The sequence below is a fragment of the Phasianus colchicus genome, chromosome 4 (genome assembly GCF_987193195.1).
Source record: "Phasianus colchicus chromosome 4, bPhaCol1.hap1.1, whole genome shotgun sequence".
Lineage (NCBI taxonomy): Eukaryota > Metazoa > Chordata > Aves > Galliformes > Phasianidae > Phasianus > Phasianus colchicus.
In genome coordinates this window covers 589,741-659,668 of record NC_143439.1, presented here as the reverse complement: position 1 = coordinate 659,668, position 69,928 = coordinate 589,741, and positions in this window count along the sequence as shown.

Sequence of the window (69,928 nt, the reverse complement as noted above, 5' to 3'; positions counted from 1 at the left end):
GAGAGTTTGCAGTTGCTGGCCGAGAAATCGCGGTTCTCCCCGAATGCCGCTGTGTGCCTTCAGCAGCGGCTCGTCTCTCTCGCATGCCAAGAAAGAGCGACTTCAGCCGGATGCTTTTCTCGGACGAGCGGCTTCTTCTGCGCACATCGCAAAGGAGCGGTTCTTGTCTTCTCCTTGTGTCCATGCATTCTGCACTACGCTTCTCTCTCATTCTTATGCCTTTCCGTTGATTCCTAGGGACATTTCGTTTTTCTCTGTTTTTCCGATGCTACACTTCAGCATTCTGTGACGAACAGAGTGGAAGGGAAAAGCCCCTCTAATAAGGCAGCTAGAAGTTCCAGGAGAGACACACGTTGTGCTTTCAGAGAGGACGTTACAGAAAGTCGAGAGATGTGGATTCTTTCCTGCGGAGAAAAAACCCCCTGTTTTCAGGAAATGCAGTATTCTGAAATCGCACGTTCTCGGCATAGCAATTTCGCTATTTCGCTCTCGTGGGTGGACAGCGCCACTCTCTGTTAACCGCTTCGGAGAGTTTGCAGTTGCTGGCCGTTAAATCGCGGTTCTCCCCGAATGCCGCTTTGTGCCTTCAGCAGCGGTCTCGTCTCTCTCGCATGCCGAGAAAGAGCGACTTCAGCCGGATGCTTTTCTCGGACGAGCGGCTTCTTCTGCGCACATCGCAAAGGAGCGGTTCTTGTCTTCTCCTTGTGTCCATGCATTCTGCACTACGCTTCTCTCTCATTCTTAACCGTTGATTCCTAGGGACATTTCGTTTTTCTCTGTTTTTCCGATGCTACACTTCAGCATTCTGTGACGAACAGAGTGGAAGGGAAAAGCCCCTCTAATAAGGCAGCTAGAAGTTCCAGGAGCGACACACGTTGTGCTTTCAGAGAGGTCGTTACAGAAAGTCGAGAGATGTGGATTCTTTCCTGCGGAGAAAAAAACCCCTGTTTTCAGGAAATGCAGTATTCTGAAATCGCACGTTCTCGGCATAGCAATTTCGCTATTTCGCTCTCGTGGGTGGACGGCGCCACTCTCTGTTAACCGCTTCGGAGAGTTTGCAGTTGCTGGCCGAGAAATCGCGGTTCTCCCCGAATGCCGCTGTGTGCCTTCAGCAGCGGCTCGTCTCTCTCGCATGCCGAGAAAGAGCGACTTCAGCCGGATGCTTTTCTCGGACGAGCGGCTTCTTCTGCGCACATCGCAAAGGAGCGGTTCTTGTCTTCTCCTTGTGTCCATGCATTCTGCACTACGCTTCTCTCTCATTCTTAACCGTTGATTCCTAGGGACATTTCGTTTTTCTCTGTTTTTCCGATGCTACACTTCAGCATTCTGTGACGAACAGAGTGGAAGGGAAAAGCCCCTCTAATAAGGCAGCTAGAAGTTCCAGGAGCGACACACGTTGTGCTTTCAGAGAGGTCGTTACAGAAAGTCGAGAGATGTGGATTCTTTCCTGCGGAGAAAAAAACCCCTGTTTTCAGGAAATGCAGTATTCTGAAATTGCACGTTCTCGGCATAGCAATTTCGCTATTTCGCTCTCGTGGGTGGACGGCGCCACTCTCTGTTAACCGCTTCGGAGAGTTTGCAGTTGCTGGCCGAGAAATCGCGGTTCTCCCCGAATGCCGCTGTGTGCCTTCAGCAGCGGCTCGTCTCTCTCGCATGCCGAGAAAGAGCGACTTCAGCCGGATGCTTTTCTCGGACGAGCGGCTTCTTCTGCGCACATCGCAAAGGAGCGGTTCTTGTCTTCTCCTTGTGTCCATGCATTCTGCACTACGCTTCTCTCTCATTCTTATGCCTTTCCGTTGATTCCTAGGGACATTTCGTTTTTCTCTGTTTTTCCGATGCTACACTTCAGCATTCTGTGACGAACAGAGTGGAAGGGAAAAGCCCCTCTAATAAGGCAGCTAGAAGTTCCAGGAGCGTCACACGTTGTGCTTTCAGAGAGGACGTTACAGAAAGTCGAGAGATGTGGATTCTTTCCTGCGGAGAAAAAACCCCCTGTTTTCAGGAAATGCAGTATTCTGAAATCGCACGTTCTCGGCATAGCAATTTCGCTATTTCGCTCTCGTGGGTGGACAGCGCCACTCTCTGTTAACCGCTTCGGAGAGTTTGCAGTTGCTGGCCGAGAAATCGCGGTTCTCCCCGAATGCCGCTGTGTGCCTTCAGCAGCGGCTCGTCTCTCTCGCATGCCGAGAAAGAGCGACTTCAGCCGGATGCTTTTCTCAGACGAGCGGCTTCTTCTGCGCACATCGCAAAGGAGCGGTTCTTGTCTTCTCCTTGTGTCCATGCATTCTGCACTACGCTTCTCTCTCATTCTTATGCCTTTCCGTTGATTCCTAGGGACATTTCGTTTTTCTCTGTTTTTCCGATGCTACACTTCAGCATTCTGTGACGAACAGAGTGGAAGGGAAAAGCCCCTCTAATAAGGCAGCTAGAAGTTCCAGGAGCGACACACGTTGTGCTTTCAGAGAGGACGTTACAGAAAGTCGAGAGATGTGGATTCTTTCCTGCGGAGAAAAAACCCCCTGTTTTCAGGAAATGCAGTATTCTGAAATCGCACGTTCTCGGCATAGCAATTTCGCTATTTCGCTCTCGTGGGTGGACGGCGCCACTCTCTGTTAACCGCTTCGGAGAGTTTGCAGTTGCTGGCCGAGAAATCGCGGTTCTCCCCGAATGCCGCTGTGTGCCTTCAGCAGCGGTCTCGTCTCTCTCGCATGCCGAGAAAGAGCGACTTCAGCCGGATGCTTTTCTCGGACGAGCGGCTTCTTCTGCGCACATCGCAAAGGAGCGGTTCTTGTCTTCTCCTTGTGTCCATGCATTCTGCACTACGCTTCTCTCTCATTCTTAACCGTTGATTCCTAGGGACATTTCGTTTTTCTCTGTTTTTCCGATGCTACACTTCAGCATTCTGTGACGAACAGAGTGGAAGGGAAAAGCCCCTCTAATAAGGCAGCTAGAAGTTCCAGGAGAGACACACGTTGTGCTTTCAGAGAGGACGTTACAGAAAGTCGAGAGATGTGGATTCTTTCCTGCGGAGAAAAAAACCCCTGTTTTCAGGAAATGCAGTATTCTGAAATCGCACGTTCTCGGCATAGCAATTTCGCTATTTCGCTCTCGTGGGTGGACAGCGCCACTCTCTGTTAACCGCTTCGGAGAGTTTGCAGTTGCTGGCCGTTAAATCGCTTTTCTCCCCGAATACCACTTTCAGACTTCAACAGCGGTCTCGTCTCTCTCGCATGCCGAGAAAGAGCGACTTCAGCCGGATGCTTTTCTCGGACGAGCGGCTTCTTCTGCGCACATCGCAAAGGAGCGGTTCTTGTCTTCTCCTTGTGTCCATGCATTCTGCACTACGCTTCTCTCTCATTCTTATGCCTTTCCGTTGATTCCTAGGGACATTTCGTTTTTCTCTGTTTTTCTATGCTACACTTCAGCATTCTGTGACGAACAGAGTGGAAGGGAAAAGCCCCTCTAATAAGGCAGCTAGAAGTTCCAGGAGCGACACACGTTGTGCTTTCAGAGAGGTCGTTACAGAAAGTCTAGAGATGTGGATTCTTTCCTGCGGCGAAAAAAAACCCTGTTTTCAGGAAATGCAGTATTCTGAAATCGCACGTTCTTGGCATAGCAATTTCGCTATTTCGCTCTCGTGGGTGGACGGCGCCACTCTCTGTTAACCGCTTCGGAGAGTTTGCAGTTGCTGGCCGAGAAATCGCGGTTCTCCCCGAATGCCGCTGTGTGCCTTCAGCAGCGGCTCGTCTCTCTCGCATGCCGAGAAAGAGCGACTTCAGCCGGATGCTTTTCTCGGACGAGCGTCTTCTTCTGCGCACATCGCAAAGGAGCGGTTCTTGTCTTCTCCTTGTGTCCATGCATTCTGCACTACGCTTCTCTCTCATTCTTATGCCTTTCCGTTGATTCCTAGGGACATTTCGTTTTTCTCTGTTTTTCCGATGCTACACTTCAGCATTCTGTGACGAACAGAGTGGAAGGGAAAAGCCCCTCTAATAAGGCAGCTAGAAGTTCCAGGAGCGACACACGTTGTGCTTTCAGAGAGGACGTTACAGAAAGTCGAGAGATGTGGATTCTTTCCTGCGGAGAAAAAACCCCCTGTTTTCAGGAAATGCAGTATTCTGAAATCGCACGTTCTCGGCATAGCAATTTCGCTATTTCGCTCTCGTGGGTGGACGGCGCCACTCTCTGTTAACCGCTTCGGAGAGTTTGCAGTTGCTGGCCGAGAAATCGCGGTTCTCCCCAAATGCCGCTGTGTGCCTTCAGCAGCGGCTCGTCTCTCTCGCATGCCGAGAAAGAGCGACTTCAGCCGGATGCTTTTCTCGGACGAGCGGCTTCTTCTGCGCACATCGCAAAGGAGCGGTTCTTGTCTTCTCCTTGTGTCCATGCATTCTGCACTACGCTTCTCTCTCATTCTTAACCGTTGATTCCTAGGGACATTTCGTTTTTCTCTGTTTTTCCGATGCTACACTTCAGCATTCTGTGATGAACAGAGTGGAAGGGAAAAGCCCCTCTAATAAAGCAGCTAGAAGTTCCAGGAGCGACACACGTTGTGCTTTCAGAGAGGACGTTACAGAAAGTCTAGAGATGTGGATTCTTTCCTGCGGAGAAAAAAACCCCTGTTTTCAGGAAATGCAGTATTCTGAAATCGCACGTTCTCGGCATAGCAATTTCGCTATTTCGCTCTCGTGGGTGGACGGCGCCACTCTCTGTTAACCGCTTCGGAGAGTTTGCAGTTGCTGGCCGTTAAATCGCTTTTCTCCCCGAATACCACTTTCAGACTTCAACAGCGGTCTCGTCTCTCTCGCATGCCGAGAAAGAGCGACTTCAGCCGGATGCTTTTCTCGGACGAGCGGCTTCTTCTGCGCACATCGCAAAGGAGCGGTTCTTGTCTTCTCCTTGTGTCCATGCATTCTGCACTACGCTTCTCTCTCATTCTTATGCCTTTCCGTTTATTCCTAGGGACATTTCGTTTTTCTCTGTTTTTCTATGCTACACTTCAGCATTCTGTGACGAACAGAGTGGAAGGGAAAAGCCCCTCTAATAAGGCAGCTAGAAGTTCCAGGAGCGACACACGTTGTGCTTTCAGAGAGGACGTTACAGAAAGTCGAGAGATGTGGATTCTTTCCTGCGGAGAAAAAACCCCCTGTTTTCAGGAAATGCAGTATTCTGAAATAGCACGTTCTCGGCATAGCAATTTCGCTATTTCGCTCTCGTGGGTGGACGGCGCCACTCTCTGTTAACCGCTTCGGAGAGTTTGCAGTTGCTGGCCGAGAAATCGCGGTTCTCCCCAAATGCCGCTGTGTGCCTTCAGCAGCGGCTCGTCTCTCTCGCATGCCGAGAAAGAGCGACTTCAGCCGGATGCTTTTCTCGGACGAGCGGCTTCTTCTGCGCACATCGCAAAGGAGCGGTTCTTGTCTTCTCCTTGTGTCCATGCATTCTGCACTACGCTTCTCTCTCATTCTTAACCGTTGATTCCTAGGGACATTTCGTTTTTCTCTGTTTTTCCGATGCTACACTTCAGCATTCTGTGATGAACAGAGTGGAAGGGAAAAGCCCCTCTAATAAGGCAGCTAGAAGTTCCAGGAGCGACACACGTTGTGCTTTCAGAGAGGACGTTACAGAAAGTCTAGAGATGTGGATTCTTTCCTGCGGAGAAAAAAACCCCTGTTTTCAGGAAATGCAGTATTCTGAAATCGCACGTTCTCGGCATAGCAATTTCGCTATTTCGCTCTCGTGGGTGGACGGCGCCACTCTCTGTTAACCGCTTCGGAGAGTTTGCAGTTGCTGGCCGTTAAATCGCTTTTCTCCCCGAATACCACTTTCAGACTTCAACAGCGGTCTCGTCTCTCTCGCATGCCGAGAAAGAGCGACTTCAGCCGGATGCTTTTCTCGGACGAGCGGCTTCTTCTGCGCACATCGCAAAGGAGCGGTTCTTGTCTTCTCCTTGTGTCCATGCATTCTGCACTACGCTTCTCTCTCATTCTTATGCCTTTCCGTTGATTCCTAGGGACATTTCGTTTTTCTCTGTTTTTCTATGCTACACTTCAGCATTCTGTGACGAACAGAGTGGAAGGGAAAAGCCCCTCTAATAAGGCAGCTAGAAGTTCCAGGAGCGACACACGTTGTGCTTTCAGAGAGGTCGTTACAGAAAGTCTAGAGATGTGGATTCTTTCCTGCGGCGAAAAAAACCCCTGTTTTCAGGAAATGCAGTATTCTGAAATCGCACGTTCTCGGCATAGCAATTTCGCTATTTCGCTCTCGTGGGTGGACGGCGCCACTCTCTGTTAACCGCTTCGGAGAGTTTGCAGTTGCTGGCCGAGAAATCGCGGTTCTCCCCAAATGCCGCTGTGTGCCTTCAGCAGCGGCTCGTCTCTCTCGCATGCCGAGAAAGAGCGACTTCAGCCGGATGCTTTTCTCGGACGAGCGGCTTCTTCTGCGCACATCGCAAAGGAGCGGTTCTTGTCTTCTCCTTGTGTCCATGCATTCTGCACTACGCTTCTCTCTCATTCTTATGCCTTTCCGTTGATTCCTAGGGACATTTCGTTTTTCTCTGTTTTTCCGATGCTACACTTCAGCATTCTGTGACGAACAGAGTGGAAGGGAAAAGCCCCTCTAATAAGGCAGCTAGAAGTTCCAGGAGCGACACACGTTGTGCTTTCAGAGAGGACGTTACAGAAAGTCGAGAGATGTGGATTCTTTCCTGCGGAGAAAAAACCCCCTGTTTTCAGGAAATGCAGTATTCTGAAATCGCACGTTCTCGGCATAGCAATTTCGCTATTTCGCTCTCGTGGGTGGACGGCGCCACTCTCTGTTAACCGCTTCGGAGAGTTTGCAGTTGCTGGCCGAGAAATCGCGGTTCTCCCCAAATGCCGCTGTGTGCCTTCAGCAGCGGCTCGTCTCTCTCGCATGCCGAGAAAGAGCGACTTCAGCCGGATGCTTTTCTCGGACGAGCGGCTTCTTCTGCGCACATCGCAAAGGAGCGGTTCTTGTCTTCTCCTTGTGTCCATGCATTCTGCACTACGCTTCTCTCTCATTCTTAACCGTTGATTCCTAGGGACATTTCGTTTTTCTCTGTTTTTCCGATGCTACACTTCAGCATTCTGTGATGAACAGAGTGGAAGGGAAAAGCCCCTCTAATAAAGCAGCTAGAAGTTCCAGGAGCGACACACGTTGTGCTTTCAGAGAGGACGTTACAGAAAGTCTAGAGATGTGGATTCTTTCCTGCGGAGAAAAAAACCCCTGTTTTCAGGAAATGCAGTATTCTGAAATCGCACGTTCTCGGCATAGCAATTTCGCTATTTCGCTCTCGTGGGTGGACGGCGCCACTCTCTGTTAACCGCTTCGGAGAGTTTGCAGTTGCTGGCCGTTAAATCGCTTTTCTCCCCGAATACCACTTTCAGACTTCAACAGCGGTCTTGTCTCTCTCGCATGCCGAGAAAGAGCGACTTCAGCCGGATGCTTTTCTCGGACGAGCGGCTTCTTCTGCGCACATCGCAAAGGAGCGGTTCTTGTCTTCTCCTTGTGTCCATGCATTCTGCACTACGCTTCTCTCTCATTCTTATGCCTTTCCGTTTATTCCTAGGGACATTTCGTTTTTCTCTGTTTTTCTATGCTACACTTCAGCATTCTGTGACGAACAGAGTGGAAGGGAAAAGCCCCTCTAATAAGGCAGCTAGAAGTTCCAGGAGCGACACACGTTGTGCTTTCAGAGAGGACGTTACAGAAAGTCGAGAGATGTGGATTCTTTCCTGCGGAGAAAAAACCCCCTGTTTTCAGGAAATGCAGTATTCTGAAATAGCACGTTCTCGGCATAGCAATTTCGCTATTTCGCTCTCGTGGGTGGACGGCGCCACTCTCTGTTAACCGCTTCGGAGAGTTTGCAGTTGCTGGCCGAGAAATCGCGGTTCTCCCCAAATGCCGCTGTGTGCCTTCAGCAGCGGCTCGTCTCTCTCGCATGCCGAGAAAGAGCGACTTCAGCCGGATGCTTTTCTCGGACGAGCGGCTTCTTCTGCGCACATCGCAAAGGAGCGGTTCTTGTCTTCTCCTTGTGTCCATGCATTCTGCACTACGCTTCTCTCTCATTCTTAACCGTTGATTCCTAGGGACATTTCGTTTTTCTCTGTTTTTCCGATGCTACACTTCAGCATTCTGTGATGAACAGAGTGGAAGGGAAAAGCCCCTCTAATAAGGCAGCTAGAAGTTCCAGGAGCGACACACGTTGTGCTTTCAGAGAGGACGTTACAGAAAGTCTAGAGATGTGGATTCTTTCCTGCGGAGAAAAAACCCCCTGTTTTCAGGAAATGCAGTATTCTGAAATCGCACGTTCTCGGCATAGCAATTTCGCTATTTCGCTCTCGTGGGTGGACGGCGCCACTCTCTGTTAACCGCTTCGGAGAGTTTGCAGTTGCTGGCCGTTAAATCGCTTTTCTCCCCGAATACCACTTTCAGACTTCAACAGCGGTCTCGTCTCTCTCGCATGCCGAGAAAGAGCGACTTCAGCCGGATGCTTTTCTCGGACGAGCGGCTTCTTCTGCGCACATCGCAAAGGAGCGGTTCTTGTCTTCTCCTTGTGTCCATGCATTCTGCACTACGCTTCTCTCTCATTCTTATGCCTTTCCGTTGATTCCTAGGGACATTTCGTTTTTCTCTGTTTTTCTATGCTACACTTCAGCATTCTGTGACGAACAGAGTGGAAGGGAAAAGCCCCTCTAATAAGGCAGCTAGAAGTTCCAGGAGCGACACACGTTGTGCTTTCAGAGAGGTCGTTACAGAAAGTCTAGAGATGTGGATTCTTTCCTGCGGCGAAAAAAACCCCTGTTTTCAGGAAATGCAGTATTCTGAAATCGCACGTTCTCGGCATAGCAATTTCGCTATTTCGCTCTCGTGGGTGGACGGCGCCACTCTCTGTTAACCGCTTCGGAGAGTTTGCAGTTGCTGGCCGAGAAATCGCGGTTCTCCCCAAATGCCGCTGTGTGCCTTCAGCAGCGGCTCGTCTCTCTCGCATGCCGAGAAAGAGCGACTTCAGCCGGATGCTTTTCTCGGACGAGCGGCTTCTTCTGCGCACATCGCAAAGGAGCGGTTCTTGTCTTCTCCTTGTGTCCATGCATTCTGCACTACGCTTCTCTCTCATTCTTATGCCTTTCCGTTGATTCCTAGGGACATTTCGTTTTTCTCTGTTTTTCCGATGCTACACTTCAGCATTCTGTGACGAACAGAGTGGAAGGGAAAAGCCCCTCTAATAAGGCAGCTAGAAGTTCCAGGAGCGACACACGTTGTGCTTTCAGAGAGGACGTTACAGAAAGTCGAGAGATGTGGATTCTTTCCTGCGGAGAAAAAACCCCCTGTTTTCAGGAAATGCAGTATTCTGAAATCGCACGTTCTCGGCATAGCAATTTCGCTATTTCGCTCTCGTGGGTGGACGGCGCCACTCTCTGTTAACCGCTTCGGAGAGTTTGCAGTTGCTGGCCGAGAAATCGCGGTTCTCCCCAAATGCCGCTGTGTGCCTTCAGCAGCGGCTCGTCTCTCTCGCATGCCGAGAAAGAGCGACTTCAGCCGGATGCTTTTCTCGGACGAGCGGCTTCTTCTGCGCACATCGCAAAGGAGCGGTTCTTGTCTTCTCCTTGTGTCCATGCATTCTGCACTACGCTTCTCTCTCATTCTTAACCGTTGATTCCTAGGGACATTTCGTTTTTCTCTGTTTTTCCGATGCTACACTTCAGCATTCTGTGATGAACAGAGTGGAAGGGAAAAGCCCCTCTAATAAAGCAGCTAGAAGTTCCAGGAGCGACACACGTTGTGCTTTCAGAGAGGACGTTACAGAAAGTCTAGAGATGTGGATTCTTTCCTGCGGAGAAAAAAACCCCTGTTTTCAGGAAATGCAGTATTCTGAAATCGCACGTTCTCGGCATAGCAATTTCGCTATTTCGCTCTCGTGGGTGGACGGCGCCACTCTCTGTTAACCGCTTCGGAGAGTTTGCAGTTGCTGGCCGTTAAATCGCTTTTCTCCCCGAATACCACTTTCAGACTTCAACAGCGGTCTTGTCTCTCTCGCATGCCGAGAAAGAGCGACTTCAGCCGGATGCTTTTCTCGGACGAGCGGCTTCTTCTGCGCACATCGCAAAGGAGCGGTTCTTGTCTTCTCCTTGTGTCCATGCATTCTGCACTACGCTTCTCTCTCATTCTTATGCCTTTCCGTTTATTCCTAGGGACATTTCGTTTTTCTCTGTTTTTCTATGCTACACTTCAGCATTCTGTGACGAACAGAGTGGAAGGGAAAAGCCCCTCTAATAAGGCAGCTAGAAGTTCCAGGAGCGACACACGTTGTGCTTTCAGAGAGGACGTTACAGAAAGTCGAGAGATGTGGATTCTTTCCTGCGGAGAAAAAACCCCCTGTTTTCAGGAAATGCAGTATTCTGAAATAGCACGTTCTCGGCATAGCAATTTCGCTATTTCGCTCTCGTGGGTGGACGGCGCCACTCTCTGTTAACCGCTTCGGAGAGTTTGCAGTTGCTGGCCGAGAAATCGCGGTTCTCCCCAAATGCCGCTGTGTGCCTTCAGCAGCGGCTCGTCTCTCTCGCATGCCGAGAAAGAGCGACTTCAGCCGGATGCTTTTCTCGGACGAGCGGCTTCTTCTGCGCACATCGCAAAGGAGCGGTTCTTGTCTTCTCCTTGTGTCCATGCATTCTGCACTACGCTTCTCTCTCATTCTTAACCGTTGATTCCTAGGGACATTTCGTTTTTCTCTGTTTTTCCGATGCTACACTTCAGCATTCTGTGATGAACAGAGTGGAAGGGAAAAGCCCCTCTAATAAGGCAGCTAGAAGTTCCAGGAGCGACACACGTTGTGCTTTCAGAGAGGACGTTACAGAAAGTCTAGAGATGTGGATTCTTTCCTGCGGAGAAAAAAACCCCTGTTTTCAGGAAATGCAGTATTCTGAAATCGCACGTTCTCGGCATAGCAATTTCGCTATTTCGCTCTCGTGGGTGGACGGCGCCACTCTCTGTTAACCGCTTCGGAGAGTTTGCAGTTGCTGGCCGTTAAATCGCTTTTCTCCCCGAATACCACTTTCAGACTTCAACAGCGGTCTCGTCTCTCTCGCATGCCGAGAAAGAGCGACTTCAGCCGGATGCTTTTCTCGGACGAGCGGCTTCTTCTGCGCACATCGCAAAGGAGCGGTTCTTGTCTTCTCCTTGTGTCCATGCATTCTGCACTACGCTTCTCTCTCATTCTTATGCCTTTCCGTTGATTCCTAGGGACATTTCGTTTTTCTCTGTTTTTCTATGCTACACTTCAGCATTCTGTGACGAACAGAGTGGAAGGGAAAAGCCCCTCTAATAAGGCAGCTAGAAGTTCCAGGAGCGACACACGTTGTGCTTTCAGAGAGGTCGTTACAGAAAGTCTAGAGATGTGGATTCTTTCCTGCTGCGAAAAAAACCCCTGTTTTCAGGAAATGCAGTATTCTGAAATCGCACGTTCTCGGCATAGCAATTTCGCTATTTCGCTCTCGTGGGTGGACGGCGCCACTCTCTGTTAACCGCTTCGGAGAGTTTGCAGTTGCTGGCCGAGAAATCGCGGTTCTCCCCAAATGCCGCTGTGTGCCTTCAGCAGCGGCTCGTCTCTCTCGCATGCCGAGAAAGAGCGACTTCAGCCGGATGCTTTTCTCGGACGAGCGGCTTCTTCTGCGCACATCGCAAAGGAGCGGTTCTTGTCTTCTCCTTGTGTCCATGCATTCTGCACTACGCTTCTCTCTCATTCTTATGCCTTTCCGTTGATTCCTAGGGACATTTCGTTTTTCTCTGTTTTTCCGATGCTACACTTCAGCATTCTGTGACGAACAGAGTGGAAGGGAAAAGCCCCTCTAATAAGGCAGCTAGAAGTTCCAGGAGCGACACACGTTGTGCTTTCAGAGAGGACGTTACAGAAAGTCGAGAGATGTGGATTCTTTCCTGCGGAGAAAAAACCCCCTGTTTTCAGGAAATGCAGTATTCTGAAATCGCACGTTCTCGGCATAGCAATTTCGCTATTTCGCTCTCGTGGGTGGACGGCGCCACTCTCTGTTAACCGCTTCGGAGAGTTTGCAGTTGCTGGCCGAGAAATCGCGGTTCTCCCCGAATGCCGCTGTGTGCCTTCAGCAGCGGTCTCGTCTCTCTCGCATGCCGAGAAAGAGCGACTTCAGCCGGATGCTTTTCTCGGACGAGCGGCTTCTTCTGCGCACATCGCAAAGGAGCGGTTCTTGTCTTCTCCTTGTGTCCATGCATTCTGCACTACGCTTCTCTCTCATTCTTAACCGTTGATTCCTAGGGACATTTCGTTTTTCTCTGTTTTTCCGATGCTACACTTCAGCATTCTGTGACGAACAGAGTGGAAGGGAAAAGCCCCTCTAATAAGGCAGCTAGAAGTTCCAGGAGAGACACACGTTGTGCTTTCAGAGAGGACGTTACAGAAAGTCGAGAGATGTGGATTCTTTCCTGCGGAGAAAAAAACCCCTGTTTTCAGGAAATGCAGTATTCTGAAATCGCACGTTCTCGGCATAGCAATTTCGCTATTTCGCTCTCGTGGGTGGACAGCGCCACTCTCTGTTAACCGCTTCGGAGAGTTTGCAGTTGCTGGCCGTTAAATCGCTTTTCTCCCCGAATACCACTTTCAGACTTCAACAGCGGTCTCGTCTCTCTCGCATGCCGAGAAAGAGCGACTTCAGCCGGATGCTTTTCTCGGACGAGCGGCTTCTTCTGCGCACATCGCAAAGGAGCGGTTCTTGTCTTCTCCTTGTGTCCATGCATTCTGCACTACGCTTCTCTCTCATTCTTATGCCTTTCCGTTGATTCCTAGGGACATTTCGTTTTTCTCTGTTTTTCTATGCTACACTTCAGCATTCTGTGACGAACAGAGTGGAAGGGAAAAGCCCCTCTAATAAGGCAGCTAGAAGTTCCAGGAGCGACACACGTTGTGCTTTCAGAGAGGTCGTTACAGAAAGTCTAGAGACGTGGATTCTTTCCTGCGGCGAAAAAAAACCCTGGTTTCAGGAAATGCAGTATTCTGAAATCGCACGTTCTCGGCATAGCAATTTCGCTATTTCGCTCTCGTGGGTGGACGGCGCCACTCTCTGTTAACCGCTTCGGAGAGTTTGCAGTTGCTGGCCGAGAAATCGCGGTTCTCCCCGAATGCCGCTGTGTGCCTTCAGCAGCGGCTCGTCTCTCTCGCATGCCGAGAAAGAGCGACTTCAGCCGGATGCTTTTCTCGGACGAGCGGCTTCTTCTGCGCACATCGCAAAGGAGCGGTTCTTGTCTTCTCCTTGTGTCCATGCATTCTGCACTACGCTTCTCTCTCATTCTTATGCCTTTCCGTTGATTCCTAGGGACATTTCGTTTTTCTCTGTTTTTCCGATGCTACACTTCAGCATTCTGTGACGAACAGAGTGGAAGGGAAAAGCCCCTCTAATAAGGCAGCTAGAAGTTCCAGGAGCGACACACGTTGTGCTTTCAGAGAGGACGTTACAGAAAGTCGAGAGATGTGGATTCTTTCCTGCGGAGAAAAAACCCCCTGTTTTCAGGAAATGCAGTATTCTGAAATCGCACGTTCTCGGCATAGCAATTTCGCTATTTCGCTCTTGTGGGTGGACGGCGCCACTCTCTGTTAACCGCTTCGGAGAGTTTGCAGTTGCTGGCCGAGAAATCGCGGTTCTCCCCAAATGCCGCTGTGTGCCTTCAGCAGCGGCTCGTCTCTCTCGCATGCCGAGAAAGAGCGACTTCAGCCGGATGCTTTTCTCGGACGAGCGGCTTCTTCTGCGCACATCGCAAAGGAGCGGTTCTTGTCTTCTCCTTGTGTCCATGCATTCTGCACTACGCTTCTCTCTCATTCTTAACCGTTGATTCCTAGGGACATTTCGTTTTTCTCTGTTTTTCCGATGCTACACTTCAGCATTCTGTGATGAACAGAGTGGAAGGGAAAAGCCCCTCTAATAAGGCAGCTAGAAGTTCCAGGAGCGACACACGTTGTGCTTTCAGAGAGGACGTTACAGAAAGTCTAGAGATGTGGATTCTTTCCTGCGGAGAAAAAAACCCCTGTTTTCAGGAAATGCAGTATTCTGAAATCGCACGTTCTCGGCATAGCAATTTCGCTATTTCGCTCTCGTGGGTGGACAGCGCCACTCTCTGTTAACCGCTTCGGAGAGTTTGCAGTTGCTGGCCGTTAAATCGCTTTTCTCCCCGAATGCCGCTGTGTGCCTTCAGCAGCGGTCTCGTCTCTCTCGCATGCCGAGAAAGAGCGACTTCAGCCGGATGCTTTTCTCGGACGAGCGGCTTCTTCTGCGCACATCGCAAAGGAGCGGTTCTTGTCTTCTCCTTGTGTCCATGCATTCTGCACTACGCTTCTCTCTCATTCTTAACCGTTGATTCCTAGGGACATTTCGTTTTTCTCTGTTTTTCCGATGCTACACTTCAGCATTCTGTGACGAACAGAGTGGAAGGGAAAAGCCCCTCTAATAAGGCAGCTAGAAGTTCCAGGAGAGACACACGTTGTGCTTTCAGAGAGGACGTTACAGAAAGTCGAGAGATGTGGATTCTTTCCTGCGGAGAAAAAAACCCCTGTTTTCAGGAAATGCAGTATTCTGAAATCGCACGTTCTCGGCATAGCAATTTCGCTATTTCGCTCTCGTGGGTGGACAGCGCCACTCTCTGTTAACCGCTTCGGAGAGTTTGCAGTTGCTGGCCGTTAAATCGCTTTTCTCCCCGAATACCACTTTCAGACTTCAACAGCGGTCTCGTCTCTCTCGCATGCCGAGAAAGAGCGACTTCAGCCGGATGCTTTTCTCGGACGAGCGGCTTCTTCTGCGCACATCGCAAAGGAGCGGTTCTTGTCTTCTCCTTGTGTCCATGCATTCTGCACTACGCTTCTCTCTCATTCTTATGCCTTTCCGTTGATTCCTAGGGACATTTCGTTTTTCTCTGTTTTTCTATGCTACACTTCAGCATTCTGTGACGAACAGAGTGGAAGGGAAAAGCCCCTCTAATAAGGCAGCTAGAAGTTCCAGGAGCGACACACGTTGTGCTTTCAGAGAGGTCGTTACAGAAAGTCTAGAGACGTGGATTCTTTCCTGCGGCGAAAAAAAACCCTGTTTTCAGGAAATGCAGTATTCTGAAATCGCACGTTCTCGGCATAGCAATTTCGCTATTTCGCTCTCGTGGGTGGACGGCGCCACTCTCTGTTAACCGCTTCGGAGAGTTTGCAGTTGCTGGCCGAGAAATCGCGGTTCTCCCCGAATGCCGCTGTGTGCCTTCAGCAGCGGCTCGTCTCTCTCGCATGCCGAGAAAGAGCGACTTCAGCCGGATGCTTTTCTCGGACGAGCGGCTTCTTCTGCGCACATCGCAAAGGAGCGGTTCTTGTCTTCTCCTTGTGTCCATGCATTCTGCACTACGCTTCTCTCTCATTCTTATGCCTTTCCGTTGATTCCTAGGGACATTTCGTTTTTCTCTGTTTTTCCGATGCTACACTTCAGCATTCTGTGACGAACAGAGTGGAAGGGAAAAGCCCCTCTAATAAGGCAGCTAGAAGTTCCAGGAGCGACACACGTTGTGCTTTCAGAGAGGACGTTACAGAAAGTCGAGAGATGTGGATTCTTTCCTGCGGAGAAAAAACCCCCTGTTTTCAGGAAATGCAGTATTCTGAAATCGCACGTTCTCGGCATAGCAATTTCGCTATTTCGCTCTTGTGGGTGGACGGCGCCACTCTCTGTTAACCGCTTCGGAGAGTTTGCAGTTGCTGGCCGAGAAATCGCGGTTCTCCCCAAATGCCGCTGTGTGCCTTCAGCAGCGGCTCGTCTCTCTCGCATGCCGAGAAAGAGCGACTTCAGCCGGATGCTTTTCTCGGACGAGCGGCTTCTTCTGCGCACATCGCAAAGGAGCGGTTCTTGTCTTCTCCTTGTGTCCATGCATTCTGCACTACGCTTCTCTCTCATTCTTAACCGTTGATTCCTAGGGACATTTCGTTTTTCTCTGTTTTTCCGATGCTACACTTCAGCATTCTGTGATGAACAGAGTGGAAGGGAAAAGCCCCTCTAATAAGGCAGCTAGAAGTTCCAGGAGCGACACACGTTGTGCTTTCAGAGAGGACGTTACAGAAAGTCTAGAGATGTGGATTCTTTCCTGCGGAGAAAAAAACCCCTGTTTTCAGGAAATGCAGTATTCTGAAATCGCACGTTCTCGGCATAGCAATTTCGCTATTTCGCTCTCGTGGGTGGACAGCGCCACTCTCTGTTAACCGCTTCGGAGAGTTTGCAGTTGCTGGCCGTTAAATCGCTTTTCTCCCCGAATACCACTTTCAGACTTCAACAGCGGTCTCGTCTCTCTCGCATGCCGAGAAAGAGCGACTTCAGCCGGATGCTTTTCTCGGACGAGCGGCTTCTTCTGCGCACATCGCAAAGGAGCGGTTCTTGTCTTCTCCTTGTGTCCATGCATTCTGCACTACGCTTCTCTCTCATTCTTAACCGTTGATTCCTAGGGACATTTCGTTTTTCTCTGTTTTTCTATGCTACACTTCAGCATTCTGTGACGAACAGAGTGGAAGGGAAAAGCCCCTCTAATAAGGCAGCTAGAAGTTCCAGGAGCGACACACGTTGTGCTTTCAGAGAGGACGTTACAGAAAGTCGAGAGATGTGGATTCTTTCCTGCGGAGAAAAAACCCCCTGTTTTCAGGAAATGCAGTATTCTGAAATCGCACGTTCTCGGCATAGCAATTTCGCTATTTCGCTCTCGTGGGTGGACGGCGCCACTCTCTGTTAACCGCTTCGGAGAGTTTGCAGTTGCTGGCCGAGAAATCGCGGTTCTCCCCAAATGCCGCTGTGTGCCTTCAGCAGCGGCTCGTCTCTCTCGCATGCCGAGAAAGAGCGACTTCAGCCGGATGCTTTTCTCGGACGAGCGGCTTCTTCTGCGCACATCGCAAAGGAGCGGTTCTTGTCTTCTCCTTGTGTCCATGCATTCTGCACTACGCTTCTCTCTCATTCTTAACCGTTGATTCCTAGGGACATTTCGTTTTTCTCTGTTTTTCCGATGCTACACTTCAGCATTCTGTGATGAACAGAGTGGAAGGGAAAAGCCCCTCTAATAAGGCAGCTAGAAGTTCCAGGAGCGACACACGTTGTGCTTTCAGAGAGGACGTTACAGAAAGTCTAGAGATGTGGATTCTTTCCTGCGGAGAAAAAAACCCCTGTTTTCAGGAAATGCAGTATTCTGAAATCGCACGTTCTCGGCATAGCAATTTCGCTATTTCGCTCTCGTGGGTGGACAGCGCCACTCTCTGTTAACCGCTTCGGAGAGTTTGCAGTTGCTGGCCGTTAAATCGCTTTTCTCCCCGAATACCACTTTCAGACTTCAACAGCGGTCTCGTCTCTCTCGCATGCCGAGAAAGAGCGACTTCAGCCGGATGCTTTTCTCGGACGAGCGGCTTCTTCTGCGCACATCGCAAAGGAGCGGTTCTTGTCTTCTCCTTGTGTCCATGCATTCTGCACTACGCTTCTCTCTCATTCTTATGCCTTTCCGTTTATTCCTAGGGACATTTCGTTTTTCTCTGTTTTTCTATGCTACACTTCAGCATTCTGTGACGAACAGAGTGGAAGGGAAAAGCCCCTCTAATAAGGCAGCTAGAAGTTCCAGGAGCGACACACGTTGTGCTTTCAGAGAGGTCGTTACAGAAAGTCTAGAGATGTGGATTCTTTCCTGCGGCGAAAAAAACCCCTGTTTTCAGGAAATGCAGTATTCTGAAATCGCACGTTCTCGGCATAGCAATTTCGCTATTTCGCTCTCGTGGGTGGACGGCGCCACTCTCTGTTAACCGCTTCGGAGAGTTTGCAGTTGCTGGCCGAGAAATCGCGGTTCTCCCCGAATGCCGCTGTGTGCCTTCAGCAGCGGCTCGTCTCTCTCGCATGCCGAGAAAGAGCGACTTCAGCCGGATGCTTTTCTCGGACGAGCGGCTTCTTCTGCACACATCGCAAAGGAGCGGTTCTTGTCTTCTCCTTGTGTCCATGCATTCTGCACTACGCTTCTCTCTCATTCTTATGCCTTTCCGTTGATTCCTAGGGACATTTCGTTTTTCTCTGTTTTTCCGATGCTACACTTCAGCATTCTGTGACGAACAGAGTGGAAGGGAAAAGCCCCTCTAATAAGGCAGCTAGAAGTTCCAGGAGCGACACACGTTGTGCTTTCAGAGAGGACGTTACAGAAAGTCGAGAGATGTGGATTCTTTCCTGCGGAGAAAAAACCCCCTGTTTTCAGGAAATGCAGTATTCTGAAATCGCACGTTCTCGGCATAGCAATTTCGCTATTTCGCTCTCGTGGGTGGACGGCGCCACTCTCTGTTAACCGCTTCGGAGAGTTTGCAGTTGCTGGCCGAGAAATCGCGGTTCTCCCCGAATGCCGCTGTGTGCCTTCAGCAGCGGTCTCGTCTCTCTCGCATGCCGAGAAAGAGCGACTTCAGCCGGATGCTTTTCTCGGACGAGCGGCTTCTTCTGCGCACATCGCAAAGGAGCGGTTCTTGTCTTCTCCTTGTGTCCATGCATTCTGCACTACGCTTCTCTCTCATTCTTAACCGTTGATTCCTAGGGACATTTCGTTTTTCTCTGTTTTTCCGATGCTACACTTCAGCATTCTGTGACGAACAGAGTGGAAGGGAAAAGCCCCTCTAATAAGGCAGCTAGAAGTTCCAGGAGCGACACACGTTGTGCTTTCAGAGAGGACGTTACAGAAAGTCGAGAGATGTGGATTCTTTCCTGCGGAGAAAAAACCCCCTGTTTTCAGGAAATGCAGTATTCTGAAATCGCACGTTCTCGGCATAGCAATTTCGCTATTTCGCTCTCGTGGGTGGACGGCGCCACTCTCTGTTAACCGCTTCGGAGAGTTTGCAATTGCTGGCCGAGAAATCGCGGTTCTCCCCGAATGCCGCTGTGTGCCTTCAGCAGCGGTCTCGTCTCTCTCGCATGCCGAGAAAGAGCGACTTCAGCCGGATGCTTTTCTCGGACGAGCGGCTTCTTCTGCGCATATCGCAAAGGAGCGGTTCTTGTCTTCTCCTTGTGTCCATGCATTCTGCACTACGCTTCTCTCTCATTCTTAACCGTTGATTCCTAGGGACATTTCGTTTTTCTCTGTTTTTCCGATGCTACACTTCAGCATTCTGTGACGAACAGAGTGGAAGGGAAAAGCCCCTCTAATAAGGCAGCTAGAAGTTCCAGGAGAGACACACGTTGTGCTTTCAGAGAGGACGTTACAGAAAGTCTAGAGATGTGGATTCTTTCCTGCGGAGAAAAAAAACCCTGTTTTCAGGAAATGCAGTATTCTGAAATCGCACGTTCTCGGCATAGCAATTTCGCTATTTCGCTCTCGTGGGTGGACAGCGCCACTCTCTGTTAACCGCTTCGGAGAGTTTGCAGTTGCTGGCCGAGAAATCGCGGTTCTCCCCGAATGCCGCTTTGTGCCTTCAGCAGCGGTCTCGTCTTTCTCGCATGCCGAGAAAGAGCGACTTCAGCCGGATGCTTTTCTCGGACGAGCGGCTTCTTCTGCGCACATCGCAAAGGAGCGGTTCTTGTCTTCTCCTTGTGTCCATGCATTCTGCACTACGCTTCTCTCTCATTCTTAACCGTTGATTCCTAGGGACATTTCGTTTTTCTCTGTTTTTCCGATGCTACACTTCAGCATTCTGTGATGAACAGAGTGGAAGGGAAAAGCCCCTCTAATAAGGCAGCTAGAAGTTCCAGGAGCGACACACGTTGTGCTTTCAGAGAGGACGTTACAGAAAGTCGAGAGATGTGGATTCTTTCCTGCGGAGAAAAAACCCCCTGTTTTCAGGAAATGCAGTATTCTGAAATCGCACGTTCTCGGCATAGCAATTTCGCTATTTCGCTCTCGTGGGTGGACGGCGCCACTCTCTGTTAACCGCTTCGGAGAGTTTGCAGTTGCTGGCCGAGAAATCGCGGTTCTCCCCGAATGCCGCTGTGTGCCTTCAGCAGCGGTCTCGTCTCTCTCGCATGCCGAGAAAGAGCGACTTCAGCCGGATGCTTTTCTCGGACGAGCGGCTTCTTCTGCGCACATCGCAAAGGAGCGGTTCTTGTCTTCTCCTTGTGTCCATGCATTCTGCACTACGCTTCTCTCTCATTCTTAACCGTTGATTCCTAGGGACATTTCGTTTTTCTCTGTTTTTCCGATGCTACACTTCAGCATTCTGTGACGAACAGAGTGGAAGGGAAAAGCCCCTCTAATAAGGCAGCTAGAAGTTCCAGGAGAGACACACGTTGTGCTTTCAGAGAGGACGTTACAGAAAGTCGAGAGATGTGGATTCTTTCCTGCGGAGAAAAAAACCCCTGTTTTCAGGAAATGCAGTATTCTGAAATCGCACGTTCTCGGCATAGCAATTTCGCTATTTCGCTCTCGTGGGTGGACAGCGCCACTCTCTGTTAACCGCTTCGGAGAGTTTGCAGTTGCTGGCCGTTAAATCGCTTTTCTCCCCGAATACCACTTTCAGACTTCAACAGCGGTCTCGTCTCTCTCGCATGCCGAGAAAGAGCGACTTCAGCCGGATGCTTTTCTCGGACGAGCGGCTTCTTCTGCGCACATCGCAAAGGAGCGGTTCTTGTCTTCTCCTTGTGTCCATGCATTCTGCACTACGCTTCTCTCTCATTCTTATGCCTTTCCGTTGATTCCTAGGGACATTTCGTTTTTCTCTGTTTTTCTATGCTACACTTCAGCATTCTGTGACGAACAGAGTGGAAGGGAAAAGCCCCTCTAATAAGGCAGCTAGAAGTTCCAGGAGCGACACACGTTGTGCTTTCAGAGAGGTCGTTACAGAAAGTCTAGAGACGTGGATTCTTTCCTGCGGCGAAAAAAAACCCTGTTTTCAGGAAATGCAGTATTCTGAAATCGCACGTTCTCGGCATAGCAATTTCGCTATTTCGCTCTCGTGGGTGGACGGCGCCACTCTCTGTTAACCGCTTCGGAGAGTTTGCAGTTGCTGGCCGAGAAATCGCGGTTCTCCCCGAATGCCGCTGTGTGCCTTCAGCAGCGGCTCGTCTCTCTCGCATGCCGAGAAAGAGCGACTTCAGCCGGATGCTTTTCTCGGACGAGCGGCTTCTTCTGCGCACATCGCAAAGGAGCGGTTCTTGTCTTCTCCTTGTGTCCATGCATTCTGCACTACGCTTCTCTCTCATTCTTATGCCTTTCCGTTGATTCCTAGGGACATTTCGTTTTTCTCTGTTTTTCCGATGCTACACTTCAGCATTCTGTGACGAACAGAGTGGAAGGGAAAAGCCCCTCTAATAAGGCAGCTAGAAGTTCCAGGAGCGACACACGTTGTGCTTTCAGAGAGGACGTTACAGAAAGTCGAGAGATGTGGATTCTTTCCTGCGGAGAAAAAACCCCCTGTTTTCAGGAAATGCAGTATTCTGAAATCGCACGTTCTCGGCATAGCAATTTCGCTATTTCGCTCTCGTGGGTGGACGGCGCCACTCTCTGTTAACCGCTTCGGAGAGTTTGCAGTTGCTGGCCGAGAAATCGCGGTTCTCCCCGAATGCCGCTGTGTGCCTTCAGCAGCGGTCTCGTCTCTCTCGCATGCCGAGAAAGAGCGACTTCAGCCGGATGCTTTTCTCGGACGAGCGGCTTCTTCTGCGCACATCGCAAAGGAGCGGTTCTTGTCTTCTCCTTGTGTCCATGCATTCTGCACTACGCTTCTCTCTCATTCTTAACCGTTGATTCCTAGGGACATTTCGTTTTTCTCTGTTTTTCCGATGCTACACTTCAGCATTCTGTGACGAACAGAGTGGAAGGGAAAAGCCCCTCTAATAAGGCAGCTAGAAGTTCCAGGAGAGACACACGTTGTGCTTTCAGAGAGGACGTTACAGAAAGTCGAGAGATGTGGATTCTTTCCTGCGGAGAAAAAAACCCCTGTTTTCAGGAAATGCAGTATTCTGAAATCGCACGTTCTCGGCATAGCAATTTCGCTATTTCGCTCTCGTGGGTGGACAGCGCCACTCTCTGTTAACCGCTTCGGAGAGTTTGCAGTTGCTGGCCGTTAAATCGCTTTTCTCCCCGAATACCACTTTCAGACTTCAACAGCGGTCTCGTCTCTCTCGCATGCCGAGAAAGAGCGACTTCAGCCGGATGCTTTTCTCGGACGAGCGGCTTCTTCTGCGCACATCGCAAAGGAGCGGTTCTTGTCTTCTCCTTGTGTCCATGCATTCTGCACTACGCTTCTCTCTCATTCTTATGCCTTTCCGTTGATTCCTAGGGACATTTCGTTTTTCTCTGTTTTTCTATGCTACACTTCAGCATTCTGTGACGAACAGAGTGGAAGGGAAAAGCCCCTCTAATAAGGCAGCTAGAAGTTCCAGGAGCGACACACGTTGTGCTTTCAGAGAGGTCGTTACAGAAAGTCTAGAGACGTGGATTCTTTCCTGCGGCGAAAAAAAACCCTGTTTTCAGGAAATGCAGTATTCTGAAATCGCACGTTCTCGGCATAGCAATTTCGCTATTTCGCTCTCGTGGGTGGACGGCGCCACTCTCTGTTAACCGCTTCGGAGAGTTTGCAGTTGCTGGCCGAGAAATCGCGGTTCTCCCCGAATGCCGCTGTGTGCCTTCAGCAGCGGCTCGTCTCTCTCGCATGCCGAGAAAGAGCGACTTCAGCCGGATGCTTTTCTCGGACGAGCGGCTTCTTCTGCGCACATCGCAAAGGAGCGGTTCTTGTCTTCTCCTTGTGTCCATGCATTCTGCACTACGCTTCTCTCTCATTCTTATGCCTTTCCGTTGATTCCTAGGGACATTTCGTTTTTCTCTGTTTTTCCGATGCTACACTTCAGCATTCTGTGACGAACAGAGTGGAAGGGAAAAGCCCCTCTAATAAGGCAGCTAGAAGTTCCAGGAGCGACACACGTTGTGCTTTCAGAGAGGACGTTACAGAAAGTCGAGAGATGTGGATTCTTTCCTGCGGAGAAAAAACCCCCTGTTTTCAGGAAATGCAGTATTCTGAAATCGCACGTTCTCGGCATAGCAATTTCGCTATTTCGCTCTCGTGGGTGGACGGCGCCACTCTCTGTTAACCGCTTCGGAGAGTTTGCAGTTGCTGGCCGAGAAATCGCGGTTCTCCCCAAATGCCGCTGTGTGCCTTCAGCAGCGGCTCGTCTCTCTCGCATGCCGAGAAAGAGCGACTTCAGCCGGATGCTTTTCTCGGACGAGCGGCTTCTTCTGCGCACATCGCAAAGGAGCGGTTCTTGTCTTCTCCTTGTGTCCATGCATTCTGCACTACGCTTCTCTCTCATTCTTAACCGTTGATTCCTAGGGACATTTCGTTTTTCTCTGTTTTTCCGATGCTACACTTCAGCATTCTGTGATGAACAGAGTGGAAGGGAAAAGCCCCTCTAATAAGGCAGCTAGAAGTTCCAGGAGCGACACACGTTGTGCTTTCAGAGAGGACGTTACAGAAAGTCGAGAGATGTGGATTCTTTCCTGCGGAGAAAAAAACCCCTGTTTTCAGGAAATGCAGTATTCTGAAATCGCACGTTCTCGGCATAGCAATTTCGCTATTTCGCTCTCGTGGGTGGACAGCGCCACTCTCTGTTAACCGCTTCGGAGAGTTTGCAGTTGCTGGCCGTTAAATCGCTTTTCTCCCCGAATACCACTTTCAGACTTCAACAGCGGTCTCGTCTCTCTCGCATGCCGAGAAAGAGCGACTTCAGCCGGATGCTTTTCTCGGACGAGCGGCTTCTTCTGCGCACATCGCAAAGGAGCGGTTCTTGTCTTCTCCTTGTGTCCATGCATTCTGCACTACGCTTCTCTCTCATTCTTATGCCTTTCCGTTGATTCCTAGGGACATTTCGTTTTTCTCTGTTTTTCCGATGCTACACTTCAGCATTCTGTGACGAACAGAGTGGAAGGGAAAAGCCCCTCTAATAAGGCAGCTAGAAGTTCCAGGAGCGACACACGTTGTGCTTTCAGAGAGGACGTTACAGAAAGTCGAGAGATGTGGATTCTTTCCTGCGGAGAAAAAACCCCCTGTTTTCAGGAAATGCAGTATTCTGAAATCGCACGTTCTCGGCATAGCAATTTCGCTATTTCGCTCTCGTGGGTGGACGGCGCCACTCTCTGTTAACCGCTTCGGAGAGTTTGCAGTTGCTGGCCGAGAAATCGCGGTTCTCCCCAAATGCCGCTGTGTGCCTTCAGCAGCGGCTCGTCTCTCTCGCATGCCGAGAAAGAGCGACTTCAGCCGGATGCTTTTCTCGGACGAGCGGCTTCTTCTGCGCACATCGCAAAGGAGCGGTTCTTGTCTTCTCCTTGTGTCCATGCATTCTGCACTACGCTTCTCTCTCATTCTTAACCGTTGATTCCTAGGGACATTTCGTTTTTCTCTGTTTTTCCGATGCTACACTTCAGCATTCTGTGATGAACAGAGTGGAAGGGAAAAGCCCCTCTAATAAGGCAGCTAGAAGTTCCAGGAGCGACACACGTTGTGCTTTCAGAGAGGACGTTACAGAAAGTCGAGAGATGTGGATTCTTTCCTGCGGAGAAAAAAACCCCTGTTTTCAGGAAATGCAGTATTCTGAAATCGCACGTTCTCGGCATAGCAATTTCGCTATTTCGCTCTCGTGGGTGGACAGCGCCACTCTCTGTTAACCGCTTCGGAGAGTTTGCAGTTGCTGGCCGTTAAATCGCTTTTCTCCCCGAATACCACTTTCAGACTTCAACAGCGGTCTCGTCTCTCTCGCATGCCGAGAAAGAGCGACTTCAGCCGGATGCTTTTCTCGGACGAGCGGCTTCTTCTGCGCACATCGCAAAGGAGCGGTTCTTGTCTTCTCCTTGTGTCCATGCATTCTGCACTACGCTTCTCTCTCATTCTTATGCCTTTCCGTTGATTCCTAGGGACATTTCGTTTTTCTCTGTTTTTCCGATGCTACACTTCAGCATTCTGTGACGAACAGAGTGGAAGGGAAAAGCCCCTCTAATAAGGCAGCTAGAAGTTCCAGGAGCGACACACGTTGTGCTTTCAGAGAGGACGTTACAGAAAGTCGAGAGATGTGGATTCTTTCCTGCGGAGAAAAAACCCCCTGTTTTCAGGAAATGCAGTATTCTGAAATCGCACGTTCTCGGCATAGCAATTTCGCTATTTCGCTCTCGTGGGTGGACGGCGCCACTCTCTGTTAACCGCTTCGGAGAGTTTGCAGTTGCTGGCCGAGAAATCGCGGTTCTCCCCAAATGCCGCTGTGTGCCTTCAGCAGCGGCTCGTCTCTCTCGCATGCCGAGAAAGAGCGACTTCAGCCGGATGCTTTTCTCGGACGAGCGGCTTCTTCTGCGCACATCGCAAAGGAGCGGTTCTTGTCTTCTCCTTGTGTCCATGCATTCTGCACTACGCTTCTCTCTCATTCTTAACCGTTGATTCCTAGGGACATTTCGTTTTTCTCTGTTTTTCCGATGCTACACTTCAGCATTCTGTGATGAACAGAGTGGAAGGGAAAAGCCCCTCTAATAAGGCAGCTAGAAGTTCCAGGAGCGACACACGTTGTGCTTTCAGAGAGGACGTTACAGAAAGTCTAGAGATGTGGATTCTTTCCTGCGGAGAAAAAAACCCCTGTTTTCAGGAAATGCAGTATTCTGAAATCGCACGTTCTCGGCATAGCAATTTCGCTATTTCGCTCTCGTGGGTGGACAGCGCCACTCTCTGTTAACCGCTTCGGAGAGTTTGCAGTTGCTGGCCGTTAAATCGCTTTTCTCCCCGAATACCACTTTCAGACTTCAACAGCGGTCTCGTCTCTCTCGCATGCCGAGAAAGAGCGACTTCAGCCGGATGCTTTTCTCGGACGAGCGGCTTCTTCTGCGCACATCGCAAAGGAGCGGTTCTTGTCTTCTCCTTGTGTCCATGCATTCTGCACTACGCTTCTCTCTCATTCTTATGCCTTTCCGTTGATTCCTAGGGACATTTCGTTTTTCTCTGTTTTTCTATGCTACACTTCAGCATTCTGTGACGAACAGAGTGGAAGGGAAAAGCCCCTCTAATAAGGCAGCTAGAAGTTCCAGGAGCGACACACGTTGTGCTTTCAGAGAGGTCGTTACAGAAAGTCTAGAGATGTGGATTCTTTCCTGCGGCGAAAAAAACCCCTGTTTTCAGGAAATGCAGTATTCTGAAATCGCACGTTCTCGGCATAGCAATTTCGCTATTTCGCTCTCGTGGGTGGACGGCGCCACTCTCTGTTAACCGCTTCGGAGAGTTTGCAGTTGCTGGCCGAGAAATCGCGGTTCTCCCCGAATGCCGCTGTGTGCCTTCAGCAGCGGCTCGTCTCTCTCGCATGCCGAGAAAGAGCGACTTCAGCCGGATGCTTTTCTCGGACGAGCGGCTTCTTCTGCGCACATCGCAAAGGAGCGGTTCTTGTCTTCTCCTTGTGTCCATGCATTCTGCACTACGCTTCTCTCTCATTCTTATGCCTTTCCGTTGATTCCTAGGGACATTTCGTTTTTCTCTGTTTTTCCGATGCTACACTTCAGCATTCTGTGACGAACAGAGTGGAAGGGAAAAGCCCCTCTAATAAGGCAGCTAGAAGTTCCAGGAGCGACACACGTTGTGCTTTCAGAGAGGACGTTACAGAAAGTCGAGAGATGTGGATTCTTTCCTGCGGAGAAAAAACCCCCTGTTTTCAGGAAATGCAGTATTCTGAAATCGCACGTTCTCGGCATAGCAATTTCGCTATTTCGCTCTCGTGGGTGGACGGCGCCACTCTCTGTTAACCGCTTCGGAGAGTTTGCAGTTGCTGGCCGAGAAATCGCGGTTCTCCCCGAATGCCGCTGTGTGCCTTCAGCAGCGGTCTCGTCTCTCTCGCATGCCGAGAAAGAGCGACTTCAGCCGGATGCTTTTCTCGGACGAGCGGCTTCTTCTGCGCACATCGCAAAGGAGCGGTTCTTGTCTTCTCCTTGTGTCCATGCATTCTGCACTACGCTTCTCTCTCATTCTTAACCGTTGATTCCTAGGGACATTTCGTTTTTCTCTGTTTTTCCGATGCTACACTTCAGCATTCTGTGACGAACAGAGTGGAAGGGAAAAGCCCCTCTAATAAGGCAGCTAGAAGTTCCAGGAGAGACACACGTTGTGCTTTCAGAGAGAACGTTACAGAAAGTCTAGAGATGTGGATTCTTTCCTGCGGAGAAAAAAACCCCTGTTTTCAGGAAATGCAGTATTCTGAAATCGCACGTTCTCGGCATAGCAATTTCGCTATTTCGCTCTCGTGGGTGGACAGCGCCACTCTCTGTTAACCGCTTCGGAGAGTTTGCAGTTGCTGGCCGTTAAATCGCTTTTCTCCCCGAATACCACTTTCAGACTTCAGCAGCGGTCTCGTCTCTCTCGCATGCCGAGAAAGAGCGACTTCAGCCGGATGCTTTTCTCGGACGAGCGGCTTCTTCTGCGCACATCGCAAAGGAGCGGTTCTTGTCTTCTCCTTGTGTCCATGCATTCTGCACTACGCTTCTCTCTCATTCTTAACCGTTGATTCCTAGGGACATTTCGTTTTTCTCTGTTTTTCCGATGCTACACTTCAGCATTCTGTGACGAACAGAGTGGAAGGGAAAAGCCCCTCTAATAAGGCAGCTAGAAGTTCCAGGAGCGACACACGTTGTGCTTTCAGAGAGGACGTTACAGAAAGTCGAGAGATGTGGATTCTTTCCTGCGGAGAAAAAACCCCCTGTTTTCAGGAAGTGCAGTATTCTGAAATCGCACGTTCTCGGCATAGCAATTTCGCTATTTCGCTCTCGTGGGTGGACGGCGCCACTCTCTGTTAACCGCTTCGGAGAGTTTGCAGTTGCTGGCCGAGAAATCGCGGTTCTCCCCGAATGCCGCTGTGTGCCTTCAGCAGCGGTCTCGTCTCTCTCGCATGCCGAGAAAGAGCGACTTCAGCCGGATGCTTTTCTCGGACGAGCGGCTTCTTCTGCGCACATCGCAAAGGAGCGGTTCTTGTCTTCTCCTTGTGTCCATGCATTCTGCACTACGCTTCTCTCTCATTCTTAACCGTTGATTCCTAGGGACATTTCGTTTTTCTCTGTTTTTCCGATGCTACACTTCAGCATTCTGTGACGAACAGAGTGGAAGGGAAAAGCCCCTCTAATAAGGCAGCTAGAAGTTCCAGGAGAGACACACGTTGTGCTTTCAGAGAGGACGTTACAGAAAGTCTAGAGATGTGGATTCTTTCCTGCGGAGAAAAAAACCCCTGTTTTCAGGAAATGCAGTATTCTGAAATCGCACGTTCTCGGCATAGCAATTTCGCTATTTCGCTCTCGTGGGTGGACAGCGCCACTCTCTGTTAACCGCTTCGGAGAGTTTGCAGTTGCTGGCCGAGAAATCGCGGTTCTCCCCGAATGCCGCTTTGTGCCTTCAGCAGCGGTCTCGTCTTTCTCGCATGCCGAGAAAGAGCGACTTCAGCCGGATGCTTTTCTCGGACGAGCGGCTTCTTCTGCGCACATCGCAAAGGAGCGGTTCTTGTCTTCTCCTTGTGTCCATGCATTCTGCACTACGCTTCTCTCTCATTCTTAACCGTTGATTCCTAGGGACATTTCGTTTTTCTCTGTTTTTCCGATGCTACACTTCAGCATTCTGTGACGAACAGAGTGGAAGGGAAAAGCCCCTCTAATAAGGCAGCTAGAAGTTCCAGGAGCGACACACGTTGTGCTTTCAGAGAGGACATTACAGAAAGTCGAGAGATGTGGATTCTTTCCTGCGGAGAAAAAACCCCCTGTTTTCAGCAAATGCAGTATTCTGAAATCGCACGTTCTCGGCATAGCAATTTCGCTATTTCGCTCTCGTGGGTGGACGGCGCCACTCTCTGTTAACCGCTTCGGAGAGTTTGCAGTTGCTGGCCGAGAAATCGCGGTTCTCCCCGAATGCCGCTGTGTGCCTTCAGCAGCGGCTCGTCTCTCTCGCATGCCGAGAAAGAGCGACTTCAGCCGGATGCTTTTCTCGGACGAGCGGCTTCTTCTGCGCACATCGCAAAGGAGCGGTTCTTGTCTTCTCCTTGTGTCCATGCATTCTGCACTACGCTTCTCTCTCATTCTTAACCGTTGATTCCTAGGGACATTTCGTTTTTCTCTGTTTTTCCGATGCTACACTTCAGCATTCTGTGACGAACAGAGTGGAAGGGAAAAGCCCCTCTAATAAGGCAGCTAGAAGTTCCAGGAGCGACACACGTTGTGCTTTCAGAGAGGACGTTACAGAAAGTCGAGAGATGTGGATTCTTTCCTGCGGAGAAAAAACCCCCTGTTTTCAGGAAATGCAGTATTCTGAAATCGCACGTTCTCGGCATAGCAATTTCGCTATTTCGCTCTCGTGGGTGGACAGCGCCACTCTCTGTTAACCGCTTCGGAGAGTTTGCAGTTGCTGGCCGAGAAATCGCGGTTCTCCCCGAATGCCGCTGTGTGCCTTCAGCAGCGGTCTCGTCTCTCTCGCATGCCGAGAAAGAGCGACTTCAGCCGGATGCTTTTCTCGGACGAGCGGCTTCTTCTGCGCACATCGCAAAGGAGCGGTTCTTGTCTTCTCCTTGTGTCCATGCATTCTGCACTACGCTTCTCTCTCATTCTTAACCGTTGATTCCTAGGGACATTTCGTTTTTCTCTGTTTTTCCGATGCTACACTTCAGCATTCTGTGACGAACAGAGTGGAAGGGAAAAGCCCCTCTAATAAGGCAGCTAGAAGTTCCAGGAGCGACACACGTTGTGCTTTCAGAGAGGACGTTACAGAAAGTCGAGAGATGTGGATTCTTTCCTGCGGAGAAAAAACCCCCTGTTTTCAGGAAATGCAGTATTCTGAAATCGCACGTTCTCGGCATAGCAATTTCGCTATTTCGCTCTCGTGGGTGGACGGCGCCACTCTCTGTTAACCGCTTCGGAGAGTTTGCAGTTGCTCGCCGAGAAATCGCGGTTCTCCCCGAATGCCGCTGTGTGCCTTCAGCAGCGGTCTCGTCTCTCTCGCATGCCGAGAAAGAGCGACTTCAGCCGGATGCTTTTCTCGGACGAGCGGCTTCTTCTGCGCACATCGCAAAGGAGCGGTTCTTGTCTTCTCCTTGTGTCCATGCATTCTGCACTACGCTTCTCTCTCATTCTTAACCGTTGATTCCTAGGGACATTTCGTTTTTCTCTGTTTTTCCGATGCTACACTTCAGCATTCTGTGACGAACAGAGTGGAAGGGAAAAGCCCCTCTAATAAGGCAGCTAGAAGTTCCAGGAGAGACACACGTTGTGCTTTCAGAGAGGACGTTACAGAAAGTCTAGAGATGTGGATTCTTTCCTGCGGAGAAAAAAACCCCTGTTTTCAGGAAATGCAGTATTCTGAAATCGCACGTTCTCGGCATAGCAATTTCGCTATTTCGCTCTCGTGGGTGGACAGCGCCACTCTCTGTTAACCGCTTCGGAGAGTTTGCAGTTGCTGGCCGTTAAATCGCGGTTCTCCCCGAATGCCGCTTTGTGCCTTCAGCAGCGGTCTCGTCTTTCTCGCATGCCGAGAAAGAGCGACTTCAGCCGGATGCTTTTTTCGGACGAGCGGCTTCTTCTGCGCACATCGCAAAGGAGCGGTTCTTGTCTTCTCCTTGTGTCCATGCATTCTGCACTACGCTTCTCTCTCATTCTTAACCGTTGATTCCTAGGGACATTTCGTTTTTCTCTGTTTTTCCGATGCTACACTTCAGCATTCTGTGACGAACAGAGTGGAAGGGAAAAGCCCCTCTAATAAGGCAGCTAGAAGTTCCAGGAGCGACACACGTTGTGCTTTCAGAGAGGACGTTACAGAAAGTCTAGAGATGTGGATTCTTTCCTGCGGAGAAAAAAACCCCTGTTTTCAGGAAATGCAGTATTCTGAAATCGCACGTTCTCGGCATAGCAATTTCGCTATTTCGCTCTCGTGGGTGGACAGCGCCACTCTCTGTTAACCGCTTCGGAGAGTTTGCAGTTGCTGGCCGTTAAATCGCTTTTCTCCCCGAATACCACTTTCAGACTTCAACAGCGGTCTCGTCTCTCTCGCATGCCGAGAAAGAGCGACTTCAGCCGGATGCTTTTCTCGGACGAGCGGCTTCTTCTGCGCACATCGCAAAGGAGCGGTTCTTGTCTTCTCCTTGTGTCCATGCATTCTGCACTACGCTTCTCTCTCATTCTTATGCCTTTCCGTTTATTCCTAGGGACATTTCGTTTTTCTCTGTTTTTCTATGCTACACTTCAGCATTCTGTGACGAACAGAGTGGAAGGGAAAAGCCCCTCTAATAAGGCAGCTAGAAGTTCCAGGAGCGACACACGTTGTGCTTTCAGAGAGGTCGTTACAGAAAGTCTAGAGATGTGGATTCTTTCCTGCGGCGAAAAAAACCCCTGTTTTCAGGAAATGCAGTATTCTGAAATCGCACGTTCTCGGCATAGCAATTTCGCTATTTCGCTCTCGTGGGTGGACGGCGCCACTCTCTGTTAACCGCTTCGGAGAGTTTGCAGTTGCTGGCCGAGAAATCGCGGTTCTCCCCGAATGCCGCTGAGTGCCTTCAGCAGCGGCTCGTCTCTCTCGCATGCCGAGAAAGAGCGACTTCAGCCGGATGCTTTTCTCGGACGAGCGGCTTCTTCTGCGCACATCGCAAAGGAGCGGTTCTTGTCTTCTCCTTGTGTCCATGCATTCTGCACTACGCTTCTCTCTCATTCTTATGCCTTTCCGTTGATTCCTAGGGACATTTCGTTTTTCTCTGTTTTTCCGATGCTACACTTCAGCATTCTGTGACGAACAGAGTGGAAGGGAAAAGCCCCTCTAATAAGGCAGCTAGAAGTTCCAGGAGAGACACACGTTGTGCTTTCAGAGAGGACGTTACAGAAAGTCTAGAGATGTGGATTCTTTCCTGCGGAGAAAAAAACCCCTGTTTTCAGGAAATGCAGTATTCTGAAATCGCACGTTCTCGGCATAGCAATTTCGCTATTTCGCTCTCGTGGGTGGACAGCGCCACTCTCTGTTAACCGCTTCGGAGAGTTTGCAGTTGCTGGCCGTTAAATCGCTTTTCTCCCCGAATACCACTTTCAGACTTCAGCAGCGGTCTCGTCTCTCTCGCATGCCGAGAAAGAGCGACTTCAGCCGGATGCTTTTCTCGGACGAGCGGCTTCTTCTGCGCACATCGCAAAGGAGCGGTTCTTGTCTTCTCCTTGTGTCCATGCATTCTGCACTACGCTTCTCTCTCATTCTTAACCGTTGATTCCTAGGGACATTTCGTTTTTCTCTGTTTTTCCGATGCTACACTTCAGCATTCTGTGACGAACAGAGTGGAAGGGAAAAGCCCCTCTAATAAGGCAGCTAGAAGTTCCAGGAGCGACACACGTTGTGCTTTCAGAGAGGACGTTACAGAAAGTCGAGAGATGTGGATTCTTTCCTGCGGAGAAAAAACCCCCTGTTTTCAGGAAATGCAGTATTCTGAAATCGCACGTTCTCGGCATAGCAATTTCGCTATTTCGCTCTCGTGGGTGGACGGCGCCACTCTCTGTTAACCGCTTCGGAGAGTTTGCAGTTGCTGGCCGAGAAATCGCGGTTCTCCCCGAATGCCGCTGTGTGCCTTCAGCAGCGGTCTCGTCTCTCTCGCATGCCGAGAAAGAGCGACTTCAGCCGGATGCTTTTCTCGGACGAGCGGCTTCTTCTGCGCACATCGCAAAGGAGCGGTTCTTGTCTTCTCCTTGTGTCCATGCATTCTGCACTACGCTTCTCTCTCATTCTTAACCGTTGATTCCTAGGGACATTTCGTTTTTCTCTGTTTTTCCGATGCTACACTTCAGCATTCTGTGACGAACAGAGTGGAAGGGAAAAGCCCCTCTAATAAGGCAGCTAGAAGTTCCAGGAGAGACACACGTTGTGCTTTCAGAGAGGACGTTACAGAAAGTCTAGAGATGTGGATTCTTTCCTGCGGAGAAAAAAACCCCTGTTTTCAGGAAATGCAGTATTCTGAAATCGCACGTTCTCGGCATAGCAATTTCGCTATTTCGCTCTCGTGGGTGGACAGCGCCACTCTCTGTTAACCGCTTCGGAGAGTTTGCAGTTGCTGGCCGAGAAATCGCGGTTCTCCCCGAATGCCGCTTTGTGCCTTCAGCAGCGGTCTCGTCTTTCTCGCATGCCGAGAAAGAGCGACTTCAGCCGGATGCTTTTCTCGGACGAGCGGCTTCTTCTGCGCACATCGCAAAGGAGCGGTTCTTGTCTTCTCCTTGTGTCCATGCATTCTGCACTACGCTTCTCTCTCATTCTTAACCGTTGATTCCTAGGGACATTTCGTTTTTCTCTGTTTTTCCGATGCTACACTTCAGCATTCTGTGACGAACAGAGTGGAAGGGAAAAGCCCCTCTAATAAGGCAGCTAGAAGTTCCAGGAGCGACACACGTTGTGCTTTCAGAGAGGTCGTTACAGAAAGTCTAGAGATGTGGATTCTTTCCTGCGGCGAAAAAAACCCCTGTTTTCAGGAAATGCAGTATTCTGAAATCGCACGTTCTCGGCATAGCAATTTCGCTATTTCGCTCTCGTGGGTGGACGGCGCCACTCTCTGTTAACCGCTTCGGAGAGTTTGCAGTTGCTGGCCGAGAAATCGCGGTTCTCCCCGAATGCCGCTGTGTGCCTTCAGCAGCGGCTCGTCTCTCTCGCATGCCGAGAAAGAGCGACTTCAGCCGGATGCTTTTCTCGGACGAGCGGCTTCTTCTGCGCACATCGCAAAGGAGCGGTTCTTGTCTTCTCCTTGTGTCCATGCATTCTGCACTACGCTTCTCTCTCATTCTTATGCCTTTCCGTTGATTCCTAGGGACATTTCGTTTTTCTCTGTTTTTCCGATGCTACACTTCAGCATTCTGTGACGAACAGAGTGGAAGGGAAAAGCCCCTCTAATAAGGCAGCTAGAAGTTCCAGGAGCGACACACGTTGTGCTTTCAGAGAGGACATTACAGAAAGTCGAGAGATGTGGATTCTTTCCTGCGGAGAAAAAACCCCCTGTTTTCAGGAAATGCAGTATTCTGAAATCGCACGTTCTCGGCATAGCAATTTCGCTATTTCGCTCTCGTGGGTGGACGGCGCCACTCTCTGTTAACCGCTTCGGAGAGTTTGCAGTTGCTGGCCGAGAAATCGCGGTTCTCCCCGAATGCCGCTGTGTGCCTTCAGCAGCGGCTCGTCTCTCTCGCATGCCGAGAAAGAGCGACTTCAGCCGGATGCTTTTCTCGGACGAGCGGCTTCTTCTGCGCACATCGCAAAGGAGCGGTTCTTGTCTTCTCCTTGTGTCCATGCATTCTGCACTACGCTTCTCTCTCATTCTTAACCGTTGATTCCTAGGGACATTTCGTTTTTCTCTGTTTTTCCGATGCTACACTTCAGCATTCTGTGACGAACAGAGTGGAAGGGAAAAGCCCCTCTAATAAGGCAGCTAGAAGTTCCAGGAGCGACACACGTTGTGCTTTCAGAGAGGACGTTACAGAAAGTCGAGAGATGTGGATTCTTTCCTGCGGAGAAAAAACCCCCTGTTTTCAGGAAATGCAGTATTCTGAAATCGCACGTTCTCGGCATAGCAATTTCGCTATTTCGCTCTCGTGGGTGGACAGCGCCACTCTCTGTTAACCGCTTCGGAGAGTTTGCAGTTGCTGGCCGAGAAATCGCGGTTCTCCCCGAATGCCGCTGTGTGCCTTCAGCAGCGGTCTCGTCTTTCTCGCATGCCGAGAAAGAGCGACTTCAGCCGGATGCTTTTCTCGGACGAGCGGCTTCTTCTGCGCACATCGCAAAGGAGCGGTTCTTGTCTTCTCCTTGTGTCCATGCATTCTGCACTACGCTTCTCTCTCATTCTTAACCGTTGATTCCTAGGGACATTTCGTTTTTCTCTGTTTTTCCGATGCTACACTTCAGCATTCTGTGACGAACAGAGTGGAAGGGAAAAGCCCCTCTAATAAGGCAGCTAGAAGTTCCAGGAGCGACACACGTTGTGCTTTCAGAGAGGACGTTACAGAAAGTCGAGAGATGTGGATTCTTTCCTGCGGAGAAAAAACCCCCTGTTTTCAGGAAATGCAGTATTCTGAAATCGCACGTTCTCGGCATAGCAATTTCGCTATTTCGCTCTCGTGGGTGGACGGCGCCACTCTCTGTTAACCGCTTCGGAGAGTTTGCAGTTGCTGGCCGAGAAATCGCGGTTCTCCCCGAATGCCGCTGTGTGCCTTCAGCAGCGGTCTCGTCTCTCTCGCATGCCGAGAAAGAGCGACTTCAGCCGGATGCTTTTCTCGGACGAGCGGCTTCTTCTGCGCACATCGCAAAGGAGCGGTTCTTGTCTTCTCCTTGTGTCCATGCATTCTGCACTACGCTTCTCTCTCATTCTTAACCGTTGATTCCTAGGGACATTTCGTTTTTCTCTGTTTTTCCGATGCTACACTTCAGCATTCTGTGACGAACAGAGTGGAAGGGAAAAGCCCCTCTAATAAGGCAGCTAGAAGTTCCAGGAGAGACATACGTTGTGCTTTCAGAGAGGACGTTACAGAAAGTCGAGAGATGTGGATTCTTTCCTGCGGAGAAAAAACCCCCTGTTTTCAGGAAATGCAGTATTCTGAAATCGCACGTTCTCGGCATAGCAATTTCGCTATTTCGCTCTCGTGGGTGGACAGCGCCACTCTCTGTTAACCGCTTCGGAGAGTTTGCAGTTGCTGGCCGAGAAATCGCGGTTCTCCCCGAATGCCGCTTTGTGCCTTCAGCAGCGGTCTCGTCTCTCTCGCATGCCGAGAAAGAGCGACTTCAGCCGGATGCTTTTCTCGGACGAGCGGCTTCTTCTGCGCACATCGCAAAGGAGCGGTTCTTGTCTTCTCCTTGTGTCCATGCATTCTGCACTACGCTTCTCTCTCATTCTTAACCGTTGATTCCTAGGGACATTTCGTTTTTCTCTGTTTTTCCGATGCTACACTTCAGCATTCTGTGACGAACAGAGTGGAAGGGAAAAGCCCCTCTAATAAGGCAGCTAGAAGTTCCAGGAGAGACACACGTTGTGCTTTCAGAGAGGACGTTACAGAAAGTCTAGAGATGTGGATTCTTTCCTGCGGAGAAAAAAACCCCTGTTTTCAGGAAATGCAGTATTCTGAAATCGCACGTTCTCGGCATAGCAATTTCGCTATTTCGCTCTCGTGGGTGGACGGCGCCACTCTCTGTTAACCGCGTCGGAGAGTTTGCAGTTGCTGGCCGAGAAATCGCGTCTCTCCCCGAATGCCGCTTTGTGCCTTCAGCAGCGAAAGAACGACTTCAGACAAATGCTTTTCTCGGACGAGCGGCTTCTTCTTCAGGCAACGCGTGAATAATGCATACTGCATTGCCTGAAAACAGGGGTTTTTTTCTCCGCAGGAACGAATCCACATCTCTCGACTTTCTGTAACGTCCTCTCTGAAAGCACAACGTGTGTCGCTCCTGGAACTTCTAGCTGCCTTATTAGAGGGGCTTTTCCCTTCCACTCTGTTCGTCACAGAATGCTGAAGTGTAGCATCGGAAAAACAGAGAAAAACGAAATGTCCCTAGGAATCAACGGAAAGGCATAAGAATGAGAGAGAAGCGTAGTGCAGAATGCATGGACACAAGGAGAAGACAAGAACCGCTCCTTTGCGATGTGCGCAGAAGAAGCCGCTCGTCCGAGAAAAGCATCCGGCTGAAGTCGCTCTTTCTCGGCATGCGAGAGAGACGAGACCGCTGTTGAAGTCTGAAAGTGGTATTCGGGGAGAAAAGCGATTTAACGGCCAGCAACTGCAAACTCTCCGAAGCGGTTAACAGAGAGTGGCGCTGTCCACCCACGAGAGCGAAATAGCGAAATTGCTATGCCGAGAACGTGCGATTTCAGAATACTGCATTTCCGGAAAACAGGGGGTTTTTTCTCCGCAGGAAAGAATCCACATCTCTCGACTTTCTGTAACGTCCTCTCTGAAAGCACAACGTGTGTCTCTCCTGGAACTTCTAGCTGCCTTATTAGAGGGGCTTTTCCCTTCTACTATGTTCGTCACAGAATGCTGAAGTGTAGCATCGGAAAAACAGAGAAAAACGAAATGTCCCTAGGAATCAAGGGTTAAGAATGAGAGAGAAGCGTAGTGCAGAATGCATGGACACAAGGAGAAGTCAGAACCACTCCTTTGGGATGTGCGCAGAAGAAGCCGCTCGTCCGAGAAAAGCATCCGGCTGAAGTCGCCCTTTCTCGGCATCCGACAAGACCGCTGTTGAAGTCTGAAAGTGGTATTCGGGGAGAAAAGCGATTTAACGGGCAGCAACTGCAAACTCTCCGTAGAGATAATGTCATTGGATTGGAGAAATGTGGTATTTCGGGGAGATAATGTCCTAATTTAGGGAGAAGATGCCGTTCTGTGAGGGGGAAGCATACATTTCTGAGAGAAAATCTCCTATTTAGGGTGAAAGTGTCATCTTGCTAACGAACTTCATGGAGAAATTATGAGGTATTTCTATGAAACCTGGTATTACCTTGAAAGAGTATGTCTGTGATCAAATGCCATATTTCTGGGAGAAGAGGTCTGATGTGGGGGGGGGAAGGTGATGTATCTGTGAGAAAGCTGGTGTTTCTGGGAGAAAATGCCAGGTATTGGTGAGGAAACAGATGCTAGAGAGGGAAAAGGCCATCCCTTTGGGAGAGAAGTGGTATTTCTGGGAGAAAATGCCCCAAATCGGGGAGTAAGTGTCATCCTGAGGCGTGTCATGGAGTAGATTTGGGAGGAAATGGAGGTGTTTCACAGAGTAGCGGCACTTCTGGGAGAAAATGTCCTCAGTGGGAAAGACAATGTCCTCTTGAGGGAAGAAAACAGGTCTTTCTTACAGCAAATGTCATCCAATTGGGAGAAAATCTCCTCTCTTGGGGAGAAAAGTGGTCTTTCTGAGAGAAGGTGTCCTCTTCTTGGCTGCAAGTGTCCCATTTGGCATTGTCATGGAGGCTTTTTGGGGAGAAAGCGTGTGGCAGTTGTAAGAGAAGGGGTATTTCTGGGAGCAAATCTCCTCTTTTTGGAAGAGAAGGTGAAATTTCCAAGGGAAAAGTGGCATTTCTGGGAGGAAATGACATAGCTGGGGGAGAAAAGTGGGAACCGGTGGGAAAGAAGATCTTGTACTGGAGAGCAACGGTGGTCTTTTTGGTGTGCCAAGTGGTCTCTTGGGGAGACAACGTGGTAAATAGGGGAGACAATGTCCTCTGGAGGAGTGTCAAGTAGTATTTGGGAGAGCAAACGTCAGGTATTTCTCGGAAACCGGCTGTTTCTGGGAGATAGTAGCAGACTTGGTTGGAAAATGACAGGTGTTTGTGAGAAAGCTGGTATTTTGGGGAAAAAAGGCCGTTTTTTAAAGAATAAGCTGGCATTTCTGGGAGAATATGTCCCATCTTTGGGAGAAAACGGGTGTATGTGGGAGAAAATGTCGTGTATTTGGGAGAAAGCTGGTGTATGTGGGAGAAAAGGCCATTGTGATGGGAGTCAGTGTGATCTTGAGGAGTGGAAAGCAGTATTCTTGAGATGAAACGTGAGGTATTTCTAAGAGTCCTGGTATTTCTGGGAGAAAATGTCTTGTTTTGGAGAGCCAAAGTCCCATTTTGGGGGCAGAAGCTGGTATTTCTGTGACACTGCCATCTTGATGGGGGTAAGTGTGATCTTGAGGAGTGTAAAGCAGCATTTTGGTTAGAAAATGGGAGCTCTTCCTAAGATCAGTGCTATTTCTGGGAGAAAAGGAGCTCTACTGGGCATAAAAATGGTGTATCTGTGATAAAATGCCACGTTTCTGAAAGAAACTGTCCTCTTGCGGAGTGTAATGCTGTATGTTCCGGAGGAAATGGGAAATATTCAGCAGAGTCCTGGTATTTCTGGGAGAAGAGGTCTGATGTGGGGGGGGGAAGGTGATGTATCTGTGAGAAAGCTGGTGTTTCTGGGAGAAAATGCCAGGTATTGGTGAGGAAACAGATGCTAGAGAGGGAAAAGGCCATCCCTTTGGGAGAGAAGTGGTATTTCTGGGAGAAAATGCCCCAAATCGGGGAGTAAGTGTCATCCTGAGGCGTGTCATGGAGTAGATTTGGGAGGAAATGGAGGTGTTTCACAGAGTAGCGGCACTTCTGGGAGAAAATGTCCTCAGTGGGAAAGACAATGTCCTCTTGAGGGAAGAAAACGGGTCTTTCTTACAGCAAATGTCATCCAATTGGGAGAAAATCTCCTCTCTTGGGGAGAAAAGTGGTCTTTCTGAGAGAAGGTGTCCTCTTCTTGGCTGCAAGTGTCCCATTTGGCATTGTCATGGAGGCTTTTTGGGGAGAAAGCGTGTGGCAGTTGTAAGAGAAGGGGTATTTCTGGGAGCAAATCTCCTCTTTTTGGAAGAGAAGGTGAAATTTCCAAGGGAAAAGTGGCATTTCTGGGAGGAAATGACATAGCTGGGGGAGAAAAGTGGGAACCGGTGGGAAAGAAGATCTTGTACTGGAGAGCAACGGTGGTCTTTTTGGTGTGCCAAGTGGTCTCTTGGGGAGACAACGTGGTAAATAGGGGAGACAATGTCCTCTGGAGGAGTGTCAAGTAGTATTTGGGAGAGCAAACGTCAGGTATTTCTCGGAAACCGGCTGTTTCTGGGAGATAGTAGCAGACTTGGTTGGAAAATGACAGGTGTTTGTGAGAAAGCTGGTATTTTGGGGAAAAAAGGCCGTTTTTTAAAGAATAAGCTGGCATTTCTGGGAGAATATGTCCCATCTTTGGGAGAAAACGGGTGTATGTGGGAGAAAATGTCGTGTATTTGGGAGAAAGCTGGTGTATGTGGGAGAAAAGGCCATTGTGATGGGAGTCAGTGTGATCTTGAGGAGTGGAAAGCAGTATTCTTGAGATGAAACGTGAGGTATTTCTAAGAGTCCTGGTATTTCTGGGAGAAAATGTCTTGTTTTGGAGAGCCAAAGTCCCATTTTGGGGGCAGAAGCTGGTATTTCTGTGACACTGCCATCTTGATGGGGGTAAGTGTGATCTTGAGGAGTGTAAAGCAGCATTTTGGTTAGAAAATGGGAGCTCTTCCTAAGAGCAGTGCTATTTCTGGGAGAAAAGGAGCTCTACTGGGCATAAAAATGGTGTATCTGTGATAAAATGCCACGTTTCTGAAAGAAACTGTCCTCTTGCGGAGTGTAATGCTGTATGTTCCGGAGGAAATGGGAAATATTCAGCAGAGTCCTGGTATTTCTGGGAGAAGAGGTCTGATGTGGGGGGGGGAAGGTGATGTATCTGTGAGAAAGCTGGTGTTTCTGGGAGAAAATGCCAGGTATTGGTGAGGAAACAGATGCTAGAGAGGGAAAAGGCCATCCCTTTGGGAGAGAAGTGGTATTTCTGGGAGAAAATGCCCCAAATCGGGGAGTAAGTGTCATCCTGAGGCGTGTCATGGAGTAGATTTGGGAGGAAATGGAGGTGTTTCACAGAGTAGCGGCACTTCTGGGAGAAAATGTCCTCAGTGGGAAAGACAATGTCCTCTTGAGGGAAGAAAACGGGTCTTTCTTACAGCAAATGTCATCCAATTGGGAGAAAATCTCCTCTCTTGGGGAGAAAAGTGGTCTTTCTGAGAGAAGGTGTCCTCTTCTTGGCTGCAAGTGTCCCATTTGGCATTGTCATGGAGGCTTTTTGGGGAGAAAGCGTGTGGCAGTTGTAAGAGAAGGGGTATTTCTGGGAGCAAATCTCCTCTTTTTGGAAGAGAAGGTGAAATTTCCAAGGGAAAAGTGGCATTTCTGGGAGGAAATGACATAGCTGGGGGAGAAAAGTGGGAACCGGTGGGAAAGAAGATCTTGTACTGGAGAGCAACGGTGGTCTTTTTGGTGTGCCAAGTGGTCTCTTGGGGAGACAACGTGGTAAATAGGGGAGACAATGTCCTCTGGAGGAGTGTCAAGTAGTATTTGGGAGAGCAAACGTCAGGTATTTCTCGGAAACCGGCTGTTTCTGGGAGATAGTAGCAGACTTGGTTGGAAAATGACAGGTGTTTGTGAGAAAGCTGGTATTTTGGGGAAAAAAGGCCGTTTTTTAAAGAATAAGCTGGCATTTCTGGGAGAATATGTCCCATCTTTGGGAGAAAACGGGTGTATGTGGGAGAAAATGTCGTGTATTTGGGAGAAAGCTGGTGTATGTGGGAGAAAAGGCCATTGTGATGGGAGTCAGTGTGATCTTGAGGAGTGGAAAGCAGTATTCTTGAGATGAAACGTGAGGTATTTCTAAGAGTCCTGGTATTTCTGGGAGAAAATGTCTTGTTTTGGAGAGCCAAAGTCCCATTTTGGGGGCAGAAGCTGGTATTTCTGTGACACTGCCATCTTGATGGGGGTAAGTGTGATCTTGAGGAGTGTAAAGCAGCATTTTGGTTAGAAAATGGGAGCTCTTCCTAAGAGCAGTGCTATTTCTGGGAGAAAAGGAGCTCTACTGGGCATAAAAATGGTGTATCTGTGATAAAATGCCACGTTTCTGAAAGAAACTGTCCTCTTGCGGAGTGTAATGCTGTATGTTCCGGAGGAAATGGGAAATATTCAGCAGAGTCCTGGTATTTCTGGGAGAAGAGGTCTGATGTGGGGGGGGGAAGGTGATGTATCTGTGAGAAAGCTGGTGTTTCTGGGAGAAAATGCCAGGTATTGGTGAGGAAACAGATGCTAGAGAGGGAAAAGGCCATCCCTTTGGGAGAGAAGTGGTATTTCTGGGAGAAAATGCCCCAAATCGGGGAGTAAGTGTCATCCTGAGGCGTGTCATGGAGTAGATTTGGGAGGAAATGGAGGTGTTTCACAGAGTAGCGGCACTTCTGGGAGAAAATGTCCTCAGTGGGAAAGACAATGTCCTCTTGAGGGAAGAAAACGGGTCTTTCTTACAGCAAATGTCATCCAATTGGGAGAAAATCTCCTCTCTTGGGGAGAAAAGTGGTCTTTCTGAGAGAAGGTGTCCTCTTCTTGGCTGCAAGTGTCCCATTTGGCATTGTCATGGAGGCTTTTTGGGGAGAAAGCGTGTGGCAGTTGTAAGAGAAGGGGTATTTCTGGGAGCAAATCTCCTCTTTTTGGAAGAGAAGGTGAAATTTCCAAGGGAAAAGTGGCATTTCTGGGAGGAAATGACATAGCTGGGGGAGAAAAGTGGGAACCGGTGGGAAAGAAGATCTTGTACTGGAGAGCAACGGTGGTCTTTTTGGTGTGCCAAGTGGTCTCTTGGGGAGACAACGTGGTAAATAGGGGAGACAATGTCCTCTGGAGGAGTGTCAAGTAGTATTTGGGAGAGCAAACGTCAGGTATTTCTCGGAAACCGGCTGTTTCTGGGAGATAGTAGCAGACTTGGTTGGAAAATGACAGGTGTTTGTGAGAAAGCTGGTATTTTGGGGAAAAAAGGCCGTTTTTTAAAGAATAAGCTGGCATTTCTGGGAGAATATGTCCCATCTTTGGGAGAAAACGGGTGTATGTGGGAGAAAATGTCGTGTATTTGGGAGAAAGCTGGTGTATGTGGGAGAAAAGGCCATTGTGATGGGAGTCAGTGTGATCTTGAGGAGTGGAAAGCAGTATTCTTGAGATGAAACGTGAGGTATTTCTAAGAGTCCTGGTATTTCTGGGAGAAAATGTCTTGTTTTGGAGAGCCAAAGTCCCATTTTGGGGGCAGAAGCTGGTATTTCTGTGACACTGCCATCTTGATGGGAGTAAGTGTGATCTTGAGGAGTGTAAAGCAGCATTTTGGTTAGAAAATGAGAGCTCTTCCTAAGAGCAGTGCTATTTCTGGGAGAAAAGGAGCTCTACTGGGCATAAAAATGGTGTATCTGTGATAAAATGCCACATTTCTGAAAGAAACTGTCCTCTTGCGGAGTGTAATGCTGTATGTTCCGGAGGAAATGGGAAATATTCAGCAGAGTCCTGGTATTTCTGGGAGAAGAGGTCTGATGTGGGGGGGGGAAGGTGATGTATCTGTGAGAAAGCTGGTGTTTCTGGGAGAAAATGCCAGGTATTGGTGAGGAAACAGATGCTAGAGAGGGAAAAGGCCATCCCTTTGGGAGAGAAGTGGTATTTCTGGGAGAAAATGCCCCAAATCGGGGAGTAAGTGTCATCCTGAGGCGTGTCATGGAGTAGATTTGGGAGGAAATGGAGGTGTTTCACAGAGTAGCGGCACTTCTGGGAGAAAATGTCCTCAGTGGGAAAGACAATGTCCTCTTGAGGGAAGAAAACGGGTCTTTCTTACAGCAAATGTCATCCAATTGGGAGAAAATCTCCTCTCTTGGGGAGAAAAGTGGTCTTTCTGAGAGAAGGTGTCCTCTTCTTGGCTGCAAGTGTCCCATTTGGCATTGTCATGGAGGCTTTTTGGGAAGAAAGCGTGTGGCAGTTGTAAGAGAAGGGGTATTTCTGGGAGCAAATCTCCTCTTTTTGGAAGAGAAGGTGAAATTTCCAAGGGAAAAGTGGCATTTCTGGGAGGAAATGACATAGCTGGGGGAGAAAAGTGGGAACCGGTGGGAAAGAAGATCTTGTACTGGAGAGCAACGGTGGTCTTTTTGGTGTGCCAAGTGGTCTCTTGGGGAGACAACGTGGTAAATAGGGGAGACAATGTCCTCTGGAGGAGTGTCAAGTAGTATTTGGGAGAGCAAACGTCAGGTATTTCTCGGAAACCGGCTGTTTCTGGGAGATAGTAGCAGACTTGGTTGGAAAATGACAGGTGTTTGTGAGAAAGCTGGTATTTTGGGGAAAAAAGGCCGTTTTTTAAAGAATAAGCTGGCATTTCTGGGAGAATATGTCCCATCTTTGGGAGAAAACGGGTGTATGTGGGAGAAAATGTCGTGTATTTGGGAGAAAGCTGGTGTATGTGGGAGAAAAGGCCATTGTGATGGGAGTCAGTGTGATCTTGAGGAGTGGAAAGCAGTATTCTTGAGATGAAACGTGAGGTATTTCTAAGAGTCCTGGTATTTCTGGGAGAAAATGTCTTGTTTTGGAGAGCCAAAGTCCCATTTTGGGGGCAGAAGCTGGTATTTCTGTGACACTGCCATCTTGATGGGGGTAAGTGTGATCTTGAGGAGTGTAAAGCAGCATTTTGGTTAGAAAATGGGAGCTCTTCCTAAGAGCAGTGCTATTTCTGGGAGAAAAGGAGCTCTACTGGGCATAAAAACGGTGTATCTGTGATAAAATGCCACGTTTCTGAAAGAAACTGTCCTCTTGCGGAGTGTAATGCTGTATGTTCCGGAGGAAATGGGAAATATTCAGCAGAGTCCTGGTATTTCTGGGAGAAGAGGTCTGATGTGGGGGGGGGAAGGTGATGTATCTGTGAGAAAGCTGGTGTTTCTGGGAGAAAATGCCAGGTATTGGTGAGGAAACAGATGCTAGAGAGGGAAAAGGCCATCCCTTTGGGAGAGAAGTGGTATTTCTGGGAGAAAATGCCCCAAATCGGGGAGTAAGTGTCATCCTGAGGCGTGTCATGGAGTAGATTTGGGAGGAAATGGAGGTGTTTCACAGAGTAGCGGCACTTCTGGGAGAAAATGTCCTCAGTGGGAAAGACAATGTCCTCTTGAGGGAAGAAAACGGGTCTTTCTTACAGCAAATGTCATCCAATTGGGAGAAAATCTCCTCTCTTGGGGAGAAAAGTGGTCTTTCTGAGAGAAGGTGTCCTCTTCTTGGCTGCAAGTGTCCCATTTGGCATTGTCATGGAGGCTTTTTGGGGAGAAAGCGTGTGGCAGTTGTAAGAGAAGGGGTATTTCTGGGAGCAAATCTCCTCTTTTTGGAAGAGAAGGTGAAATTTCCAAGGGAAAAGTGGCATTTCTGGGAGGAAATGACATAGCTGGGGGAGAAAAGTGGGAACCGGTGGGAAAGAAGATCTTGTACTGGAGAGCAACGGTGGTCTTTTTGGTGTGCCAAGTGGTCTCTTGGGGAGACAACGTGGTAAATAGGGGAGACAATGTCCTCTGGAGGAGTGTCAAGTAGTATTTGGGAGAGCAAACGTCAGGTATTTCTCGGAAACCGGCTGTTTCTGGAAGATAGTAGCAGACTTGGTAGGAAAATGACAGGTGTTTGTGAGAAAGCTGGTATTTTGGGGAAAAAAGGCCGTTTTTTAAAGAATAAGCTGGCATTTCTGGGAGAATATGTCCCATCTTTGGGAGAAAACGGGTGTATGTGGGAGAAAATGTCGTGTATTTGGGAGAAAGCTGGTGTATGTGGGAGAAAAGGCCATTGTGATGGGAGTCAGTGTGATCTTGAGGAGTGGAAAGCAGTATTCTTGAGATGAAACGTGAGGTATTTCTAAGAGTCCTGGTATTTCTGGGAGAAAATGTCTTGTTTTGGAGAGCCAAAGTCCCATTTTGGGGGCAGAAGCTGGTATTTCTGTGACACTGCCATCTTGATGGGGGTAAGTGTGATCTTGAGGAGTGTAAAGCAGCATTTTGGTTAGAAAGTGGGAGCTCTTCCTAAGAGCAGTGCTATTTCTGGGAGAAAAGGAGCTCTACTGGGCATAAAAATGGTGTATCTGTGATAAAATGCCACATTTCTGAAAGAAACTGTCCTCTTGCGGAGTGTAATGCTGTATGTTCCGGAGGAAATGGGAAATATTCAGCAGAGTCCTGGTATTTCTGGGAGAAGAGGTCTGATGTGGGGGGGGGAAGGTGATGTATCTGTGAGAAAGCTGGTGTTTCTGGGAGAAAATGCCAGGTATTGGTGAGGAAACAGATGCTAGAGAGGGAAAAGGCCATCCCTTTGGGAGAGAAGTGGTATTTCTGGGAGAAAATGCCCCAAATCGGGGAGTAAGTGTCATCCTGAGGCGTGTCATGGAGTAGATTTGGGAGGAAATGGAGGTGTTTCACAGAGTAGCGGCACTTCTGGGAGAAAATGTCCTCAGTGGGAAAGACAATGTCCTCTTGAGGGAAGAAAACAGGTCTTTCTTACAGCAAATGTCATCCAATTGGGAGAAAATCTCCTCTCTTGGGGAGAAAAGTGGTCTTTCTGAGAGAAGGTGTCCTCTTCTTGGCTGCAAGTGTCCCATTTGGCATTGTCATGGAGGCTTTTTGGGGAGAAAGCGTGTGGCAGTTGTAAGAGAAGGGGTATTTCTGGGAGCAAATCTCCTCTTTTTGGAAGAGAAGGTGAAATTTCCAAGGGAAAAGTGGCATTTCTGGGAGGAAATGACATAGCTGGGGGAGAAAAGTGGGAACCGGTGGGAAAGAAGATCTTGTACTGGAGAGCAACGGTGGTCTTTTTGGTGTGCCAAGTGGTCTCTTGGGGAGACAACGTGGTAAATAGGGGAGACAATGTCCTCTGGAGGAGTGTCAAGTAGTATTTGGGAGAGCAAACGTCAGGTATTTCTCGGAAACCGGCTGTTTCTGGGAGATAGTAGCAGACTTGGTTGGAAAATGACAGGTGTTTGTGAGAAAGCTGGTATTTTGGGGAAAAAAGGCCGTTTTTTAAAGAATAAGCTGGCATTTCTGGGAGAATATGTCCCATCTTTGGGAGAAAACGGGTGTATGTGGGAGAAAATGTCGTGTATTTGGGAGAAAGCTGGTGTATGTGGGAGAAAAGGCCATTGTGATGGGAGTCAGTGTGATCTTGAGGAGTGGAAAGCAGTATTCTTGAGATGAAACGTGAGGTATTTCTAAGAGTCCTGGTATTTCTGGGAGAAAATGTCTTGTTTTGGAGAGCCAAAGTCCCATTTTGGGGGCAGAAGCTGGTATTTCTGTGACACTGCCATCTTGATGGGGGTAAGTGTGATCTTGAGGAGTGTAAAGCAGCATTTTGGTTAGAAAATGGGAGCTCTTCCTAAGAGCAGTGCTATTTCTGGGAGAAAAGGAGCTCTACTGGGCATAAAAATGGTGTATCTGTGATAAAATGCCACATTTCTGAAAGAAACTGTCCTCTTGCGGAGTGTAATGCTGTATGTTCCGGAGGAAATGGGAAATATTCAGCAGAGTCCTGGTATTTCTGGGAGAAGAGGTCTGATGTGGGGGGGGGAAGGTGATGTATCTGTGAGAAAGCTGGTGTTTCTGGGAGAAAATGCCAGGTATTGGTGAGGAAACAGATGCTAGAGAGGGAAAAGGCCATCCCTTTGGGAGAGAAGTGGTATTTCTGGGAGAAAATGCCCCAAATCGGGGAGTAAGTGTCATCCTGAGGCGTGTCATGGAGTAGATTTGGGAGGAAATGGAGGTGTTTCACAGAGTAGCGGCACTTCTGGGAGAAAATGTCCTCAGTGGGAAAGACAATGTCCTCTTGAGGGAAGAAAACAGGTCTTTCTTACAGCAAATGTCATCCAATTGGGAGAAAATCTCCTCTCTTGGGGAGAAAAGTGGTCTTTCTGAGAGAAGGTGTCCTCTTCTTGGCTGCAAGTGTCCCATTTGGCATTGTCATGGAGGCTTTTTGGGGAGAAAGCGTGTGGCAGTTGTAAGAGAAGGGGTATTTCTGGGAGCAAATCTCCTCTTTTTGGAAGAGAAGGTGAAATTTCCAAGGGAAAAGTGGCATTTCTGGGAGGAAATGACATAGCTGGGGGAGAAAAGTGGGAACCGGTGGGAAAGAAGATCTTGTACTGGAGAGCAACGGTGGTCTTTTTGGTGTGCCAAGTGGTCTCTTGGGGAGACAACGTGGTAAATAGGGGAGACAATGTCCTCTGGAGGAGTGTCAAGTAGTATTTGGGAGAGCAAACGTCAGGTATTTCTCGGAAACCGGCTGTTTCTGGGAGATAGTAGCAGACTTGGTAGGAAAATGACAGGTGTTTGTGAGAAAGCTGGTATTTTGGGGAAAAAAGGCCGTTTTTTAAAGAATAAGCTGGCATTTCTGGGAGAATATGTCCCATCTTTGGGAGAAAACGGGTGTATGTGGGAGAAAATGTCGTGTATTTGGGAGAAAGCTGGTGTATGTGGGAGAAAAGGCCATTGTGATGGGAGTCAGTGTGATCTTGAGGAGTGGAAAGCAGTATTCTTGAGATGAAACGTGAGGTATTTCTAAGAGTCCTGGTATTTCTGGGAGAAAATGTCTTGTTTTGGAGAGCCAAAGTCCCATTTTGGGGGCAGAAGCTGGTATTTCTGTGACACTGCCATCTTGATGGGGGTAAGTGTGATCTTGAGGAGTGTAAAGCAGCATTTTGGTTAGAAAATGGGAGCTCTTCCTAAGAGCAGTGCTATTTCTGGGAGAAAAGGAGCTCTACTGGGCATAAAAATGGTGTATCTGTGATAAAATGCCACATTTCTGAAAGAAACTGTCCTCTTGCGGAGTGTAATGCTGTATGTTCCGGAGGAAATGGGAAATATTCAGCAGAGTCCTGGTATTTCTGGGAGAAGAGGTCTGATGTGGGGGGGGGAAGGTGATGTATCTGTGAGAAAGCTGGTGTTTCTGGGAGAAAATGCCAGGTATTGGTGAGGAAACAGATGCTAGAGAGGGAAAAGGCCATCCCTTTGGGAGAGAAGTGGTATTTCTGGGAGAAAATGCCCCAAATCGGGGAGTAAGTGTCATCCTGAGGCGTGTCATGGAGTAGATTTGGGAGGAAATGGAGGTGTTTCACAGAGTAGCGGCACTTCTGGGAGAAAATGTCCTCAGTGGGAAAGACAATGTCCTCTTGAGGGAAGAAAACAGGTCTTTCTTACAGCAAATGTCATCCAATTGGGAGAAAATCTCCTCTCTTGGGGAGAAAAGTGGTCTTTCTGAGAGAAGGTGTCCTCTTCTTGGCTGCAAGTGTCCCATTTGGCATTGTCATGGAGGCTTTTTGGGGAGAAAGCGTGTGGCAGTTGTAAGAGAAGGGGTATTTCTGGGAGCAAATCTCCTCTTTTTGGAAGAGAAGGTGAAATTTCCAAGGGAAAAGTGGCATTTCTGGGAGGAAATGACATAGCTGGGGGAGAAAAGTGGGAACCGGTGGGAAAGAAGATCTTGTACTGGAGAGCAACGGTGGTCTTTTTGGTGTGCCAAGTGGTCTCTTGGGGAGACAACGTGGTAAATAGGGGAGACAATGTCCTCTGGAGGAGTGTCAAGTAGTATTTGGGAGAGCAAACGTCAGGTATTTCTCGGAAACCGGCTGTTTCTGGGAGATAGTAGCAGACTTGGTTGGAAAATGACAGGTGTTTGTGAGAAAGCTGGTATTTTGGGGAAAAAAGGCCGTTTTTTAAAGAATAAGCTGGCATTTCTGGGAGAATATGTCCCATCTTTGGGAGAAAACGGGTGTATGTGGGAGAAAATGTCGTGTATTTGGGAGAAAGCTGGTGTATGTGGGAGAAAAGGCCATTGTGATGGGAGTCAGTGTGATCTTGAGGAGTGGAAAGCAGTATTCTTGAGATGAAACGTGAGGTATTTCTAAGAGTCCTGGTATTTCTGGGAGAAAATGTCTTGTTTTGGAGAGCCAAAGTCCCATTTTGGGGGCAGAAGCTGGTATTTCTGTGACACTGCCATCTTGATGGGGGTAAGTGTGATCTTGAGGAGTGTAAAGCAGCATTTTGGTTAGAAAATGGGAGCTCTTCCTAAGAGCAGTGCTATTTCTGGGAGAAAAGGAGCTCTACTGGGCATAAAAATGGTGTATCTGTGATAAAATGCCACATTTCTGAAAGAAACTGTCCTCTTGCGGAGTGTAATGCTGTATGTTCCGGAGGAAATGGGAAATATTCAGCAGAGTCCTGGTATTTCTGGGAGAAGAGGTCTGATGTGGGGGGGGGAAGGTGATGTATCTGTGAGAAAGCTGGTGTTTCTGGGAGAAAATGCCAGGTATTGGTGAGGAAACAGATGCTAGAGAGGGAAAAGGCCATCCCTTTGGGAGAGAAGTGGTATTTCTGGGAGAAAATGCCCCAAATCGGGGAGTAAGTGTCATCCTGAGGCGTGTCATGGAGTAGATTTGGGAGGAAATGGAGGTGTTTCACAGAGTAGCGGCACTTCTGGGAGAAAATGTCCTCAGTGGGAAAGACAATGTCCTCTTGAGGGAAGAAAACAGGTCTTTCTTACAGCAAATGTCATCCAATTGGGAGAAAATCTCCTCTCTTGGGGAGAAAAGTGGTCTTTCTGAGAGAAGGTGTCCTCTTCTTGGCTGCAAGTGTCCCATTTGGCATTGTCATGGAGGCTTTTTGGGGAGAAAGCGTGTGGCAGTTGTAAGAGAAGGGGTATTTCTGGGAGCAAATCTCCTCTTTTTGGAAGAGAAGGTGAAATTTCCAAGGGAAAAGTGGCATTTCTGGGAGGAAATGACATAGCTGGGGGAGAAAAGTGGGAACCGGTGGGAAAGAAGATCTTGTACTGGAGAGCAACGGTGATCTTTTTGGTGTGCCAAGTGGTCTCTTGGGGAGACAACGTGGTAAATAGGGGAGACAATGTCCTCTGGAGGAGTGTCAAGTAGTATTTGGGAGAGCAAACGTCAGGTATTTCTCGGAAACCGGCTGTTTCTGGGAGATAGTAGCAGACTTGGTTGGAAAATGACAGGTGTTTGTGAGAAAGCTGGTATTTTGGGGAAAAAAGGCCGTTTTTTAAAGAATAAGCTGGCATTTCTGGGAGAATATGTCCCATCTTTGGGAGAAAACGGGTGTATGTGGGAGAAAATGTCGTGTATTTGGGAGAAAGCTGGTGTATGTGGGAGAAAAGGCCATTGTGATGGGAGTCAGTGTGATCTTGAGGAGTGGAAAGCAGTATTCTTGAGATGAAACGTGAGGTATTTCTAAGAGTCCTGGTATTTCTGGGAGAAAATGTCTTGTTTTGGAGAGCCAAAGTCCCATTTTGGGGGCAGAAGCTGGTATTTCTGTGACACTGCCATCTTGATGGGGGTAAGTGTGATCTTGAGGAGTGTAAAGCAGCATTTTGGTTAGAAAATGGGAGCTCTTCCTAAGAGCAGTGCTATTTCTGGGAGAAAAGGAGCTCTACTGGGCATAAAAATGGTGTATCTGTGATAAAATGCCACATTTCTGAAAGAAACTGTCCTCTTGCGGAGTGTAATGCTGTATGTTCCGGAGGAAATGGGAAATATTCAGCAGAGTCCTGGTATTTCTGGGAGAAGAGGTCTGATGTGGGGGGGGGAAGGTGATGTATCTGTGAGAAAGCTGGTGTTTCTGGGAGAAAATGCCAGGTATTGGTGAGGAAACAGATGCTAGAGAGGGAAAAGGCCATCCCTTTGGGAGAGAAGTGGTATTTCTGGGAGAAAATGCCCCAAATCGGGGAGTAAGTGTCATCCTGAGGCGTGTCATGGAGTAGATTTGGGAGGAAATGGAGGTGTTTCACAGAGTAGCGGCACTTCTGGGAGAAAATGTCCTCAGTGGGAAAGACAATGTCCTCTTGAGGGAAGAAAACAGGTCTTTCTTACAGCAAATGTCATCCAATTGGGAGAAAATCTCCTCTCTTGGGGAGAAAAGTGGTCTTTCTGAGAGAAGGTGTCCTCTTCTTGGCTGCAAGTGTCCCATTTGGCATTGTCATGGAGGCTTTTTGGGGAGAAAGCGTGTGGCAGTTGTAAGAGAAGGGGTATTTCTGGGAGCAAATCTCCTCTTTTTGGAAGAGAAGGTGAAATTTCCAAGGGAAAAGTGGCATTTCTGGGAGGAAATGACATAGCTGGGGGAGAAAAGTGGGAACCGGTGGGAAAGAAGATCTTGTACTGGAGAGCAACGGTGGTCTTTTTGGTGTGCCAAGTGGTCTCTTGGGGAGACAACGTGGTAAATAGGGGAGACAATGTCCTCTGGAGGAGTGTCAAGTAGTATTTGGGAGAGCAAACGTCAGGTATTTCTCGGAAACCGGCTGTTTCTGGGAGATAGTAGCAGACTTGGTTGGAAAATGACAGGTGTTTGTGAGAAAGCTGGTATTTTGGGGAAAAAAGGCCGTTTTTTAAAGAATAAGCTGGCATTTCTGGGAGAATATGTCCCATCTTTGGGAGAAAACGGGTGTATGTGGGAGAAAATGTCGTGTATTTGGGAGAAAGCTGGTGTATGTGGGAGAAAAGGCCATTGTGATGGGAGTCAGTGTGATCTTGAGGAGTGGAAAGCAGTATTCTTGAGATGAAACGTGAGGTATTTCTAAGAGTCCTGGTATTTCTGGGAGAAAATGTCTTGTTTTGGAGAGCCAAAGTCCCATTTTGGGGGCAGAAGCTGGTATTTCTGTGACACTGCCATCTTGATGGGGGTAAGTGTGATCTTGAGGAGTGTAAAGCAGCATTTTGGTTAGAAAATGGGAGCTCTTCCTAAGAGCAGTGCTATTTCTGGGAGAAAAGGAGCTCTACTGGGCATAAAAATGGTGTATCTGTGATAAAATGCCACATTTCTGAAAGAAACTGTCCTCTTGCGGAGTGTAATGCTGTATGTTCCGGAGGAAATGGGAAATATTCAGCAGAGTCCTGGTATTTCTGGGAGAAGAGGTCTGATGTGGGGGGGGGAAGGTGATGTATCTGTGAGAAAGCTGGTGTTTCTGGGAGAAAATGCCAGGTATTGGTGAGGAAACAGATGCTAGAGAGGGAAAAGGCCATCCCTTTGGGAGAGAAGTGGTATTTCTGGGAGAAAATGCCCCAAATCGGGGAGTAAGTGTCATCCTGAGGCGTGTCATGGAGTAGATTTGGGAGGAAATGGAGGTGTTTCACAGAGTAGCGGCACTTCTGGGAGAAAATGTCCTCAGTGGGAAAGACAATGTCCTCTTGAGGGAAGAAAACAGGTCTTTCTTACAGCAAATGTCATCCAATTGGGAGAAAATCTCCTCTCTTGGGGAGAAAAGTGGTCTTTCTGAGAGAAGGTGTCCTCTTCTTGGCTGCAAGTGTCCCATTTGGCATTGTCATGGAGGCTTTTTGGGGAGAAAGCGTGTGGCAGTTGTAAGAGAAGGGGTATTTCTGGGAGCAAATCTCCTCTTTTTGGAAGAGAAGGTGAAATTTCCAAGGGAAAAGTGGCATTTCTGGGAGGAAATGACATAGCTGGGGGAGAAAAGTGGGAACCGGTGGGAAAGAAGATCTTGTACTGGAGAGCAACGGTGATCTTTTTGGTGTGCCAAGTGGTCTCTTGGGGAGACAACGTGGTAAATAGGGGAGACAATGTCCTCTGGAGGAGTGTCAAGTAGTATTTGGGAGAGCAAACGTCAGGTATTTCTCGGAAACCGGCTGTTTCTGGGAGATAGTAGCAGACTTGGTTGGAAAATGACAGGTGTTTGTGAGAAAGCTGGTATTTTGGGGAAAAAAGGCCGTTTTTTAAAGAATAAGCTGGCATTTCTGGGAGAATATGTCCCATCTTTGGGAGAAAACGGGTGTATGTGGGAGAAAATGTCGTGTATTTGGGAGAAAGCTGGTGTATGTGGGAGAAAAGGCCATTGTGATGGGAGTCAGTGTGATCTTGAGGAGTGGAAAGCAGTATTCTTGAGATGAAACGTGAGGTATTTCTAAGAGTCCTGGTATTTCTGGGAGAAAATGTCTTGTTTTGGAGAGCCAAAGTCCCATTTTGGGGGCAGAAGCTGGTATTTCTGTGACACTGCCATCTTGATGGGGGTAAGTGTGATCTTGAGGAGTGTAAAGCAGCATTTTGGTTAGAAAATGGGAGCTCTTCCTAAGAGCAGTGCTATTTCTGGGAGAAAAGGAGCTCTACTGGGCATAAAAATGGTGTATCTGTGATAAAATGCCACATTTCTGAAAGAAACTGTCCTCTTGCGGAGTGTAATGCTGTATGTTCCGGAGGAAATGGGAAATATTCAGCAGAGTCCTGGTATTTCTGGGAGAAGAGGTCTGATGTGGGGGGGGGAAGGTGATGTATCTGTGAGAAAGCTGGTGTTTCTGGGAGAAAATGCCAGGTATTGGTGAGGAAACAGATGCTAGAGAGGGAAAAGGCCATCCCTTTGGGAGAGAAGTGGTATTTCTGGGAGAAAATGCCCCAAATCGGGGAGTAAGTGTCATCCTGAGGCGTGTCATGGAGTAGATTTGGGAGGAAATGGAGGTGTTTCACAGAGTAGCGGCACTTCTGGGAGAAAATGTCCTCAGTGGGAAAGACAATGTCCTCTTGAGGGAAGAAAACAGGTCTTTCTTACAGCAAATGTCATCCAATTGGGAGAAAATCTCCTCTCTTGGGGAGAAAAGTGGTCTTTCTGAGAGAAGGTGTCCTCTTCTTGGCTGCAAGTGTCCCATTTGGCATTGTCATGGAGGCTTTTTGGGGAGAAAGCGTGTGGCAGTTGTAAGAGAAGGGGTATTTCTGGGAGCAAATCTCCTCTTTTTGGAAGAGAAGGTGAAATTTCCAAGGGAAAAGTGGCATTTCTGGGAGGAAATGACATAGCTGGGGGAGAAAAGTGGGAACCGGTGGGAAAGAAGATCTTGTACTGGAGAGCAACGGTGGTCTTTTTGGTGTGCCAAGTGGTCTCTTGGGGAGACAACGTGGTAAATAGGGGAGACAATGTCCTCTGGAGGAGTGTCAAGTAGTATTTGGGAGAGCAAACGTCAGGTATTTCTCGGAAACCGGCTGTTTCTGGGAGATAGTAGCAGACTTGGTAGGAAAATGACAGGTGTTTGTGAGAAAGCTGGTATTTTGGGGAAAAAAGGCCGTTTTTTAAAGAATAAGCTGGCATTTCTGGGAGAATATGTCCCATCTTTGGGAGAAAACGGGTGTATGTGGGAGAAAATGTCGTGTATTTGGGAGAAAGCTGGTGTATGTGGGAGAAAAGGCCATTGTGATGGGAGTCAGTGTGATCTTGAGGAGTGGAAAGCAGTATTCTTGAGATGAAACGTGAGGTATTTCTAAGAGTCCTGGTATTTCTGGGAGAAAATGTCTTGTTTTGGAGAGCCAAAGTCCCATTTTGGGGGCAGAAGCTGGTATTTCTGTGACACTGCCATCTTGATGGGGGTAAGTGTGATCTTGAGGAGTGTAAAGCAGCATTTTGGTTAGAAAATGGGAGCTCTTCCTAAGAGCAGTGCTATTTCTGGGAGAAAAGGAGCTCTACTGGGCATAAAAATGGTGTATCTGTGATAAAATGCCACATTTCTGAAAGAAACTGTCCTCTTGCGGAGTGTAATACTGTATGTTCCGGAGGAAATGGGAAATATTCAGCAGAGTCCTGGTATTTCTGGGAGAAGAGGTCTGATGTGGGGGGGGGAAGGTGATGTATCTGTGAGAAAGCTGGTGTTTCTGGGAGAAAATGCCAGGTATTGGTGAGGAAACAGATGCTAGAGAGGGAAAAGGCCATCCCTTTGGGAGAGAAGTGGTATTTCTGGGAGAAAATGCCCCAAATCGGGGAGTAAGTGTCATCCTGAGGCGTGTCATGGAGTAGATTTGGGAGGAAATGGAGGTGTTTCACAGAGTAGCGGCACTTCTGGGAGAAAATGTCCTCAGTGGGAAAGACAATGTCCTCTTGAGGGAAGAAAACAGGTCTTTCTTACAGCAAATGTCATCCAATTGGGAGAAAATCTCCTCTCTTGGGGAGAAAAGTGGTCTTTCTGAGAGAAGGTGTCCTCTTCTTGGCTGCAAGTGTCCCATTTGGCATTGTCATGGAGGCTTTTTGGGGAGAAAGCGTGTGGCAGTTGTAAGAGAAGGGGTATTTCTGGGAGCAAATCTCCTCTTTTTGGAAGAGAAGGTGAAATTTCCAAGGGAAAAGTGGCATTTCTGGGAGGAAATGACATAGCTGGGGGAGAAAAGTGGGAACCGGTGGGAAAGAAGATCTTGTACTGGAGAGCAACGGTGGTCTTTTTGGTGTGCCAAGTGGTCTCTTGGGGAGACAACGTGGTAAATAGGGGAGACAATGTCCTCTGGAGGAGTGTCAAGTAGTATTTGGGAGAGCAAACGTCAGGTATTTCTCGGAAACCGGCTGTTTCTGGGAGATAGTAGCAGACTTGGTTGGAAAATGACAGGTGTTTGTGAGAAAGCTGGTATTTTGGGGAAAAAAGGCCGTTTTTTAAAGAATAAGCTGGCATTTCTGGGAGAATATGTCCCATCTTTGGGAGAAAACGGGTGTATGTGGGAGAAAATGTCGTGTATTTGGGAGAAAGCTGGTGTATGTGGGAGAAAAGGCCATTGTGATGGGAGTCAGTGTGATCTTGAGGAGTGGAAAGCAGTATTCTTGAGATGAAACGTGAGGTATTTCTAAGAGTCCTGGTATTTCTGGGAGAAAATGTCTTGTTTTGGAGAGCCAAAGTCCCATTTTGGGGGCAGAAGCTGGTATTTCTGTGACACTGCCATCTTGATGGGGGTAAGTGTGATCTTGAGGAGTGTAAAGCAGCATTTTGGTTAGAAAATGGGAGCTCTTCCTAAGAGCAGTGCTATTTCTGGGAGAAAAGGAGCTCTACTGGGCATAAAAATGGTGTATCTGTGATAAAATGCCACATTTCTGAAAGAAACTGTCCTCTTGCGGAGTGTAATGCTGTATGTTCCGGAGGAAATGGGAAATATTCAGCAGAGTCCTGGTATTTCTGGGAGAAGAGGTCTGATGTGGGGGGGGGGAAGGTGATGTATCTGTGAGAAAGCTGGTGTTTCTGGGAGAAAATGCCAGGTATTGGTGAGGAAACAGATGCTAGAGAGGGAAAAGGCCATCCCTTTGGGAGAGAAGTGGTATTTCTGGGAGAAAATGCCCCAAATCGGGGAGTAAGTGTCATCCTGAGGCGTGTCATGGAGTAGATTTGGGAGGAAATGGAGGTGTTTCACAGAGTAGCGGCACTTCTGGGAGAAAATGTCCTCAGTGGGAAAGACAATGTCCTCTTGAGGGAAGAAAACAGGTCTTTCTTACAGCAAATGTCATCCAATTGGGAGAAAATCTCCTCTCTTGGGGAGAAAAGTGGTCTTTCTGAGAGAAGGTGTCCTCTTCTTGGCTGCAAGTGTCCCATTTGGCATTGTCATGGAGGCTTTTTGGGGAGAAAGCGTGTGGCAGTTGTAAGAGAAGGGGTATTTCTGGGAGCAAATCTCCTCTTTTTGGAAGAGAAGGTGAAATTTCCAAGGGAAAAGTGGCATTTCTGGGAGGAAATGACATAGCTGGGGGAGAAAAGTGGGAACCGGTGGGAAAGAAGATCTTGTACTGGAGAGCAACGGTGGTCTTTTTGGTGTGCCAAGTGGTCTCTTGGGGAGACAACGTGGTAAATAGGGGAGACAATGTCCTCTGGAGGAGTGTCAAGTAGTATTTGGGAGAGCAAACGTCAGGTATTTCTCGGAAACCGGCTGTTTCTGGGAGATAGTAGCAGACTTGGTAGGAAAATGACAGGTGTTTGTGAGAAAGCTGGTATTTTGGGGAAAAAAGGCCGTTTTTTAAAGAATAAGCTGGCATTTCTGGGAGAATATGTCCCATCTTTGGGAGAAAACGGGTGTATGTGGGAGAAAATGTCGTGTATTTGGGAGAAAGCTGGTGTATGTGGGAGAAAAGGCCATTGTGATGGGAGTCAGTGTGATCTTGAGGAGTGGAAAGCAGTATTCTTGAGATGAAACGTGAGGTATTTCTAAGAGTCCTGGTATTTCTGGGAGAAAATGTCTTGTTTTGGAGAGCCAAAGTCCCATTTTGGGGGCAGAAGCTGGTATTTCTGTGACACTGCCATCTTGATGGGGGTAAGTGTGATCTTGAGGAGTGTAAAGCAGCATTTTGGTTAGAAAATGGGAGCTCTTCCTAAGAGCAGTGCTATTTCTGGGAGAAAAGGAGCTCTACTGGGCATAAAAATGGTGTATCTGTGATAAAATGCCACATTTCTGAAAGAAACTGTCCTCTTGCGGAGTGTAATGCTGTATGTTCCGGAGGAAATGGGAAATATTCAGCAGAGTCCTGGTATTTCTGGGAGAAGAGGTCTGATGTGGGGGGGGGAAGGTGATGTATCTGTGAGAAAGCTGGTGTTTCTGGGAGAAAATGCCAGGTATTGGTGAGGAAACAGATGCTAGAGAGGGAAAAGGCCATCCCTTTGGGAGAGAAGTGGTATTTCTGGGAGAAAATGCCCCAAATCGGGGAGTAAGTGTCATCCTGAGGCGTGTCATGGAGTAGATTTGGGAGGAAATGGAGGTGTTTCACAGAGTAGCGGCACTTCTGGGAGAAAATGTCCTCAGTGGGAAAGACAATGTCCTCTTGAGGGAAGAAAACAGGTCTTTCTTACAGCAAATGTCATCCAATTGGGAGAAAATCTCCTCTCTTGGGGAGAAAAGTGGTCTTTCTGAGAGAAGGTGTCCTCTTCTTGGCTGCAAGTGTCCCATTTGGCATTGTCATGGAGGCTTTTTGGGGAGAAAGCGTGTGGCAGTTGTAAGAGAAGGGGTATTTCTGGGAGCAAATCTCCTCTTTTTGGAAGAGAAGGTGAAATTTCCAAGGGAAAAGTGGCATTTCTGGGAGGAAATGACATAGCTGGGGGAGAAAAGTGGGAACCGGTGGGAAAGAAGATCTTGTACTGGAGAGCAACGGTGGTCTTTTTGGTGTGCCAAGTGGTCTCTTGGGGAGACAACGTGGTAAATAGGGGAGACAATGTCCTCTGGAGGAGTGTCAAGTAGTATTTGGGAGAGCAAACGTCAGGTATTTCTCGGAAACCGGCTGTTTCTGGGAGATAGTAGCAGACTTGGTAGGAAAATGACAGGTGTTTGTGAGAAAGCTGGTATTTTGGGGAAAAAAGGCCGTTTTTTAAAGAATAAGCTGGCATTTCTGGGAGAATATGTCCCATCTTTGGGAGAAAACGGGTGTATGTGGGAGAAAATGTCGTGTATTTGGGAGAAAGCTGGTGTATGTGGGAGAAAAGGCCATTGTGATGGGAGTCAGTGTGATCTTGAGGAGTGGAAAGCAGTATTCTTGAGATGAAACGTGAGGTATTTCTAAGAGTCCTGGTATTTCTGGGAGAAAATGTCTTGTTTTGGAGAGCCAAAGTCCCATTTTGGGGGCAGAAGCTGGTATTTCTGTGACACTGCCATCTTGATGGGGGTAAGTGTGATCTTGAGGAGTGTAAAGCAGCATTTTGGTTAGAAAATGGGAGCTCTTCCTAAGAGCAGTGCTATTTCTGGGAGAAAAGGAGCTCTACTGGGCATAAAAATGGTGTATCTGTGATAAAATGCCACATTTCTGAAAGAAACTGTCCTCTTGCGGAGTGTAATGCTGTATGTTCCGGAGGAAATGGGAAATATTCAGCAGAGTCCTGGTATTTCTGGGAGAAGAGGTCTGATGTGGGGGGGGGAAGGTGATGTATCTGTGAGAAAGCTGGTGTTTCTGGGAGAAAATGCCAGGTATTGGTGAGGAAACAGATGCTAGAGAGGGAAAAGGCCATCCCTTTGGGAGAGAAGTGGTATTTCTGGGAGAAAATGCCCCAAATCGGGGAGTAAGTGTCATCCTGAGGCGTGTCATGGAGTAGATTTGGGAGGAAATGGAGGTGTTTCACAGAGTAGCGGCACTTCTGGGAGAAAATGTCCTCAGTGGGAAAGACAATGTCCTCTTGAGGGAAGAAAACAGGTCTTTCTTACAGCAAATGTCATCCAATTGGGAGAAAATCTCCTCTCTTGGGGAGAAAAGTGGTCTTTCTGAGAGAAGGTGTCCTCTTCTTGGCTGCAAGTGTCCCATTTGGCATTGTCATGGAGGCTTTTTGGGGAGAAAGCGTGTGGCAGTTGTAAGAGAAGGGGTATTTCTGGGAGCAAATCTCCTCTTTTTGGAAGAGAAGGTGAAATTTCCAAGGGAAAAGTGGCATTTCTGGGAGGAAATGACATAGCTGGGGGAGAAAAGTGGGAACCGGTGGGAAAGAAGATCTTGTACTGGAGAGCAACGGTGGTCTTTTTGGTGTGCCAAGTGGTCTCTTGGGGAGACAACGTGGTAAATAGGGGAGACAATGTCCTCTGGAGGAGTGTCAAGTAGTATTTGGGAGAGCAAACGTCAGGTATTTCTCGGAAACCGGCTGTTTCTGGGAGATAGTAGCAGACTTGGTTGGAAAATGACAGGTGTTTGTGAGAAAGCTGGTATTTTGGGGAAAAAAGGCCGTTTTTTAAAGAATAAGCTGGCATTTCTGGGAGAATATGTCCCATCTTTGGGAGAAAACGGGTGTATGTGGGAGAAAATGTCGTGTATTTGGGAGAAAGCTGGTGTATGTGGGAGAAAAGGCCATTGTGATGGGAGTCAGTGTGATCTTGAGGAGTGGAAAGCAGTATTCTTGAGATGAAACGTGAGGTATTTCTAAGAGTCCTGGTATTTCTGGGAGAAAATGTCTTGTTTTGGAGAGCCAAAGTCCCATTTTGGGGGCAGAAGCTGGTATTTCTGTGACACTGCCATCTTGATGGGGGTAAGTGTGATCTTGAGGAGTGTAAAGCAGCATTTTGGTTAGAAAATGGGAGCTCTTCCTAAGAGCAGTGCTATTTCTGGGAGAAAAGGAGCTCTACTGGGCATAAAAATGGTGTATCTGTGATAAAATGCCACATTTCTGAAAGAAACTGTCCTCTTGCGGAGTGTAATGCTGTATGTTCCGGAGGAAATGGGAAATATTCAGCAGAGTCCTGGTATTTCTGGGAGAAGAGGTCTGATGTGGGGGGGGGGAAGGTGATGTATCTGTGAGAAAGCTGGTGTTTCTGGGAGAAAATGCCAGGTATTGGTGAGGAAACAGATGCTAGAGAGGGAAAAGGCCATCCCTTTGGGAGAGAAGTGGTATTTCTGGGAGAAAATGCCCCAAATCGGGGAGTAAGTGTCATCCTGAGGCGTGTCATGGAGTAGATTTGGGAGGAAATGGAGGTGTTTCACAGAGTAGCGGCACTTCTGGGAGAAAATGTCCTCAGTGGGAAAGACAATGTCCTCTTGAGGGAAGAAAACAGGTCTTTCTTACAGCAAATGTCATCCAATTGGGAGAAAATCTCCTCTCTTGGGGAGAAAAGTGGTCTTTCTGAGAGAAGGTGTCCTCTTCTTGGCTGCAAGTGTCCCATTTGGCATTGTCATGGAGGCTTTTTGGGGAGAAAGCGTGTGGCAGTTGTAAGAGAAGGGGTATTTCTGGGAGCAAATCTCCTCTTTTTGGAAGAGAAGGTGAAATTTCCAAGGGAAAAGTGGCATTTCTGGGAGGAAATGACATAGCTGGGGGAGAAAAGTGGGAACCGGTGGGAAAGAAGATCTTGTACTGGAGAGCAACGGTGGTCTTTTTGGTGTGCCAAGTGGTCTCTTGGGGAGACAACGTGGTAAATAGGGGAGACAATGTCCTCTGGAGGAGTGTCAAGTAGTATTTGGGAGAGCAAACGTCAGGTATTTCTCGGAAACCGGCTGTTTCTGGGAGATAGTAGCAGACTTGGTAGGAAAATGACAGGTGTTTGTGAGAAAGCTGGTATTTTGGGGAAAAAAGGCCGTTTTTTAAAGAATAAGCTGGCATTTCTGGGAGAATATGTCCCATCTTTGGGAGAAAACGGGTGTATGTGGGAGAAAATGTCGTGTATTTGGGAGAAAGCTGGTGTATGTGGGAGAAAAGGCCATTGTGATGGGAGTCAGTGTGATCTTGAGGAGTGGAAAGCAGTATTCTTGAGATGAAACGTGAGGTATTTCTAAGAGTCCTGGTATTTCTGGGAGAAAATGTCTTGTTTTGGAGAGCCAAAGTCCCATTTTGGGGGCAGAAGCTGGTATTTCTGTGACACTGCCATCTTGATGGGGGTAAGTGTGATCTTGAGGAGTGTAAAGCAGCATTTTGGTTAGAAAATGGGAGCTCTTCCTAAGAGCAGTGCTATTTCTGGGAGAAAAGGAGCTCTACTGGGCATAAAAATGGTGTATCTGTGATAAAATGCCACATTTCTGAAAGAAACTGTCCTCTTGCGGAGTGTAATGCTGTATGTTCCGGAGGAAATGGGAAATATTCAGCAGAGTCCTGGTATTTCTGGGAGAAGAGGTCTGATGTGGGGGGGGGAAGGTGATGTATCTGTGAGAAAGCTGGTGTTTCTGGGAGAAAATGCCAGGTATTGGTGAGGAAACAGATGCTAGAGAGGGAAAAGGCCATCCCTTTGGGAGAGAAGTGGTATTTCTGGGAGAAAATGCCCCAAATCGGGGAGTAAGTGTCATCCTGAGGCGTGTCATGGAGTAGATTTGGGAGGAAATGGAGGTGTTTCACAGAGTAGCGGCACTTCTGGGAGAAAATGTCCTCAGTGGGAAAGACAATGTCCTCTTGAGGGAAGAAAACAGGTCTTTCTTACAGCAAATGTCATCCAATTGGGAGAAAATCTCCTCTCTTGGGGAGAAAAGTGGTCTTTCTGAGAGAAGGTGTCCTCTTCTTGGCTGCAAGTGTCCCATTTGGCATTGTCATGGAGGCTTTTTGGGGAGAAAGCGTGTGGCAGTTGTAAGAGAAGGGGTATTTCTGGGAGCAAATCTCCTCTTTTTGGAAGAGAAGGTGAAATTTCCAAGGGAAAAGTGGCATTTCTGGGAGGAAATGACATAGCTGGGGGAGAAAAGTGGGAACCGGTGGGAAAGAAGATCTTGTACTGGAGAGCAACGGTGGTCTTTTTGGTGTGCCAAGTGGTCTCTTGGGGAGACAACGTGGTAAATAGGGGAGACAATGTCCTCTGGAGGAGTGTCAAGTAGTATTTGGGAGAGCAAACGTCAGGTATTTCTCGGAAACCGGCTGTTTCTGGGAGATAGTAGCAGACTTGGTAGGAAAATGACAGGTGTTTGTGAGAAAGCTGGTATTTTGGGGAAAAAAGGCCGTTTTTTAAAGAATAAGCTGGCATTTCTGGGAGAATATGTCCCATCTTTGGGAGAAAACGGGTGTATGTGGGAGAAAATGTCGTGTATTTGGGAGAAAGCTGGTGTATGTGGGAGAAAAGGCCATTGTGATGGGAGTCAGTGTGATCTTGAGGAGTGGAAAGCAGTATTCTTGAGATGAAACGTGAGGTATTTCTAAGAGTCCTGGTATTTCTGGGAGAAAATGTCTTGTTTTGGAGAGCCAAAGTCCCATTTTGGGGGCAGAAGCTGGTATTTCTGTGACACTGCCATCTTGATGGGGGTAAGTGTGATCTTGAGGAGTGTAAAGCAGCATTTTGGTTAGAAAATGGGAGCTCTTCCTAAGAGCAGTGCTATTTCTGGGAGAAAAGGAGCTCTACTGGGCATAAAAATGGTGTATCTGTGATAAAATGCCACATTTCTGAAAGAAACTGTCCTCTTGCGGAGTGTAATGCTGTATGTTCCGGAGGAAATGGGAAATATTCAGCAGAGTCCTGGTATTTCTGGGAGAAGAGGTCTGATGTGGGGGGGGGAAGGTGATGTATCTGTGAGAAAGCTGGTGTTTCTGGGAGAAAATGCCAGGTATTGGTGAGGAAACAGATGCTAGAGAGGGAAAAGGCCATCCCTTTGGGAGAGAAGTGGTATTTCTGGGAGAAAATGCCCCAAATCGGGGAGTAAGTGTCATCCTGAGGCGTGTCATGGAGTAGATTTGGGAGGAAATGGAGGTGTTTCACAGAGTAGCGGCACTTCTGGGAGAAAATGTCCTCAGTGGGAAAGACAATGTCCTCTTGAGGGAAGAAAACAGGTCTTTCTTACAGCAAATGTCATCCAATTGGGAGAAAATCTCCTCTCTTGGGGAGAAAAGTGGTCTTTCTGAGAGAAGGTGTCCTCTTCTTGGCTGCAAGTGTCCCATTTGGCATTGTCATGGAGGCTTTTTGGGGAGAAAGCGTGTGGCAGTTGTAAGAGAAGGGGTATTTCTGGGAGCAAATCTCCTCTTTTTGGAAGAGAAGGTGAAATTTCCAAGGGAAAAGTGGCATTTCTGGGAGGAAATGACATAGCTGGGGGAGAAAAGTGGGAACCGGTGGGAAAGAAGATCTTGTACTGGAGAGCAACGGTGGTCTTTTTGGTGTGCCAAGTGGTCTCTTGGGGAGACAACGTGGTAAATAGGGGAGACAATGTCCTCTGGAGGAGTGTCAAGTAGTATTTGGGAGAGCAAACGTCAGGTATTTCTCGGAAACCGGCTGTTTCTGGGAGATAGTAGCAGACTTGGTTGGAAAATGACAGGTGTTTGTGAGAAAGCTGGTATTTTGGGGAAAAAAGGCCGTTTTTTAAAGAATAAGCTGGCATTTCTGGGAGAATATGTCCCATCTTTGGGAGAAAACGGGTGTATGTGGGAGAAAATGTCGTGTATTTGGGAGAAAGCTGGTGTATGTGGGAGAAAAGGCCATTGTGATGGGAGTCAGTGTGATCTTGAGGAGTGGAAAGCAGTATTCTTGAGATGAAACGTGAGGTATTTCTAAGAGTCCTGGTATTTCTGGGAGAAAATGTCTTGTTTTGGAGAGCCAAAGTCCCATTTTGGGGGCAGAAGCTGGTATTTCTGTGACACTGCCATCTTGATGGGGGTAAGTGTGATCTTGAGGAGTGTAAAGCAGCATTTTGGTTAGAAAATGGGAGCTCTTCCTAAGAGCAGTGCTATTTCTGGGAGAAAAGGAGCTCTACTGGGCATAAAAATGGTGTATCTGTGATAAAATGCCACATTTCTGAAAGAAACTGTCCTCTTGCGGAGTGTAATGCTGTATGTTCCGGAGGAAATGGGAAATATTCAGCAGAGTCCTGGTATTTCTGGGAGAAGAGGTCTGATGTGGGGGGGGGGAAGGTGATGTATCTGTGAGAAAGCTGGTGTTTCTGGGAGAAAATGCCAGGTATTGGTGAGGAAACAGATGCTAGAGAGGGAAAAGGCCATCCCTTTGGGAGAGAAGTGGTATTTCTGGGAGAAAATGCCCCAAATCGGGGAGTAAGTGTCATCCTGAGGCGTGTCATGGAGTAGATTTGGGAGGAAATGGAGGTGTTTCACAGAGTAGCGGCACTTCTGGGAGAAAATGTCCTCAGTGGGAAAGACAATGTCCTCTTGAGGGAAGAAAACAGGTCTTTCTTACAGCAAATGTCATCCAATTGGGAGAAAATCTCCTCTCTTGGGGAGAAAAGTGGTCTTTCTGAGAGAAGGTGTCCTCTTCTTGGCTGCAAGTGTCCCATTTGGCATTGTCATGGAGGCTTTTTGGGGAGAAAGCGTGTGGCAGTTGTAAGAGAAGGGGTATTTCTGGGAGCAAATCTCCTCTTTTTGGAAGAGAAGGTGAAATTTCCAAGGGAAAAGTGGCATTTCTGGGAGGAAATGACATAGCTGGGGGAGAAAAGTGGGAACCGGTGGGAAAGAAGATCTTGTACTGGAGAGCAACGGTGGTCTTTTTGGTGTGCCAAGTGGTCTCTTGGGGAGACAACGTGGTAAATAGGGGAGACAATGTCCTCTGGAGGAGTGTCAAGTAGTATTTGGGAGAGCAAACGTCAGGTATTTCTCGGAAACCGGCTGTTTCTGGGAGATAGTAGCAGACTTGGTTGGAAAATGACAGGTGTTTGTGAGAAAGCTGGTATTTTGGGGAAAAAAGGCCGTTTTTTAAAGAATAAGCTGGCATTTCTGGGAGAATATGTCCCATCTTTGGGAGAAAACGGGTGTATGTGGGAGAAAATGTCGTGTATTTGGGAGAAAGCTGGTGTATGTGGGAGAAAAGGCCATTGTGATGGGAGTCAGTGTGATCTTGAGGAGTGGAAAGCAGTATTCTTGAGATGAAACGTGAGGTATTTCTAAGAGTCCTGGTATTTCTGGGAGAAAATGTCTTGTTTTGGAGAGCCAAAGTCCCATTTTGGGGGCAGAAGCTGGTATTTCTGTGACACTGCCATCTTGATGGGGGTAAGTGTGATCTTGAGGAGTGTAAAGCAGCATTTTGGTTAGAAAATGGGAGCTCTTCCTAAGAGCAGTGCTATTTCTGGGAGAAAAGGAGCTCTACTGGGCATAAAAACGGTGTATCTGTGATAAAATGCCACATTTCTGAAAGAAACTGTCCTCTTGCGGAGTGTAATGCTGTATGTTCCGGAGGAAATGGGAAATATTCAGCAGAGTCCTGGTATTTCTGGGAGAAGAGGTCTGATGTGGGGGGGGGAAGGTGATGTATCTGTGAGAAAGCTGGTGTTTCTGGGAGAAAATGCCAGGTATTGGTGAGGAAACAGATGCTAGAGAGGGAAAAGGCCATCCCTTTGGGAGAGAAGTGGTATTTCTGGGAGAAAATGCCCCAAATCGGGGAGTAAGTGTCATCCTGAGGCGTGTCATGGAGTAGATTTGGGAGGAAATGGAGGTGTTTCACAGAGTAGCGGCACTTCTGGGAGAAAATGTCCTCAGTGGGAAAGACAATGTCCTCTTGAGGGAAGAAAACGGGTCTTTCTTACAGCAAATGTCATCCAATGGGGAGAAAATCTCCTCTCTTGGGGAGAAAAGTGGTCTTTCTGAGAGAAGGTGTCCTCTTCTTGGCTGCAAGTGTCCCATTTGGCATTGTCATGGAGGCTTTTTGGGGAGAAAGCGTGTGGCAGTTGTAAGAGAAGGGGTATTTCTGGGAGCAAATCTCCTCTTTTTGGAAGAGAAGGTGAAATTTCCAAGGGAAAAGTGACATTTCTGGGAGGAAATGACATAGCTGGGGGAGAAAAGTGGGAACCGGTGGGAAAGAAGATCTTGTACTGGAGAGCAACGGTGGTCTTTTTGGTGTGCCAAGTGGTCTCTTGGGGAGACAACGTGGTAAATAGGGGAGACAATGTCCTCTGGAGGAGTGTCAAGTAGTATTTGGGAGAGCAAACGTCAGGTATTTCTCGGAAACCGGCTGTTTCTGGGAGATAGTAGCAGACTTGGTTGGAAAATGACAGGTGTTTGTGAGAAAGCTGGTATTTTGGGGAAAAAAGGCCGTTTTTTAAAGAATAAGCTGGCATTTCTGGGAGAATATGTCCCATCTTTGGGAGAAAACGGGTGTATGTGGGAGAAAATGTCGTGTATTTGGGAGAAAGCTGGTGTATGTGGGAGAAAAGGCCATTGTGATGGGAGTCAGTGTGATCTTGAGGAGTGGAAAGCAGTATTCTTGAGATGAAACGTGAGGTATTTCTAAGAGTCCTGGTATTTCTGGGAGAAAATGTCTTGTTTTGGAGAGCCAAAGTCCCATTTTGGGGGCAGAAGCTGGTATTTCTGTGACACTGCCATCTTGATGGGGGTAAGTGTGATCTTGAGGAGTGTAAAGCAGCATTTTGGTTAGAAAATGGGAGCTCTTCCTAAGAGCAGTGCTATTTCTGGGAGAAAAGGAGCTCTACTGGGCATAAAAATGGTGTATCTGTGATAAAATGCCACATTTCTGAAAGAAACTGTCCTCTTGCGGAGTGTAATGCTGTATGTTCCGGAGGAAATGGGAAATATTCAGCAGAGTCCTGGTATTTCTGGGAGAAGAGGTCTGATGTGGGGGGGGGAAGGTGATGTATCTGTGAGAAAGCTGGTGTTTCTGGGAGAAAATGCCAGGTATTGGTGAGGAAACAGATGCTAGAGAGGGAAAAGGCCATCCCTTTGGGAGAGAAGTGGTATTTCTGGGAGAAAATGCCCCAAATCGGGGAGTAAGTGTCATCCTGAGGCGTGTCATGGAGTAGATTTGGGAGGAAATGGAGGTGTTTCACAGAGTAGCGGCACTTCTGGGAGAAAATGTCCTCAGTGGGAAAGACAATGTCCTCTTGAGGGAAGAAAACAGGTCTTTCTTACAGCAAATGTCATCCAATTGGGAGAAAATCTCCTCTCTTGGGGAGAAAAGTGGTCTTTCTGAGAGAAGGTGTCCTCTTCTTGGCTGCAAGTGTCCCATTTGGCATTGTCATGGAGGCTTTTTGGGGAGAAAGCGTGTGGCAGTTGTAAGAGAAGGGGTATTTCTGGGAGCAAATCTCCTCTTTTTGGAAGAGAAGGTGAAATTTCCAAGGGAAAAGTGGCATTTCTGGGAGGAAATGACATAGCTGGGGGAGAAAAGTGGGAACCGGTGGGAAAGAAGATCTTGTACTGGAGAGCAACGGTGGTCTTTTTGGTGTGCCAAGTGGTCTCTTGGGGAGACAACGTGGTAAATAGGGGAGACAATGTCCTCTGGAGGAGTGTCAAGTAGTATTTGGGAGAGCAAACGTCAGGTATTTCTCGGAAACCGGCTGTTTCTGGGAGATAGTAGCAGACTTGGTTGGAAAATGACAGGTGTTTGTGAGAAAGCTGGTATTTTGGGAAAAAAAGGCCGTTTTTTAAAGAATAAGCTGGCATTTCTGGGAGAATATGTCCCATCTTTGGGAGAAAACGGGTGTATGTGGGAGAAAATGTCGTGTATTTGGGAGAAAGCTGGTGTATGTGGGAGAAAAGGCCATTGTGATGGGAGTCAGTGTGATCTTGAGGAGTGGAAAGCAGTATTCTTGAGATGAAACGTGAGGTATTTCTAAGAGTCCTGGTATTTCTGGGAGAAAATGTCTTGTTTTGGAGAGCCAAAGTCCCATTTTGGGGGCAGAAGCTGGTATTTCTGTGACACTGCCATCTTGATGGGGGTAAGTGTGATCTTGAGGAGTGTAAAGCAGCATTTTGGTTAGAAAATGGGAGCTCTTCCTAAGAGCAGTGCTATTTCTGGGAGAAAAGGAGCTCTACTGGGCATAAAAATGGTGTATCTGTGATAAAATGCCACATTTCTGAAAGAAACTGTCCTCTTGCAGAGTGTAATGCTGTATGTTCCGGAGGAAATGGGAAATATTCAGCAGAGTCCTGGTATTTCTGGGAGAAGAGGTCTGATGTGGGGGGGGGAAGGTGATGTATCTGTGAGAAAGCTGGTGTTTCTGGGAGAAAATGCCAGGTATTGGTGAGGAAACAGATGCTAGAGAGGGAAAAGGCCATCCCTTTGGGAGAGAAGTGGTATTTCTGGGAGAAAATGCCCCAAATCGGGGAGTAAGTGTCATCCTGAGGCGTGTCATGGAGTAGATTTGGGAGGAAATGGAGGTGTTTCACAGAGTAGCGGCACTTCTGGGAGAAAATGTCCTCAGTGGGAAAGACAATGTCCTCTTGAGGGAAGAAAACGGGTCTTTCTTACAGCAAATGTCATCCAATGGGGAGAAAATCTCCTCTCTTGGGGAGAAAAGTGGTCTTTCTGAGAGAAGGTGTCCTCTTCTTGGCTGCAAGTGTCCCATTTGGCATTGTCATGGAGGCTTTTTGGGGAGAAAGCGTGTGGCAGTTGTAAGAGAAGGGGTATTTCTGGGAGCAAATCTCCTCTTTTTGGAAGAGAAGGTGAAATTTCCAAGGGAAAAGTGGCATTTCTGGGAGGAAATGACATAGCTGGGGGAGAAAAGTGGGAACCGGTGGGAAAGAAGATCTTGTACTGGAGAGCAACGGTGGTCTTTTTGGTGTGCCAAGTGGTCTCTTGGGGAGACAACGTGGTAAATAGGGGAGACAATGTCCTCTGGAGGAGTGTCAAGTAGTATTTGGGAGAGCAAACGTCAGGTATTTCTCGGAAACCGGCTGTTTCTGGGAGATAGTAGCAGACTTGGTTGGAAAATGACAGGTGTTTGTGAGAAAGCTGGTATTTTGGGGAAAAAAGGCCGTTTTTTAAAGAATAAGCTGGCATTTCTGGGAGAATATGTCCCATCTTTGGGAGAAAACGGGTGTATGTGGGAGAAAATGTCGTGTATTTGGGAGAAAGCTGGTGTATGTGGGAGAAAAGGCCATTGTGATGGGAGTCAGTGTGATCTTGAGGAGTGGAAAGCAGTATTCTTGAGATGAAACGTGAGGTATTTCTAAGAGTCCTGGTATTTCTGGGAGAAAATGTCTTGTTTTGGAGAGCCAAAGTCCCATTTTGGGGGCAGAAGCTGGTATTTCTGTGACACTGCCATCTTGATGGGGGTAAGTGTGATCTTGAGGAGTGTAAAGCAGCATTTTGGTTAGAAAATGGGAGCTCTTCCTAAGAGCAGTGCTATTTCTGGGAGAAAAGGAGCTCTACTGGGCATAAAAATGGTGTATCTGTGATAAAATGCCACATTTCTGAAAGAAACTGTCCTCTTGCGGAGTGTAATGCTGTATGTTCCGGAGGAAATGGGAAATATTCAGCAGAGTCCTGGTATTTCTGGGAGAAGAGGTCTGATGTGGGGGGGGGAAGGTGATGTATCTGTGAGAAAGCTGGTGTTTCTGGGAGAAAATGCCAGGTATTGGTGAGGAAACAGATGCTAGAGAGGGAAAAGGCCATCCCTTTGGGAGAGAAGTGGTATTTCTGGGAGAAAATGCCCCAAATCGGGGAGTAAGTGTCATCCTGAGGCGTGTCATGGAGTAGATTTGGGAGGAAATGGAGGTGTTTCACAGAGTAGCGGCACTTCTGGGAGAAAATGTCCTCAGTGGGAAAGACAATGTCCTCTTGAGGGAAGAAAAC